General features: G+C 39.8%; 1 protein-coding gene and 1 non-coding gene across 5 annotated transcripts; one reads left to right on the forward strand and one right to left on the reverse strand.

Annotated features, from left to right (window-relative positions):
* Positions 1-42,326: 42,326 nt before the first annotated feature.
* Positions 42,327-57,714, reverse strand: MGARP (mitochondria localized glutamic acid rich protein). 4 transcript variants are annotated; one of them, XM_049632194.1, is made up of 4 exons: positions 57,641-57,714; positions 49,895-49,998; positions 44,508-44,601; positions 42,327-43,164 (listed from the first exon to the last, which is right to left on the reverse strand). In XM_049632194.1, the coding sequence occupies exons 2-4, from the start codon at positions 49,982-49,984 to the stop codon at positions 42,719-42,721; spliced, it is 630 nt and encodes a 209-aa protein (XP_049488151.1). In that variant the 5' UTR covers positions 49,985-49,998; positions 57,641-57,714; the 3' UTR covers positions 42,327-42,718. The 4 variants fall into 4 exon arrangements, with proteins under 4 accessions (XP_049488151.1, XP_049488150.1, XP_049488152.1 ...); XM_049632193.1 differs by lacking the exon at positions 57,641-57,714 and adding an exon at positions 54,074-54,192; XM_049632195.1 differs by lacking the exon at positions 57,641-57,714 and adding an exon at positions 53,036-53,207.
* On the forward strand, positions 46,095-46,179 carry TRNAQ-UUG (transfer RNA glutamine (anticodon UUG)). The gene has a single exon. It is a non-coding gene; the product is annotated as a tRNA-Gln (tRNA).
* Positions 57,715-60,948: the final 3,234 nt, after the last annotated feature.

Consider the following 60,948-nt stretch of genomic DNA (forward strand, 5'->3'; position numbering starts at 1 on the left):
GAGAGAGAGGGTTCTTTCAGGAATTTAGAACTGGGACCAAAAAGCCATTTACAGTCTCTTAACGTGTCTGGAACCTCGTGTATATGTATGTTAGTAGCTGTGGGAGAGCCATAGTCTCCCATATGAAAACTCAGAGCAGGGAAAGCCTTCAGCTGTGGCTCAGCCACAAGCAGAAGCAGACAAGAGACAGCAACAGAGAAGTGTGTGGGTTCCTGGTCTGGATCCACTCCATTCCAGTGGCTGGGGGTGAATCCAACTTTTGTGGGGCCTATAATTTGGGAGTCCTCTTTGAAAAAAATAGAAAATTATGAATACAGAATTAGGTGTGGCCAAGCATATTATTTAGAATGAAAAATAAATCACAAAAAAATGACATATTTTTAAAAGCTGAGCAATATCCCAAATATTATAAAACCCCAGAAAAGTGAATTATATGATATATTTATTAATTTTTATTAATCAACTGCCTGACATACCTCTAAAGTAATTGTATGATATACACTGGCTACATATTCTTTCATTGCTTCTGACTGTGATGAGTTTGCAAATATTATTTTCAATGGAAAGAATAGAAAGATAATTAAATTTTTTATGTAGCTTGATTAAATTTGGTTTTTATTACTGATAATTTAGAAAAGTTTCTAAAAGCCTCATATCTTGTGGTTGATAATGTCATGTAAGTTTTTAAGATTGTTCTCAATTTGGGGTGCCTGGGTGGCTCAGTTAGTTGAGCGTCCAACTTTGGCTCAGGTCATGATCTCACTGTTCATGGATTCCAGCTCCTCATTAGACTTGCCACGGTCAGCATGGAGCCTGCTTCAGATCCTCTGTCTCCCTGTCTCTCTACCCCTTCCCTGCTTGCTCTCTTTCTCTCTCAAAAATAAATAAATCTTAAAAAACAAAAAGATTGTTCTCAATTTAAGGAAATTTCCATTACATATTTTTCATGTAGAAGTAGGATTTTACCACATTCCAGTAACACATAGCAGTAACTAATCTTAAATATTCTTTGAACTGAAAACACTTACTAAATTGCTATTTGATGTTCAGTGAGTAGTGACTATGAGTTTTATGTTATCTCTTAGCATAATACCCTCCAGTTCCATCCACGTAGTTGCAAATGGCAAAATTTCATTCTTTATGATTGCCAAGTAATACTCCATTGTATATGTACACCACATCTTTATCCATTCATCCATCGATGGACATTTGGGCTCTTTCCATACTTTGGCTATTGTTGATAGTGCTGCTATAAACATGGGGGTGCATGTGCCCCTTCAAAACAGCACACCTGTATCCCTTGGATAAATACCTAGTAGTGCAATTGCTGGGTCGTAGGGTAGTTCTATTTTTAGTTTTTTGAGGAACCTCCATACTGTTTTCCAGAGTGGCTGCACCAGCTTGCATTCCCATCTAAATTTCAATTTTAATGAAATTTTAAATATATGTTCAAAAATAAATAACTTTTTAAATGATAAAAGAAGGTACTCCTCATATCCTTCCAAATCAGAAGTCTAGTTCTTTGTTTTCTTGAAATGTTCTAAAGTGTCTTTTTTTTTAACTTATTTTTTATTTTTGAGAGAGAGAGAGCATGAGCAGAGGAGAGGGGCAGAGGGAGAGAGAGAGAGAGAGAGAGAGAGAGAGAGAGAGAGAGAGAATCCTAAGCAGGCTCCACACTCAGCACAGAGTCAGGTGCAGGGCTTGATCCCATGACCATGAGTGAGACCACAACCTGAGCCAAAGTCAAGAGTTGGATGCTCAACCAATTGAGCCACCCAGGTGCCCATCAAAATGTCTTTAAAATTACAGTTAAAATGCACGTTCAAGGTTTATCAACTTTTTGAGTAAATATTTTGCATCTTGCTTTTATTAGTTTCTCTTCTGAATCTCCAAAAGATTGAGAATCTTCAATTTGTCATTGTACCCATGTAGCAAAGCTTGAACAGTGTTTTTGTTTGTTTGTTTGTTTTAATTTATTTAGTCTAGTAATCTCTACTACTGTCAACATCGGGCTCAAACTCACGACCATGTTCTTCGACTGAGCTATCCAGGCACTCCAAGGATAGGATAGTTTTACAATGGACAGACCATCTTGTTATTTGTAGGCCCTACAGAGAAATACAAATTGGCAGGTGTGTTTAAATGCTGCAACTAAAAATTGGAAATGCTTCATCTAAACCATGATCTAAAAAGAAAACATGTAACTGCTGCAAAATACTGAAGTAGTCTACAAATACGGGGATTGTGGAGACAGCTTTCCCCAGTTCCAATCCCTTCCAAACAGGAAAAACAGCCAGTGGTGGCACAGACTCCAAGAATAAGTGAATGGAGAGGTGATCTTAACCAACTGTGGTTAAAATGTCTCACTTTTACAAATTTTACAAAAACACTTCACCACTGTAAGTATATATTGGTGGGGCCCATCCCAGGTACTCTACAGCAGTCAACTTAAGCAAGAAACCCTGAAGCTAAATTTTATTAACCTGGGGCCCGACCTGCCCCAGGGCTTTCTGAATCACCTCAGTTCCCCTATAAAAATACTCTCCTTTTTGACTTAGGCTACATCAAGTTGGTTCCCATGTTTTGCAAACCAGTGTCTCGTACAAGACTCTATTATATTTTTCTCAGACCACTACATTAGACCTGTAGCTGGTATGCTTTCTTTTTTTTTTTTTTTTTAAGTAAGTTCTGTATTCAACATGGGGGCTCAAACTCAGGACCCCGAGATCGAGAGTCCCATGCTACACCAACTGAGCCAGCCAGGTGCCCCTGTAATTGGTATGCATCACGCTGTTCCCGATTCCAGTTTCATACATCCCTGCCAGATTAATCTTCCTAAAGCTTAACTCTGATGATGTCATTACTCAGAATCTCTGAGTACATACTCCCCAACTTGGCGTTAAAAGTAATGGGATTTCAGGGGGACGCCTGAGTGGCTCAGTTGGTTGAGCATCCCACTCTTGGTTTCAGCTCAGGTCATGATATCACAGTGGTGGGATCCAGCCCCAAGTCCTCCTCAAGCTCAGCACAGAGTGCAGAGCCTGCCTGGGATTCTCTCTCTCCCCCTCTTTCTGCCCCTCCGGGCTCATGCATATGCATGCGTGCACACTCTCTCTCTCTCAAAACAAATAAATAAACTTTAAATAAATAAATAAATAAATAAATAAATAAATAAAAGTGATGGGGTTTAGGACACACTGCACCAAAATATGGCATCTTGACACCTTAAATATTTTAAGCTGAAGGAGTTTGATAAAACAGCAGAAGCAGGAGGGTCACTCTGACCTCCTACCCCCTGTCCCATAAAATGCTCCTATGAGAAGCGTCCTCTCTATACCCAGAGGAAAGGAGCATCCTTACCTCTGAAGACAAAGGAACACCAAGAAGAATCCTAATGAACAGGCCTTGCGAAGTTTCCCCCAGTTTATTACAATTACATCATAATCCTTAACCTATCATATTCTTCCATGACTGTCCTCTCTTCATCAATGCTAGCATAAAAGATCATAGGTCTGTTTCTTTGGATCTTCACTTCTGCATGAAGATTCCCATGTCATATAAAACTTATATTAAATAAATGTTTATGCTTTTCTCCTGCTAATCAGTCTTTGTCAGTTTACTTTTCAGATACAGCTAGGAACCCTAAGAGGATAAAGTAAAACTTTTTCCTCCCCTACAAAGGCCTCTGTAAGGGGCGCCTGGGTGGCTCAGTTGGTTAAGCGTCTTGGATTTCAGCTCAGGTCATGATCTCATGATTCATGAGATTGAGCCCCGCATCGGGCTCTGTGCTGACAGCGTGGAGCCTGCTTGAGATTCTGTCTCTCCCTCTCCGTCTGCCCCTCCCTGCTCTTTCTCTCTCTCTCTCTATCAAAATAAATAAATAAACAAACATAAAAACAGCAGCAACAACAACAAAGGCCTCTGTAAAGTGGCCCACTGCCTATCTTTCCAGGCTTACTTTCCACCACTTGCCTTAATGGAGTCGTGACAACAGCCATGGTAGCTCTCACTCATCATGCCCTGAGCTTTCCCACCCGTGTGCCTTTGCTCAGGATTCTCCTCCTACATATAACTCCCTCTCTTGCTCTGGCTGTCAGAGCTACATATCCTTCAGAGTCTATCTCAAATATCCTCTCCTTCGTATACTTTTCCCTAATTTCCCAACAAACCTCCCATCCCCAACACGAAGTGCAATTTGACTGTAGGGCTTTATCCCATGAACCATGGGATCATGACCTGAGCCAAAATCAAGATTCAGACAGTTAACCAACTGAGCCACCCAGGTGCCCCCTGAAGATTTAACTTTTTAAGAATAAAGTTGGCCTTTTCTTCTCATTATAAAAGCATCATGCGGCCATTTTGGAAAGTTTTAAAATTTGAAAGAGTAGGAGCACCTGGGTGGCTCAGTTGGTTAAGTGTCTGTCTCTTGATTTAGGCTCAGGTTATGATCTCATGGTTCAAGACTTTCAGCCCAGTCAGGATCCTTTCTAAAAGCCCAGAGCCTACTTGGGATTCTCTCCCGGTCCCTCTGCTCTTCCCCTGCTTGCTCGCACATGTGCACTCTCCCTCTCTCTCTCAAAATAAATTTTTAAAAATTTTAAGAGACTAAATCAATGCCTTTGAAAAAAAAATTATTTTAGGGGCGCCTGGGTGGCTCAGTCGGTTGAGCGTCTGGCTTCAGCTCAGGTCATGATCTCACGGTTTGTGAGTTCAAGCCCCACTTGTGAGTTCAAGACCTGCGTCAGGCTCTGTGCTGACAGCTTGGAGCCTGGAGCCTGTTTCGGTTCTGTGTCTGTCTCTCTCTCTGCCCCTCCCCCGCTCGTGCACGCATGCGCTCTCTCTCTCTCTCTCTCTCTCTCAAAAGTAAATAAACATTAAAAAATTTTTTAAATAATAAAAAAATAATAAATAATAAATTATTTTTAAAATAAATTGTTTTAGTTTAGTTTTCAAATAATCTCTGTGTGGAGCTCAAACTCATGATCCCGAGTTCAAGGGTGACATGCTTCACTAACTGAGCCAACCGGGCACCCCATGCCTTTTTAAATTATAAAGTAGATTGATCTCTAGCCTCCCTGGAATGCAAAGATCATCCTCAGTAGTATCTCTGAAGTAAATGGCATATGCTGAGAGTGAATTCGTGGTGAAAGTTATACAACTGACATTGCATCTTTGGGATAAAAGGAGAAAGAATTTTGGGTTTTACCCATTGAATTATCAGGACTCTTGATGGCATGTGACAATGTGAAAATCATTATAAGAAACCTCACTAAAATGGAGCTGGGAGGTTTCAGCAGGGGGAGCTCTCCTGCCCTACCATTCCTACTCAATTGCAGACACAACGGGAACAGATGGATTTGACCTTACACAGACTTGACCTTGCAAGTTGATCCTATATGGCTATCCCCCCCTCACCTCCACAGCTCAGCCAATGAGAAGCCATTACACTTGGAACTCCCAGTTTATTCCAGTGGACTGTTTATAACAGTCTTCCCAACTTGCTCCTTTTCTCCATTAAAAAAGGCATACCTCTCCTTCATTCTCCAGACTCACCTATATGGTTCTGCCAGCAAGTTTTTGCCCTGGATCGCAATCCTCTTTTATTTCTGCATAAGCCCATTTTTGCTGGTAAAATAACTGGTAGTTTTTATATTCAAGGTTAACAACAAAAACCGACTTGAGCCAGCTAAGCCAAATATGGCAATACATTTATTGGCTCACATGTGCAACCTATGAGACAGGCAAGGACGATTGTAACAAAGTCTCTCACTTGCAGGTTGCCCACTCCCCATCTTTCTTCTCTGCTTCTTTTAGTGGTTTGGGTTTATTCTCTAAGCCAGCTTGCTACATTAGAGATATTATAGCCTTCAGGCTCACATCCTCAGTGTCCCTGGGCATAATGGACTAATTCTTACCAAAAATAGGAGTGCTATTTCCGTAAGAATAGAAAAATGTTGGGAGAAAAAAATTTTCAGTATCGTTCATTCTTTGGCTACTGCCTACCCCACCACACACACTCATACACATAACATACCCTTCCTATACAGACAATTCCAAAAGTGTCCTTGCCTAACCACTACACAAGATCCCAGCTATGGGATCTTTATGTCATGTCAGTTCCTGATCAGGATGTTGAAGCTTCTCGTTTCCTTACAACCTACAAATAAACAATAAATCTGAATATCTTTGATGACCCTAAATAAAAAATAAGATAAACATTCCTTCCAAAGCGATGTTCAAAAGAGAGGGAAAATGGAAAAAACAACACACAGAGCATAGGCCACTTCTTCCTGGAGAGGGATAGCAAGTCTTTTGTGGACTCAGAGCATTGAATTGAAGGGAGCTTTGTAGAGAGAGGGCACTAACTACTAAGGCTCTATATGTCTCTAAATGTGCTAGGTGAATGGGTAGAATTATGAATTTATAGGGTGCAACTGGTGCAGCTTTCAAGTGATGACTTTTTTATTTAAAAAAATGTTTTTTATTCTTTATTTATTTTTGAGAGAGAGAGAGTGAGACAGAGTGAGAGCAGGGGAGGAACAGAGAGAGAGGGAGACCCAGAATCTGAAGCAGGCTCCAGGCTTTGAGCTGTCAGCACAGAGCCCAATGTGGAGCTCTAACTCACGAACCATGAGATCATGACCTGAGCTGAAGTCAGAAGCCTGACCAACTGAGCCACCCACGTGCCCCTAAGTGGTGACTTTTTTAGCCCAAAATTTTTCAGAAGCTTCTTGGACATTACTGAACCTAATGGCATTTAAATTAAATGGAGATTAGAAAAAGAAAGAAAGATGCCATGCATACAGATATCAAATCATTAGCCTGTACACTTTAAAATTATACAATGCTACCTGTCAGGTATAGCTCAATAAGAGTGGAAAAAATGAAATTGAAAATAAATTAAAAAGAAAAAAGAAAGGAAGAAGGAAAGACCTAAGTGAGGAAACATGTACTTGATATCTTTCACAATAGACATTTACACCTTATTGTTATATTGTATTCAGGATTTTAGGCAGATGTGAGTAGAAGGTAAAGAAATTCCTAAAGAAAGAGTGGGATGTATTGTTTATTGAGAAGAATATTTGGAATACCATAAGAAATATTGTAATTTCCTTATTTTTATGAAGTCACAATATATTAGTAAGTATGAATATTGACCAAGAAAGTAAATCCATGAAATGGCCAGTACCTAAAGAACATCTTGGGAGAAAAAGAGATGTTGATATGGCATCAGAGACAAGCAAATGAACAGTACAGTAAATTATCTGGTTCCAGGGGCGCCTGGGTGGCTCAGTTGGTTAAGCGGCCGACTTCAGCTCAGGTCATGATCTCGCGGTCCGTGAGTTCGAGCCCCATGTCGGGCTCTGTGCTGACAGCTCAGAGCCTGGAGCCTGTTTCGGATTCTGTGTCTCCCTCTCTCTCTGATCCTTCCCCATTCATGCTCTGTCTCTCTCTGTCTCAAAAATAAATAAATGTTAAAAAAAAAAATTTAATTATCTGGTTCCGGACTGACCCTTTTAGTATCTAGATTTAAGTTCAGTGGGTCCATTTGAAGCCAGCTGATGTAGTGCTGGACCATACTTAACCCATTTATCTCTGCTGTGGGGTAACTATGGGCGAAGTCTGATACTGAACTTGGCTTTTAGGTGTGCCCTAACTGCAGGATTGGGGTGGAGAGGGCAGAGTGGTGGGGGACAGCCAACTACCAAAGTATCCTCAGGAACCAAGCATGCTAAACAATTCCTTATTTTACTTCAGAGTTCTAGGTTCAATGGATTCATAAAAACATAGTCATCTACACAGAGCATCATGAAATGGCAGAAATTATTATAGATGGTTCAAAAATAAAAGTTTTATGACAGTTCAGTTCACACAACTGAGAAAACATAAAAGTTAAGTTTTTCAAATAAGAGTTAATACCACATCATTCACATACAATTCTGTCAATTCTGAATGTAAACTTGTAGTTTAAATAAAACATACAGTGGAATTTACAAAGAAATGTGTTTACTGTATTATTTGAGTTAATTTTTTTTATCTTGAATATTCTACATCCACTTGTATTTATTTACTTAAGAAGAGAAGAATAGAGAAACCTATGTCAGGTTAAAAAAAATTCAGCATTATGTCGATCTTTATGGAGATATGTAAAATCCATAATAGCATCATCAATATAACTGTTATTTCAATATTTACAAAATTAATATAAACCACTTATACATTTTATCCTTAAATTTTGTGGGGGGTTTTTTTGTAAGATTTTATTTTTAAGTAATTTCTACTCTCAACATGGGGCTCAAATTCCACAACCCCGAGATGAAGAGTCAAATGCTCCATTGACTGAGTCAGCCAGGCTGCCCCTTAACTTCTGTTTTTAGGTATAGAGCAGTACCTATTAGACTTTTCTTAGACTTTTCCCGTAGTATTTTTGAGTTTTGTGTCTATGAGACTCTCAGATGGTAGGGAAATGACTCCCCAAATACATTTCAAAACTTAATTAATTTTGTTGAAAATGAAAAAAAAGTTGCTTTCATATTGAAACTCTCTTCTTATATCCATAGGAAAAAAAATTATGTAAACATTCTAAGTGAAAAGAATAGAATAGCATGCTCTACCCACTGAGCCAGCCAGGAAGCCCTCAATATTTCAGTAACTTTAATAAATTATTTTAAAAATTAAAGTAGACTGGGGGTTTCTGGGTGGCTCAGTTGGTTAAGTGTCTGACTTCAGCTCAGGTCATGATCTCACAGTTATGGGTTTGAGCCCCATGTGGGGTTGTGGGGCTCCGTGCTGACAGCTGAGAACCCAGAGCTGCTTCGGATTCTGTGTCTCCCTCTCTGTCTGCCCCTCCCCTGCTTGCTCTCTCTCTCTCTCTCTCTCTCTCCCTCTCTAAAAGATAAACATTAAAAATATTTTTAATAAAAGTTAAGGTAGACTGTACATTTTTAAATGGTTAAGATGATTAATTTTACACTGTATGTATTTTACTACGATAAAAACAATTGAGAAAAAGTTAAGGTAGAATTAGACTTATAGATGGCAGTGCATCTTCAATACATTATTGAACTTGGTAACTAACTGATTATTTGCGTAGTTTTCATGACCAAAAGTTAATATGTTTCAGACCTGTGCTGTCCAATACAGTAGTCACTAGCCATGTGTGGCTTTTGAGCACTTGTTGTGGCTTGTCCAAATTGACCTGTAGTATAAGTGTAAAATACTCTAGATTTCAAAGATTTGGTACAAAAAAAAAAAAGGTAAAATAGCTCAGTAATAACATCTTTATTGATAACATGTTGATGATAATATTTTAGATATATTAAGTTAAATAAGCATGTTAAAGTTAATTTCACCTTTTTTTACTTTTTAAAAATGTGGATACTAAAGCATTGAAAATTATACACAGAGCTGGCACTCCATTTTCAATAAGCAGTGCTGCTCTGCACAGATTTTCTGACAGCAGGAAGAGCTGAGCTCTTGTCTGCACATCCTGGGGAAAGGGAGGTGAGGAACAGTGTGGGCAGTTCTCCCAGAAAAGGAAAAGCCCAACATAAAAATCAAGACATTATTCTTACAATGGGATACCAAAATATTTGTTCTGAATTATATGAGCCTAAAATCTGTTCAAAGCCACCATTTTACAAAGTTTTACTTTGTAGGTTTAACCAAAAAAGCTAAATGCTCTAACAATCTACCCAAAATATGGATATAAACAGTAAACTATAGTATTTTTCCTTCTAGAACAGAATTTTACCGAATTTACTAAAAGACTTCCATGTTAAAAAAAAAAAAAAAGAAATTGAAATAGAACAAGGTGGCAGTAACACCAAAACAATTTGTTTCATCATAGTCTAGTCTTTGTCCATATATTTAGAAACTGAACACACGGGCAGGATCTTTTCCCTTACTTGTTTCCTTTGTTTACGGGTAGCATTCAGATTCAATGTGCAGTCTACCTCAGTCAGTCCTCTCCAGTCAACCTCTTCTTCAGAGCATCACTCACAAAATCTCAAACCTGATGCCTTGCACCAAATCCCAGGTGCTTTCTAGCATGAAAGAGAACTCTCACGAATATTCATTTCCTTCCTGACCTGCAGCGGCAGTGGGGTTTGATTATGAATCCCCACCAGTCAAGTGTCTCTCCATCCCTCTTCTTCAATTTTTTTCCCTCCTCCTCCCCTTACTGTGCCACACCCCCCCTTCCCTGTAGAGATGGTGTTTGAAGCTCTCAGACTTAGTGCCCTCTTCTGTTTAAAACTTTCAGTGCGCATCCAGGCAATTTGCCCTGTGCTCAACCAGCCTGAAAAAGACTGGAACTGTTGTGAACAAACCTAGTAGGTTTGTATGCAGCTTGAAAATTGTGTAAATGGCAGCTTCTGAGAAGTGTGGGCACAACAAAGGGATTCAAGAACAATATACCTGAAAATTAGATTTGTCTCACTTTCCTTTTCCAAAACTATGCCTAATACTTTTGGATACGCCGTATTTCTAATTTAGTGAATATCAACACGCTTTTATAAATCAACAAAACCAAGTTTACTTGCTTTCTTGTTAGACAGGGCTTATTACCTATTTCATTACACTAGTGTTGAAATGTTTTTAAATTGTCTTGACAAAAGAGAATGTTTGTTTAAAGTTGTTCCATGTCCTTGATAACAGCGCCATGGCCTTCTCCTTTACCTGCTGGAGAGCCAGAAGGGGACAGAGGATAACATTCTCCATTCTAATCAGATTATAACTGATGACAATGGGGAAAATACCACTTTAGAAGCATTTGGGACAGAGACAATCATAGGGTAGAAAACAGAAGTACCATAGAGGCCACACTCTGAATGGCCTCCCAGGATTCTTTCCCCAGCATGACCCTTGACTTCGTTCCTGTCCCTGGTGACCCAGACTTCCAGAACTACACGTTCTGCACTACAAAAAGTAAGAGTAAACTAGCCATCATTTTACGAAGGTTTGCATTTGAAAAGTGACCTTGACCTTGACCCCAATTAAATCATATTGCTAGGCATGGAACCACATGTCTTGGTTATATCTCATGGTCCAAAAAAGTGATAATTCTCAGAGGTATGATTCTCATGGTTATGAAATAAATTTGCTTCCTCATGAAACTGTGATTTTTGCCAAAATATAAACTTTAAGGTTGCTAAAATGAATGTTAACCTGTATGTGCTATATTTATCACTTTCACAGGGGTAGAGCTCTCTCCTGGGAGTTAGGGGATCTATCCAAGTTTCTTTTTTTTTTTTTCCTTAAATCTAAGTTTCAATACTCATATCTGCTGCTAACTGGATGTGTGATTCATGAACAGTCATATAATACTCTTCTACGTCTTAGTTTTCTCATCTGTGTTCTTGCAAGGATCAAATGACCTAACGTATAAAAATTTTTTTAACCTATAAAACCAAAGATGTGGCTAACCAAATTAAAATTAGATAATCCCTTTTGGATTTGAAAATGAAACCATTTGGCTCTTAAATACAGAGAACAAACTGAGGGTTGTTGGAGGTGGGGGGTAGGAGAAAGGGGAAAATGGGTGATGGGCATTGAGGAGGGCACTTGTTGAGATGAGCACTGGGTGTTGTATGTAGTGATGAACCACGGGAATCTACCCCCAAAACCAAAAGCACACAGTACATGCTGTATGTTAGCTGATTTGACAATAAATTATATTAAAAAATAATATTAAAATAAAAATAAAAAATATATTAAAAAATGAAACCATTTGGGAACCCAATTTGTTGTTTTGTTTAGTAAAAGGGTTCTGTTGTTATAAAAGTTTAGCAGCAATATAACTGTCCTAAGTGGCTTGGAGAGACCTTATCAACCATCATGACTGAGATGTGTAAGGAGAAAATTTTCAGTGATAGTGAATCACATGGTCCCCGGATCTGAGTGGTGTATGTAAGATTTTTCTTTCTTTTTCTTTTCTTTTTTTAAGTTTATTTATCTTGAGAGACAGAGAGAGGAGAGCAGAGGGGCAGAGAGAGAGAAACAAAGAGAATCTCAGTCAGGCTCCGTGCTGTTAGAGCAGAGCCCATGCAGGGCTCAAACTCACGAACCGTGAGATTATGACCTGAGCAGAAACCAAGAGTCAGAGGTTTAACTGACTGAGCCACCCAGGCGGCCCTGTAAGATTTTTCTTAATACAATTTTTAATTTTTAAAATTGTAGTAATAAACACAAAATATAAAATTTACCACCTTGGGGTGCCTGGGTGGCTCAGTCGGTTAAGCATCCGACTTCGGCTCGAGTCATGATCTCGCAGTCTGTGGGTTCGAGCTCCACAATTGGCTCTGTGCTGTCAGCTCGGAGCCTGGAGCCTGCTTTGGATTCTGTGTCTCCCTCTCTCTCTGCCCTTCCCCAGCCCACATTCTGTCTCTCTCCTAAAAGTAAATAAACATTCTTAAAAATTTTTGTAAATTTATCATCTTAACTATTTTTAAGCGTACAGTTCAGTAGCAGTAAGTACATTCACATTGTTAGGCACAGATCTCCAGAATTTTTCAACATGCAAAACTGAAAATCTATATCCATTAAACAACCCCCTGTTTTTCCCCAGCCCCTGACAACCACCACTCTACTCTGTTTCTATGGATTTTGCTACTCTAAATACTTCATAAAAGCAAAATCATACAGTATTGGTCTTTTTGTGACTAGCTTATTTCATTTAACATAATGTCCTTATGTTTCATCTGTGTTGTATCATGTGACAAGGTTTCCTTTCCTTTTAAGGTTGAATAATATTCTACTCTGTGTATGGGCCACATTTTGTTTATTCATTCATCAGTTGGTGGACATTCGGGTTGTTTTCACTTGGTCTGTGTAATATTTTTGTCATATTAATATTAGGTTCTGAATTAACTTGTTTAAGATCAAAGGAACACACACACACATATATACACACACACCAATTTCAATGATAGGATGGGTAGGAACCTGGGGCTCCAGGAAAGAAAATTAGTTCTAAAAATTGCCTCATCCGGTTGCTCATACTTCAGTAGACTGTGTGAAAGAAACTACAGGAACCAGGACATTTATTCACAGCAGCGATCGTGGTAAAATGATTTACCTTCTGTTCGGTGTATCTGGCATTTATGTTTTCCAAAGAGATATTTTATTTGAGACAGTTTATCGCCCTTTATTGTGGAGCATTATCCTGGGGCAAAGTGCTAGCCAGACACCCTGAGGGGCAGCTAGCCCACGTCAGGCCTTCTGTTGTTGCCTTCGGCTTCCTCAAACCAGTTCTCTGTGACTGGGAAGGCAGGCTTAGTTTCACCTCAGCGTGGACCCCAAGGCACACTAGCTCAGATAGGAAGCAACATTCAGTCTCCTCCTCTAGGGTGGAGGCCCAAGTGTGTAAGTCTACGCCTTATAGAATATATATGTGTATGTGTATACATGGACTTCAGTTATATGTCTCCTCCATTCTTTCCCTCAGAGCTCATTCATCCATTTATTCATTTATTCACTCATTTATTTGTATTGTCATTCCAAAAAAAAAAAAAAAAAATCAGGTCCTCTAGTGTCTGGTGCTTTCATTTCCCCGTCACTCACCCTCTCAAAGGCCCTGAGGGTACCCTGTGCAGGCAGTATTCATGCTCCAGACCTACTCAAGCTGTTTCTTCACATCAAAACTTGGAGGGTCGGTGTTTCTTCAGATATCGGCTCTCTTTAATCAGTTAATTAACACATTAATTAATATGAACAAATGGCGTTCACTGGTGTTAATATGGCATGCTTTTCAAGTAAATTATTTGCTCATAAAATAAGGCCCTTCTCCGGACAATGCTTTCACCCAAAGGAGCAGGACCGCATTAACTTGCTACATAATTTATGGGGCCCAGTGCAAAATGAAAACAGGGCTTCTTGTTCGAAAAGTATTAAGAATTTCAAGCCAGCAACAGCAGAACATTAAACCAAGCATAGGGCCCTTCTAAGTGTGAGGACCTCTGTATCTGCATGGGTTGCCCTCCTGAGGCCAGCTCTGCAAAGCAGTAGTGTCAAATTGGAATTTGAAGTAACACAGCAGGCCATCAGGGAAGATGATTCAGATGGACAGTCCTTCAAATTTTACCGTGTAGGCGCGTTTGTTGCAACCACTTCTAAAGCTATATTTACTGGGGCAGAGAAGAGACTAAACCTCTCTGGAGGTCATTGGGATGTAGGAAGAAAGACTAGTCAAACAATAATAGAATAGTAAAGTGGTTAACTAATGTGCCCAAGGTCAAATATTCAGTAGGGTTTGAGCCAAGACTATAAAACTTCTGTTTACCCCTGTCTACCCATCTGCCTGCCTCTGGCAGTATAGTGTCCACAGCCTTGGAAACATAGGTAAAACAGCATATTTAGTTTGTTCACATTGACATTTGGATCCATTGCTTTAAATGTACTTGAAAAGTGCCTAAAAGTTGAAAACAACATATTGAGCATATTTGTTGAAAATGTAACTAACATACTGTTTAAAAAATAAATTTCTCGGGGCGCCTGGGTGGCGCAGTCGGTTAAGCATCCGACTTCAGCCAGGTCACGATCTCGCGGTCCGTGAGTTCGAGCCCCGCGTCAGGCTCTGGGCTGATGGCTCGGAGCCTGGAGCCTGTTTCCGATTCTGTGTCTCCCTCTCTCTCTGCCCCTCCCCCGTTCATGCTCTGTCTCTCTCTGTCCCAAAAATAAATTAAAAACGTTGAAAAAAAAATAAAAATAAAAATAAATTTCTCTTATTTGCAATCTCAATTGCACAACATAGTGAATGTACCTTCATGCCAGTAAATTATACACCTAAAAATGGTTAAAATGATAAATGTGATTATGCAGTACAATAAACTTCTTTAAAGTTTTGGTATCTGTTTAGTCTGTTCACGCCCCCATAACTAAATAGTATAGACTGAGTGGCTTAAACAACAGAACATTCTGGAGGTTTGAAGTCCATAATCAAAATGCAAGCAAATTTGCTTTCTGATGAAAGGTCACTTCCTGGCTTGTAAATAGCCACCTTCTACCTGTCTCCTCACATGGCCTTTCCTTTGTGCTCATGTGGAGAGAGAGGGAGAGTTCTGGTGTCTCTTCCTCTTCTTATAAGGAAACTAGCTTTGTGGGAGGGATTAGGGCCCCACCCTTATGACCTCATTTAACTTTAGTTACTTCCTTAAAGGTCCTATCTCCAAGTATAGCCAGATTGGGGTTAGGGCTTTAATGTATAAATTTGGGGGGGGGGGACACAATTCAGTCTGTAGCAATACCTTTTGTTGACTTATCTTTCAGATAGATTGCACAAATTTATACCTCCGTTCTCTGTGCTGACGAATGCCTACCCTACATTCTGCCCAAGAGTTTTACATTTACAAACCCCGACTATTTTGAAAATGGAACTTTTGGACCTTCAGAGTTGGACGAACATTCATCACTACCCAAATAGGTTCGACTAAGGGGCTTAGGTCAGGATGTATATTTCATTATTAAATGCTTCATAGACTCAGGTTCATTTTCTTGCTGCGGGCTCCATAACACCCACAACAAACCTTGATGCATCCTTGAGCCTAGGAAGCACCCATACCTCAAAAACTGAGAGAAAGCTCACATGTGCACTTACATACTTTGCTAAAACCCTAATGGAAGCAGTGCCTAGGTGTAAGCTCTAGAAAAGATGGGAATGAATTGCTGAGAGGGAACTAAAAAGTATTCCGGTAGATGATTTGGGTGAAATATTGAAAGAATGTGAAGGGAGGGGTCATCCTGAGCGAAGGGATTGAGAAGAATTCTTTGATATTGAGTTCCACAGCCTTAGGGTACATATTTGATCACAGCTGCTTTTCTAATCCCTAGTGGCAGCTGAGCCTTCAAGAGTCCTGTTTTCATTCAAATTGATCAGGGAAATGATGACCCCCCCCCCCCCCCCCCCGCTCTGTGTAGACCTCCTTGCCCGTCAGGAGTGGGGTATCTATCCCTACCTTCCAGACAGCACAAGAGACTTTTCTGTGTATACTGAAGTCCTCTAACAGACTGCAGAAAGCAGGTAAGAGAGGAGGAAGTGGAGCTGTGCTCTAGTTTTCGCTCACTTCTCCTCACGCCTGGATACAATGATTTCAGACTTCTTTCCTAATGGACAGAGCCCAGGTGGAAACGGAAGAGCAAAAGTACTTGGAACTGATTTTATCATTTACATTTAAGTACACCTTTACCTCTTTTCTTTTCTTAATAATGCATGCCCATTTTAACATATCCAAACACGGGAAAGTGTAAATTACAAAGTAAGAAAATCATGTAGAAATTTATGGAGACTACCAATGTCATAATTGTTAGGATGTCCTTGGAACCACAGTAGAGGGGACGGCCATCTTGCCAGCGCAACCCAACGGAAAAGCCCCTAGTAGAGGTCAACCAATCACCGAGCGACAGCACGACCTGATGCGAAAAAGGCCCGCCGGGACCTAAACCTGGAACAGCTGCAGCTTAAAAACCCCACCCCACCACACCTGGGTGCGACTTCCCTGACTCCTCTCTCTCTCTCCCCCCTGAGTCATGGAACCTCGCCCAAGACCTTAGTTCCCAAATAAAGCCTTTGACTGCTAAAATTTTTTAGCCTCTGACTCCTATCTTTACCCTGCCTTACGCCCGACCCTAACAATAATTATAGATATATATAAAATAATTTTACGTAAGTAAGCTCGTACATGTATTCTGTGACCTATTTTATTCAACCATAAGCATGAAATCTTTTCAAGTCAGTAAATGTGGAGTAACATCATTATTTGTGATTGCAGACTATTACTCTGAACATATATATATATCATAGTCCACTTAGTCTATTCTCAAGTCGGTCATTTCCAATTTGTGAAGCTACCATAACAAAAATAAAGCCTGATTCTTTGTTTCTAAAAAATAAAAATGAAAACAAAAAGAGGGGTGCCTGGGTGGTTCAGTCAAACGTCCAACTCTTGATTTCAGTTCAGGTCATGATCTCATGGTTCATGGGATCGAGCCCCCAGTCAAGCTCTGCACTGGCAGTGTGGACCCTGTTTAGGATTATCTCCGTCTCTCTTTCTCTGCCCCTCCCTCGTGCCCATGCCCCCCCCCCTCAAAAATAAGTAAACTTCAAAAAACAAGAAAAAAATAAACAATGCTGAGATCAATGTTCTTGTACATATATTTCACTACCTTTAAAAATATTTAAATGAGCTTGTCTGATGTCTTTGGGATAAGCAACATACTAAAGATTATGAAGTCATGGTTAGAAGAAATTGAAAATATGCACTTCTCTATTCTCTATTTACATCTATAGAAAGTAGTTATCTCTACCCTCCTAGAGAATACAAGGAGCTTGAAGTGTTTTAATTTTGACCACCCTTCATTCTCTCTCTTGTCCCATGTTATATTGTGTTCAGAATTTGGGGTATAATTTGTTATTTTTGCTATTGTCTTACTTTACATTTTTTAACTTGAAAAATTTCAAGCACACAGAAAAGTGAAAAAAAATCATTTGAAGAACACCTGTAAACACCTCACCTATTTTTAGCAATCACTAACATCTTCTCTCTCCCCCTTCCAGTTCTCCCTCTCTCTCTCTCTTTCCCTTAGAGATATTTCTTACTTGTATACAAGCTCAGCTATGCATTTAAAAGAACATGTAGGGGTGCCTGGGTGGCTCAGTTAGTTGAGCGTCCGACTCAATTTTGGCTCAGGTCGTGATCCCAGGGTGGTGGGATGGAGCCTCATGTGGGGCTCTGCTCTGAGGGTGGAGCCTGCTTAGGATTCTTTCCATTTCGGGCGCCTAGGTGGCTCAGTCAGCTAAGCATATGACTCTTGTTTCAGCTCAGATCATGATCTCCTGGTTTGTGAGTTCGAGCCCCACGTTGAGCTCTGTGCTGACAGTGTGGAGCTGGCTTGGGATTCTCTTTCTCCCTCTTTCTCTGCCCCTCCCGTGTGTGGGTGCACACGCTCTCTCTCTCTCTCTCTCTCAAAGTAAATAAATAAACTTAAAAAAAAAAAGATTCTCTCCCTCTGCCCCAGACCCCTGCTCACATGCTCTCTTTCTCTCTCTCTCTCAAAGAAAGATCATTTATTATATGTTACCCAATATGTCTAGATATTCTATGGCAAGAAGTTTTTCAGGTTATCTGGTTGACTGTACAGCCAGAAATGGAAGTTCTAGATTTATCAATTTGTATTCTGCTTTTTTTTTTCACAGAGCATCACCCAATTCTTTCATGGTTCCACTAGAGTGATGGGTGCAAACTTATTCTTTAGCATAGTCTGCAAAATAATTTAAAAATAATTAATATAGTATCTCTTCAAAAGCAATAATTGTATTCAACTTGTGTGGTAACATCCTTCTTCATTCTTTACGTGCCTGTTTATACTCTCTCTATATATTTTTTTCATAAAAACACTGTATTTTACCTAAATTTTGCTCAGTTAAAAAAAAAGACATTTAGGGGCACCTGACTGGCTCAGTCGGTTGAGCATCTGGCTTTGGCTCAGGTCATGGTCTCACAATTTGTGAGTTTGAGCCCCACGTTGGACTCTGTGCTGACAGCTCAGAGCCTGGAGCCTGCTTCTGATTCTGTGCCTCCCTCTCTCTGCCCCTTTCCCACTCACACTCTGTCTCTCTCAAAAATGAATAAACATTAAAAAAATTTTTTTAAATAAAATAAAATAAAGACATTTAGAGTATGTTGAATCAGGAAAAAAATAAACACCAAACTGCATCATGCTGTATTTCTGACATAAAAAAAAAAGATGCATCCCAGGCAGAGGGACTTGCACAGACAAAAGCCTTGTGAAAGAAAAAAAGCAAGACACATTTTTGTTCAAGTTTATGTATTTATTTTGAGAGAGAGAGAGAAAAATTGCCAGTAGGGAAAGGGCATAGAGAGAGAGGGAGAGAGAGAGAATCCCAAGCAGGCACTGCACTCTCAGTGCAGACCCTGATGTGAAGCTCAAACTCACAAACCATGAGATCATGACCTGAGCCAAAGTCAGATGCTTAATAACCAACTGAGCCACACAGGCACCCCTTCTAGGAATAGAAAGCACAGTGAACAAAAGGTATAAAGTTAGGCTGAAGAGATAGATGGGGTGACCCTCAGGAACTTGAAGATGGCATTTAAGAGTAAATGCTAAGCTAGGGATGCCTGGGTGGCTCAGTTTGTTGAGAGTTTGACTCTTGATTTTGGCTCAGGTCATGACCTCACGGTTTGCGGGTTTGACCCCCCCACCCCCACCTCCGCTCGCCGTTGAGCTCCACTTTGATAGTTCAGAGTCTGCTTGAGATTCTCTCTGTCTTCGTCTCTTTGCCCCTCCCCCATTCGCACATTCTCTCTCTCTCTCTTTCTCTCTCTCTCAAAATAAATAAACTTAAAAAAAGTCCAGGTTGTCACTTGTGAAAAAAAAAAAAAAAAAAAAAAAAAAAGAGTAATGCTAAGCTAGTTGGCGTTTAATTAGACTTGCATTTGAAAAACAACTCTGACTGCATTGGGAAAAGCAGTCTGGAAGGCACAGGAGTGGGTATGGAAATATGGGCAGACCAGTAGAGATTGTAATAGTCCTAGCAAGAAACAACGGCTTGGGATGGGGTGCTGGAAGGAGTGATGGAAAGAAGTAAAAGAGAAAGAGAATAGTTAGATAATGATCTTGCTAAAGTGATAAGCAAAAACATTTTCAAGGGTTCACTTGGTCCTGTACTGGGATGGAAAATCAGCTGACAAATAGAAGGTTCCCTGCTGTAGAAGCCAAAGAGGCTCCATGCTTGGATCTCCTTTCAAGGAAGAACTTGCTGTTCAGCCTCAGGGAATTTTTCACCTAGCCACACGCTTCCTAGGCAGCCCCAGCCAATGGGTGCATACGGCAGTGTCACTAGGACTGATCATTTCTGCCCAAAGCTGGACTCCTCACAAGCGGTTGGCTCTGGGAGGGTCGGCTGAGACTTGATCAGATCTTCTTAGGCCTAAGGCTCTCTCCGCTTATCCTGCATCCTCCCCCCTTTATCTTTACTCACCAATAGATCTCAGTCTCATTATCTGCTTCCCAGGGGACCCTACTCACAAGGCCACAATTCACTAATTGTCTGCTAAATTTTCTCAGAAGATTCAGCAACCGAATTCTCCCATGCTTCCGAGGAGTCCTGCATGTTGTTTTGGAGTAGCTGCTGGGAGATGCAGAATTCAGAGGCGGATGAGTGCAGAAAAGATAGTCAGGTCTTATCTTCTCTTCAGGCAGAAGGAAAGGCTGTGGAAAGAAGTAGCCTAGGCTTGATACAACCCACTGTGAATTGTGTGATCAATTGGTTTACCACCCATAATATTATTTACCACTATATAAGCCAGATTTTGAGAAAATGTACTTTTGTGCTGCACTGTAAAAACCAAAGGTCAGAATTCACACCTCTACATGGGATGAATTTTTCTCTGAAAGAAAACTATGTTCGTGCTGTCACTAAGCTTGGGAAAAAGTTGGTTCAGGGACAGAAAAAAAGGTGAGGATTTAGAGAGATGGGCTGTGGCTCAGAGGAGAGATGGTCTTCCTCTTCTCTTTGGGACTTAGCAGGGGTTGGGGATTGTTGGGCCTGGATTCTGAGGCTGAGATGTGGAGATCACAGTGGTTTAAGCAGGTTTGGTGAGGACAGAGCAAGCTATCCCAGATTAATTACAATAGTGTGGGAACCAAACAGAGAGCTAATGTAGCCAGGGACCCCAGGGCAGATCTGGGACCGAGCTGTAATTCTGAGTTATTTTCTGTGTTGCACTCCCTCCAGGTGCCTCCAGTAAAAGCTTAAGTTGTGCTATGAAGAATTAGATGAAAGTTGTGCCTACATTTGGGCAAACGCTACGTAGAGGAACACAATTCCCAGACTGTACTCTTGTGTGAACCTCATCCACCCGGCATGTCAGAATTTAGAGGGCCCAATGAATGATACCTCTGTTCCCTGCTCAAATGTGGAGGCCACTGGGAGAGAGATGAAAGAGTAAAGCTGAAGGAGAGCAAAAATATCACCTTTATTGCCATTAAAAGCATTTGAAAGAAATGGCTGAGGCGTGTCAGCCAAGGAGTTACCTAATACATCATCCTGGAATTGAACTTACCTATCTCATCACAGGCAGTGCTGCACAACTTTTACACGGAAAAGCAAAGCAGATTGTGTGAAAAGATACAGCATCTTTTCAATCACATCCTATTGGTCATATAGACGAACCCTTATTCAATGTGGAAATAGACTGCAGAATGGTATGAATGCCGGGAGATGAGGCTATCTTACAGCCTGGAGGCTATCTTACAGTCTGACTACTTCATAGGTTTAGATACATATGTCAAGCATGACACCAATTTTTTATATGGAGAGATAGATGTTTAACCATAAGGGGAACCTGGGTGGCTCAGTCGGTTCAACATCTGACTCTCAATTTCGGTTCAGGTCATCATCTCATGGTTCTTGAGACTAAGCCCTGCATCAGGCTCTGCGCTGACAGCACAGAGCCTGCTTGGGATTCTCTCTTTCCCCTCTGGCATGCTCTGTCTCTCAAAATAAATAAATAAACTTTTTAAAAAATATGAATACAGTAACCCTCCATTACTCACTATTTCACTTTCCCTGATTTGTTACCTGTGGTTAACTATGGTCTGGAAGTAGAAGATCCTCCCAATATATCCTCAGAAGGCCAATAGTTGCCTAATGCTACGTCACAGTGTCCCTGTCATGTACCTCACTTCATCTCATCACGTAGGCATTTAATCATCTCATGTCATCACAAGAAGAAGGGTGAGTGCAGTACAATTAAATATTTTCAGAGAGAGACCACATTCTCATAACTTTTATTACAGCATGTTGTTATCATTGTTCAGTTTTATTATTATTGTTGTTAATCTCTTACTGTGCTTAATTTATAAATTAAACTTTATCATAAGTATGTATATAAAGGAAAAAACATAGTATAAATAGGGTTTGGGACTACCCGTGGTTTCAGACATCCGCTTGGGGGTCTTGGAACATATCCCCCATGGGTAAGAGGGGACTACTATTGTTTTATTTTTATAGAAATATTTAATACCACTTAATTAATTTTCTTAGGTAAAATAAACACTTTAGCTTATAAAAATGATTTAAATTTTCAAATGTAATATTCATTCATTATAATTTGTGTTTTGTTTTTCTGCCTTAATAGATAATTTAAGATATTTTACAAGAAAAAACACTTTGGGGGAATATATAAATAAATAATTAAATTTGATTTTTGCATTTATTTTACTTCACAATTTTTTATTAAAACACTCAAATTTTGTATATTGTGAATGCAGTTACATTTCATTTTTTAATCTTTTAGATCAGAGTTATTATGATCACAAATTTTGTGAAAATCTTGATTACGACAGTACTAATTAGTGATTTGCTGAAGTGAAGAGCGGAGAAATAAATATATAAAAATTTATGAATTACGATTGCCTTTATTTTATACTCACAGTATAAAACGCTGTACATGTATGAAGATGGTATACTGCATACTTTAACGTGCCCCGTACTTGCTGTATTGGAGAGTACAATAATGTAAATCCAAAAGCACCACTGTTTTAGCATAATAAAAGAAAGTCCAAAGAGGAAAAAAAAAAAGCACCCAGATGTGGAATAATAATTAAATTCACTCACCTTTAATATTTTGTCTATGGGGCGCCTGGGTGGCTCCGACGGTTAAGCGTCCGACTTCGGCTCAGGTCATGATCTCACGGTCTGTGAGTTCCAGCCCCGCGTCGGGCTCTGTGCTGACGGCTCAGAGCCTGGAGCCTCTTTCAGATTCTGTGTCTCCCTCTCTCTCTGACCCTCCCCCGTTCATGCTCTGTCTCTCCCTGTCTCGAAAATAAATAAAACGTTAAAAAAAAATAAAAAAAAAATATTTTGTCTAATTTTAGCCATATTAAAAATCACAGGGCCACCTGACTGGCTCCGTGGGTAGAACATGCAACTCTTGACCTCGGGATTATGAGTTCAAGCCCCACACTGGGTGTAGAGATGATTTAAAAATAAAATCTTAAAAAAAAAACAAAACAAAACGTAGTTTTACACCTATTTTATCACTCAGTCTGAAAGGATATTTTTCAAGGCAGAAGGATAAAATAGATTTTATTAAACAGTTTTTCTGCTGGATTTATAATCTATACATATGTCAACCTATGGCACATGGGCCTACGCTTGCATTCCTTCCCTACTTCCATGATGGCCTAGGAAACCTATAGCTCTGTTGGGGTAAGTTATGGAGGGATGAAGCCTGTCTCTGTCAGTTTATCACAAGGGGTGCTTTTGGACTGACAGCTCTGAGAGAACAGACTTACTCCTTGCTTTTGTGGCAAAAGAAACAAAATCTGCTACCTGGAACTTGGCCAATCATACACATCAGAATTGAGGGGACTTAACCAACCCTCCCCCCAATATCAAAGGAATTCTATCCTGGCAGGTGGGGTATGTCTGGGGCAGGAGTCTCTTGGTGGGGAGCTGTTATTCAGTGAGGTGAGTGGTAGTGTTGGTGGTCCATCTAGACTCCAGCAGGACCCGAGATAAGCTATAGGGAACAGAGGCCCAGCTCAACCCCTTGAAAAGAAAAATGGCAAGACCTAAGCAAAGTAGTGTCCCAATCCAGTCGGTTAGTATTAAGGAAAAATTCTACTTCTGACAGAGGATCTCAGTGTCTAAAGCAGATACTGTAGCAGAAGATTAGGCACATGTATCCTAGGCAGGCACAGCGAGTGATTGGGAAAGGAGCAGCTTAGAATGTAGATAGTAGAGCACTAGAATTCACCCAGAAGTGTGGAAGTGGCAGAAGCGTAGGGCTGATAACAGAATTAAGCCCAGACCACCTGTAGGTGAAAAGGAGCTCTAGATATATATTGCCTGCCTTGGTCAAAACTATCTCCAAAACTGGGAAGTCCGTAGTTATAGGGTTGAATCTGGAAAAGCAAGGACTATGGAGCATCAGGTAGTTGCCTGCAGGGGAGGAGCTATTTTTGAGTAGAAAGTCTTTCAGCACCCATCGCATACAGCATTCAGATTGCCCACTCCCACAAAACATTAAATAAATAAATTCTGGTTGCTGAGTGATGACAGTACGCTGCAGAGGGAGAAGTGGGGCGGCTGATCAGAAAGCTGCAGCACAAGTCTCCCTCAGGACCAGTGCACCATGGTGTCTTTAACTAGAGAGGCAATCATGGAGATGAAAGGAAGTAGGATGATGGTAAAGAAGAGAAAGCTACCAGAGGTGAAAGACGAAGAAATTAACAAGGCAGAATCTTTGGGAAGAAAGGTGGGGATAACAGCAGAACATGGGGAGGGCTGGTGTGGGTACTTATTTTAGTAGGAAAGAAGGCAGAAAATATTGGAAAGGAGATACTCAAGATGTATTCAACTCCTACTATATCCCAGGACTGTTTAAAGGAGTTCTATGATCTTAATTCACTTAATCCTTACAACAACTGAGACAAATATTATTATCATCCTCATCTTACAGAAGAAACTCAGCCACTGGGTGGGTAACTTGCCCCCAGATCCCATGACTACCAAGTGGAAGGGCTGAGATTTGAGCTTGTGCTATTGGGCTCCACACTTTGAGCTCTTAATAGCAATAGTAAATCCCTCCACATAGGGAAGCTGGTAGACCTGATGGTGGGAAAAGCTGCAGAGAATGAAAAATTATGTCTCTTAAGAAATTTGCTTTATAAAAGATCTCCAATAAACAAAAAAAATAATATTTCTTACATGAAATCCCCAAATGTAATGCCTCTCACTTAGGAGCATCTGAAGAATCGAGGATGTGTTCCGACTAACACAATATCCTTTTTTCATCTTGGCCACTAGGGGGAAGAGTAGAATGTCAAAAAATTAGGTATCTTCATGGATTCCCGATGGCCGATAATTGGTGTTAGTTCTTGCCCTAACATTAGCAGTATATAAAACTTCTTTTGTATTTTTTAGTTATGAGAGAGCATTTTCAGATAAAACTCATTAAAGAATCCATAAGTGTTTTTCTCCACTTTCTAAAACACACACATATATATATATATATATAGTGAGTGAAAGAAAATAGAAGAGACCACATAGTGCGTGATTCCATTTATATGAAATGTCCAGAGAAGGCAAAAAGCTCTAAGGACAGAACGTAGATTAGTAGTTGCCCAGGTGGAACTCAGGGGAATGGGGGTTGACAATGAACATGCATGAGGGATCTTACCAAGTGGCGAAAACGTTCTAAACTGATATATGGTAATGGTCACATATGTAAAATAGTAAAATAAATGTACAAAAAGTCATTGAATTGTACACTTGAAAGGAATGAATTACACGATATGTAAAATACGCCTCAAAAATTGTTGGGAAAAAAGAAGTGTAACATTTTATGAATCAAACAACAGAAAACCCCATAGATTCAAAAAGATTAAAAATATAAGCTTATGTATGCAGAGAAATGTCTAGAGTCACTATTAGCAGTGATTAAATCTCAGAAATGCTATTGTAGGGGAAAACTGGGAACTGTTTTATACTCTGTCTTATGATTTTGGAGCAATAATTAAAAATTTAACTGACAACTAATTTTTAAGAGATAGGAAGTCAAAATGCATGAAATGCAATGAAATTATAATTATATAATATATCTAATGGTATATATAATGATTAATCATGACCTTTAGGGTAGTAGAATATGGCTTATATTTTTATGTTTATTTTTTAAAAGTGATTATATATTACTTTTATAATAAAAACTGGGAAAAGCTTAACTTAAAAAGCCAGAAAATACTCAGATAACTTAAAAAAAATTTTTTTAATGTTTATGTATTCTTGAGAGAGAGAGAGACACATAGTGTGAGCGGTGGAGGTAGGAGAGAGAGGGAGACACAGAATCCAAAGCAGGCTCCAGGCTCTGAGCTGTCAGCACAGAGCTGGATGTAGGACTCGAAACCATGAACCATGTGTGAGATCATGACCTGAGCCAAAGTCAGAAGCTTAACCGATTGAGCCACCCAGGCACCCCTCAGATAGCTTTTTTAAAGTTAACTTAAGCACAGTGTTTACTGTATTTTATATATAACAGAGCATTTTTCTTTTAGCTCAACAAAGACCTGGGGCTTAGCCATTTAGATAAAAGGAAGTAACATCCACTGGCGTTTGAGCTTGGACCCAATCTAATGAAGCTGAACGGTATTCCCTTCTCCTTTTTATTTGCATCTACAAATTTCTATAGGGATGGTAGGAAAAAACTTTCGTGAGATTAGAAATTGGGATATAGATCCTTTCTTTTAAGGATCTATATTAGATCACGTATTAGTACATGCGTGATGGCAAAGAGGGCTGTGAGGAGCCTGATAGGAATCAGATAGTTAAAATGACTATCAGATCGTTAAAATGGGAGAGGAAAATCCTTGAGAGGAAATTTACTAGATGGGAGGGACAGTCTGGACTGAAGATGCAGACCTTTCTGCAGGACCTGAATCTTTGGAGGCAGATGTTCACTTGGGGTCCAGTGTAGTTCAGGCTGGAATTTCTCCCTCCCTAGATACTGTTCAAATGCCTCGCAGCAAATGTCAGCTTGTGACGAATTGGAAGAACTGTGCTGAGGAGGCCACTTCTAAGAGGGACGCTGGAGCAAAGTGCCTGGAAGAAATACTGAGCCCCAGCCACATCCACAGGGACCCATATCAGTAGTCACAGAAACTGAGCAGGGCACCAGGGCTAACAGAAATATATCTTAGAATATAATAAGCCTCTTGGGGCACCTGGGTGGCTCAGTCAGTTAAGCGTCTCTTGATTTGGGCTCAGGTCAGGATCTCACGGTTTGTGGGATCGAACCCCGAGTCAGGCTCTGTGCTGACAGTGCAGAGCCTGCTTAGGATTCTCTCTCTCCCTCTCTCTCTGTCCCTCTGCTGCTCGTTAGAGCATGTGTGCTGTCTCTGTCTCTCTCTCTGTCTCTCTGTCTCTCTCTCTCTCAAAAATAAATAAATAAACCTAAAACAAAAAAAAAGGACATAAGCCTCTTGAAGATATAGCTTTTTGTCTGTCCTAGTGTCTGCTTAGAGCAGTGCCTGACATGTAGTAGATATGCCGTAACTACTTACGGATGATGAGTGAACGAAAGAATGAACATATGAGTGGGAGCGTAGACAGACTTTTGGCCTGTGGTGCTATCATGGTTTCAGCCCACAACAGCTGTCCTGGCAGGAAGGCAAAGGCCCCAGAGGCGAATGGCAAGGGCAGGCAAGGTCTGGAAGTCAGTGATGAATGTGCTGCACACGATTTACACGTAAAAGGAAACCATGTCACTCGCTCATTTTAGAAAGTCAAAAGTGAGAGTGCTCTGTCATCCCTCAGAGAGCTAACTGACCCTCCCTGCTCACGTGTGCCTCCTGGAGCTATGACTCCCATCCAAGAGAGCGCCCTTGCAGCATTCGGCAGAGATGGTTCTAGACACAGCATATGCCAGGTTTCTGAAACAGAGGTGATAACTTTGTGTGGTCCAGAAACACAGTTGTAACCTTGCTTAGAGTTTAGGGGGATTTTCCGCAGGGGCGGTGGGGGGGGGGGTGGCGGTCGGAAGGGGAGAGAAGGTGGAAAAAATGTTAGGAAACATGCTTTAAATAATGATTTTTTAAAAAATTACTTCTTAAGTGGGTCGCATTTAGAATGTAATGGTTAGGCTATAGATATATGTATGATTCTTCCTGAAAAAATGAAGATTTGAATTCAAAAAGTCTAACAAAATGCCTTATTATATATTTGTCTCTTTTGAGTCAAGAAGATGCCCAAGAATGTCATAACTGTCACAATGTTTTATTGCTTTAGAAAGAAGGGAAACTATTTCTGACTGAAAAGTAGTACAATGCAATCCAGATGGCTTCACTGAGACAGAAGTCAATAAAATGGCAATCAGACTAATGGCAATCAGAGTCGCCCGTAGGTATTGGTGTTCCGATTGCATAACATCCACATTAAAAAAAAAAAAAAAAAAAGTTTAGCTCATGTAAAAGCATGAAACTGCTTTAGCCATGAATATAGTAGTAACTGTGCAAAAGGACCAGAATGGCAATGGTCTTGTCTGAAAATGCCCCTACCCTGTGATTGTTATGATTCTACTCCAAGATGTCAGAGCTCCAGGTAGCACTGAAATTCATTCAGCAGGTGCTCTGGCATGCACTCTAATGAACAGTAGCAGTGTCGACAGGAATTACCCACAGGCCCCAAACATCTTAGACTCTGAATGGTCACCTCGACTTCTCCCTTCACCTGGAATGCCCACTGACCCAAGTCCCCACTTCTTCATCTGGCCAATGCTACTCATCCGTCAAAACTCAGGTGAGCAAACTGTCTTTGCCGGGAGCCCTCTGTGGCCACGGTTCCCTTTCCCACTTTTACAGGCTTCTGCGGCTGCTTTCACATTTCTGTGTCCTAACAATTTGATAGCACCTCTTGTTGGTCTTTCTCTCCGACTAAAATGTGAGCTTTTCCGTCTGTCCAGGCACCTAGTACAATGCCGGTACCATAGTAGGCAGTTCCATAAATGTCCATTAATAAATGTTATTCAGAGTCTTCAAAAGAAGTGAACTGATTTCACCAAATAAAAGTAGTTGCTGCTTAGAGAGGTTGTATCGACAATAAGCTTTGACGCTGTAAAGCTTTCCAGTGGTCATTAAAAGAGGTAAAAATTAAGAAATGCTGTTCGGTTTTCTTGCCATTTTGTCTCTCCAAAAGTACAGTAAGGACGCACTATGGCTTTCTTCTTCTACTCAGAAAAATCTAAAATTGAGGATAATTGCCTCTCTCTCTCTCTATTCAGCAACGGCTCTTGCTGTGTGGCAGGGAAATGACGGGCAGGAATTCATAGCCGGGTACTGCTCTGCAGAGTCTGGACCTTTCCTTCTCTTCCAGGTTCAGGATGGCACATTCTCAATTCCCTCTTGACCACAAAAAATAAGACTCTAGCCTCAAATCTGCGACACCTATGGCTAATGAGAAGGTTTGTTCTCAAATTTCCATTTGGCAGAGAAATGCAGATGCAGTCTTTGATCACTGGTCTTTGATCACTCAGCTACTCATAGAACCTGGAACAAGATCCCAGAAGGGAATCATAGGACGGTATTTGGCCCTACAGGCTGAGCAACCTCAAAACGGAGCTGGAAGCTTTTACCATCCAATCAAGCAACAGATGTTTAGTTTTCAGTCCGATCTTTTTGACCAATCATAAAAGACGGCCTGTACTTTTCTTGGACTACTTTAGACAGGGCCTTTTATAAGTATTATTTGTCCTAAAGTCAGGGAGATCTTTCTTAATCCCTAACCCACATTTTACATTTCTGAAACTAAAGCAGGATATTACTTCAAGAAAATCCCTGGCAGAAAATCAAGTATTTTCAAACCATTCAGAGGAAAGGAATTTTTAATCAAAACTTGCCAAAGGGGGAAGAAAAAGCAAGCAATGTCTAATTTTTAATATCCCAAAGCAGGTGCATGGGGGGAGACTATCACTCTTCTACCTATCCATCATAATTAGACATGATTCATCACTTGTATCTGGGAACGCACTGGGACCCTCTCTGACCTCCTATGTCCCATCAGTCTATAGGAGGTGAAAGGGCAACTTCTGTTCTGCATTTTCCATGGAGGACACTTTGGCTGTTACCTGCAGCTCTGCTCCCAAGTCTGTAGTGACTGAGGGAGATCGTAGCTGGTTTCATCTTTGTCAAGTGTGGAGGATGCAGTAGGGAACCAGAAACACCTTCCTGAAAATGCCATTTATTTGCGCAGTCTGTGTATTTCTTTTCTGGAGGCGGAAAAGAATTCTATGACTTTCACTAAGTCCTAAGATTTCCAGAGGTAGTGAATCTCATTCTCATGATAACTGAATGAATTCTCATTGTTGTATTTCTTTTCTATGTTAGATATATCCATGCTCCTTTAAAACTAAAATTACAACTAAAGTCAGTGTAGTGAGTGGTTAGCTTTGAGGAAGGTTTAAAGTACTAGAAGAAGTTAGGGGTGCCTGGGTGGCTCAGTTGGTTAAGCATCCGAATTTGTCTCAGGTCAGGATCTCACGGTTAGTGGGCTCGAGCCCTGTGTCAGGCTCTGTGCTGACCGTTTATGGAAGAAGAGCTGTGAGAAGTTCAGAGGAAAACACAGTATTTAATTATTAACTGTAAGGCGAGGGGCAGGGAATGGTCAAAATTCCTCAGACATTTAGTCCATGATGCACTTACTTTTCAGTAGGACTCCTGGACCCGAAGCATTACAGAGTTCTTGGATCAGATGCAGCGTCTGCCTTTAAGACAGGACCTGCCTATGAGTTTTTAGCCACCTGGCGGCCATATAGCTTCAGAGTACATCCCTCATGACATTAAGGATTCTTTCTTCTGTCCATTCTCACAGGTACGGTGATCTCGACTCTTGGGAGTCAGAGGAAACTTAGAAGACATTCTAGTTCCGTCTTCTCATTTAACAAGTTAGGAAACCAAGGTCCAGGGAGAATGTATGATTTGTTCAAGGCCACACAGTTTGGTCCTGAAGAAGATTAAAACCTAGTCTTCCAAGTTCATGGTAGTGTTGAATGACAGATGTATGCTTTTTTCTGTTGCAGAAGGGCCAGTTAGCTAATATTCCAGCTTTTGAAAAGGAGGATAAAGTACATAAACATAAAAGACTGAGGTTTTCTCGCTTTTATCTAACACTTTAATTTCAAAATATTTCAAACATACAAAAAAGGATAGAGAATGGTATAATGAATAAACATCCTACCCACAATCCTGCTTTGAAGTATAACATTTTGCCATTTTTATTTTACATCTTTTTAAAGAAGTAAAGCAGGGGTGCCTGGCTGGCTCAGTCAGTAGAGCATGTGACTCTTGACTTCAGGGTTGTGAGTTCAAGCCCCACATTGGGCATGGAGCCAACTTAAAAAATAAACTAAAGAAATAAAGCAATAAAAATATAAAATTCTCCTATGTGTCTTTCCCCTATTTCATTCCTCTCCTTCTTCAGAGGTAACCACTCTTCTAAAATTGTATGCATCATGTCCCTGCATATATTTATACTTTTATACATGGCTGTCTATGAATAACAATGTTTTTCTTCTTTTTAAGCATATGGTATCATACACTAAGTGTCACTTGCATTTTCTATTCAACATTGTATCTTTGAGATCCATGTTGATATATGTAGTTCTAGTTCCTTCCTAAAAGCACAATTATCTTTTTTTTAGAAAGAAATGTAAGGGTGAATATTATATTTGCATATCAGTTACCAAAAAATTAAAGAAATCTATGTATTTTTTCTATCTTGTCAACAGAAAATTCCTTCTCTAAGTTTGTATACTGAAACGATGGCCAAAAAACCCCCATCTTTCCTATAACATTTAAAGTTTTATTTTAACAGGTAATTATTTTGTTAGAATGTGTGCTGTAGAAAACTGTGTTTGTTCACTTTAAATTATAAATTATGTTTGCAGAGGAGGCTGATTTTGCTCAGTAGCTTTGTTATATTTAATGAACTATCACCTGATTGATAATGTAAAACAAATTTTTTCTTGTTAATCTGACTATATAATTGATATATAATGTATATAATAGGTAGCAGTATTCCCCTTTATAAACAAGTTGTTTTCCTAGAAAAGTAAATAAGGGACTCAGATTAATTTTAATGTCTACACAGAATCTCAATTTTTCAGAATAAAATTGTATCAACAAAGCATAAAATATTTTTTCATTTTCTTTTTTAATGTATTTTTACGTTTTTATGTTTTACTTTTTAAAAATGTTTTTATTTATTTTTGAGAGAGAGAGAGAGAGAGAGAGAGAGAGACACAGAGCACAAGTGGGGGAGGAGCAGAGAGAGAGGGAGACACAGAATCTGAAGCAAGCTCTAAGCTGTCAACACAGAGCCTGACGTGGGGCTCAAACCCACAAACAGTGAGATCATGACCTTGGGCAAAGTCAGATGCTTAACCAACTGAGCCACCCAGGGACCCCTATGTTTTACTTTTTAAAGTAAGCTCTAGGCCCAACATGGGGCCTAAACTCACAACCCTGAAATCAAGAATCGCATGCTCCACTGACTGAGCTAGCCAGGCACCCCTCTTTTTTCATTTCTTACTGATATTCATTTAGGCTATTTCCAATTTTTTCACTATTAGTGTTTCTATGGTCATTCTGGTACATATTACCTTGAGCACATGTGGGAGTTTCCACAGGATATACACTTAGAAATGGGATTGTTGGGTCATAGACTATGAGGATGTTCATCTTTACTAAATACCGTCAAATTCTTTTCCAAACAATCTACCAATAAGCTTTGAATATACACAAGCACATGGCTTGGTATTAGATTTTTTAATTTTTTTCAAGTCTGATAGGTATAAATGCTTTGCATATTGTTGTTTTTGTTTGCATTTTACTGGTTACCAGTGAAGGTGAGGATCTTTTTACATATTTATTAGCTATTCATCTTTCTTCTATGAAGTCTTTTTCTTAAATGAAGGCACTTTTTTTTTTTTTTTAAGCCCAACGCGGGGGTTGAACTCATGATCAAGAATGACATGCTGTACCAAATGAGCCAGACAGGTGCCACTCTTCTACGACTTCTTGTCCTTTGTGAATTTCTGCTTAAGATGTTTCTCTCTTTTTTATTCACAGGTAGAAATTCTTCAAATATTCTGGATTCTTATACTTTGTTGGCTTTATATTTTGTAGTTTATCTTTTCATTTCCATCATGGTTACTTTTGTTGTTTAGAAGTTTTCATATTAATGTAATCAAATTAAACAACTAATCTTTTTATTCTGTTTTATAATTTTGTGTCTGAGGTACCCTTCCCTATTCTAAAGTCAAAGAAATACTTTCTTCCACAAATTTTAAATGTTTTCTTTTCGCTTTAAAATTGTTAATCCATTTGGAAATTTGGGGTTGTGTATTGTGAGGTAATGGGCTGATGTTATTTTTCCATTTGGATACTCAATAATCCCTACACCACTTACTAAAGAAGTCATCATTTCTTCAGTGATTTCTAATCAGTAGTAATTTTTCTTTCCATGTGTATGTAGACTTGTTTCTCAGCTCCCTCTTCTCTTTCAATAGCCATTTGTTCATCCATTCACCTAACCATTTTACTCGCTATAGCTTTATAGGTCTTTATATCTAGTAGAGTAAGTTCCACCACACACAACTTTCTTCATGTTTTAACCATATATTTTTAGCCATTTTTTTCTTACACTTTATTTATTTTTGAGAGAGAGAGAGAGAGAGAGAGAGAGCACAAGTGGGGGAAGGGCAGAGAGAGAAGGAGACACAGAATCTGAAGCAGGCTCCAGGCTCTGAACTGTCAGCACAGAGCCTGACACGGGACCTGAACTCACAGATCATGAGATCCTGACCTGAGTCGAAGACAGATGCTTAACCAACTGAGCCCCCCAGGCACCCCAAGCCATTTTTTTATATTAGACTGCAAACAATGGGGATTTGACTCATCCCCACGACGATATTCCACACAGTCCAGATGATGGCCAACTGTGTGCGCAGACAGGAATATGAGAAATTTTGCTTCCAATTTCAATACTGAGCTATAAGGAAACAGGAAATTGACTTTTAGGGCGAAGCAGAAAATATTACTGTAACCAAAATAGCCAATAGGTAAAAAAGAGTTAAGATGGTGCTGGGAACCCTGCTTCATTGCTGCTGTGTTCATGGATAAATCTTTTGATGTGAGTTATCATTGGACAAGAAATGTCTTTGCAAGAACTTATATAAGCTCTCGTGTCAGTTTCATTATGTTAACTTGACTTTTGAATGATTTTTAAGGAATACTATATTTTAAGGAAGACACTGGATATTTCTGTTCAGCACTCGGCCTAGGAGAAAGCCAGTCACTGTCATGAAGAGTCATGTTTAAATACTTGGGAAGCAATCCCTTCAGGAACAGTGAAGCTAAAATAATGTGAGGTGGCATAAGTAATTGCACTGGAATCTGCCTGCAGCTACAGTTCTCATGTAAATTGACTAATGTGGTGATGCTTGTTCTGAAGCTGAAAAGGCTTCCCAGAGCACTGTTGAACCAAAATGCTACGTTCTTCTCTCTAAACTATTAACAAAGATATGATGGGAAACGGTCTACATAGAGACCTGAGCAAGATGTGTATGTATGTAATTCTTGAGGGGGGAAAAATACAAATGGAATGAAAATTCCATCCAGAATAACAAGTAGGCTTTGTACTATGAGGAGAAGTGTATGGGCTGATATCTTTATGGGAAAAAACACATTTATATGTGGGAATATCTTCACTTGGGTTTCCATACAACCTGAGAAAATTCTGTGTTTACATTATAAGCTATTACTATTTTAGGGAAATTAACAATCTGAATTTTTCTCAAGGTTTACCTCTTGGAATATATTTATGAAATCGCCATTATTGTAGGTCAAGATGGCCAAAGAGCAGCAGTTCATAGAGGTCAATACTATACACAGGACCATAACTCTCTGAACCTCATAATTTCATTCAACAAACATTTATTGAGGGCGCTAATATGGTGTTTCTTCTCAGACAACTTCCATTTTGCTTGGAGATTCTAAAATGTAAACAAATGATTGAAAAACAGAATAAATCCAATAATAGAGAAGGTACAGAATGACGCAAAGAAAGGTGTGAAAGATTCAGCTCAGTTCAGTGAGGAAAGGCGTTGCAAAGCAGATGAAGTTGGAGCTGGGTGATTAGAGAGCAGTTGAGCCAGTTGAGGGATTGGGAGTGCCCTTCCACGTGGGGTGAACTATATGTACAAATCTGTGAGGCATAAACAAGATGGCAAGTTCAAGTCAGGATGCTGTTAAATCATGTAGTCTGTTTGGATCATGGGTGAGGGAAGGTGGCTGGAGACCGCAGGAAAATAGGAGTAAGAACAGAAAATAAGAATGGAGAGAGGTGGAACAGGTGTGGTCTGTGGAGGGTCTCAGATGTTATACTATAGAGTAAGAATTTTGACTGTAAAGTCATAACAATTTTAAATGTCAGATGGATAATGGTGGGCTAGTGAAGTTTCAAACTGAGAGGTAACATGCTCAACTTACCATTTTAGAAGAATAACTCTGTGAATTGAATGGTAGGGAGACTCCCTAGACGGCCACAGTGTGAGGAACTGAGGTACAGTAACAGATTGGAGATGGTCTGTGGATGGAGAGAAGTAAGAGAGACCACGGTGGTGAATTCAAAAGAGCTTAGTTCCAGAATACTTTCTACTATTTGAATTCTTTTTAAAAATGTTACATTTTCCTTATTGAAAGTTTTATATGAGTAACATAGCTGGGTGGTGCCTTTGTAAAATCTGCAGTTCTAAATATCTTTTTTTTAAGCTTATTGATTTATTTTGAGAGAGAGACAGAGAGACAGAGAAAGAGCGAGAGCGTGCATGAGCAGGGAAGGGGCAGAGAGAGCGAGAGCGAGAGAATCCCAAGCAGGCTCTGTGCTATCAGCATGGAGCCCAATGCAGGGCTCAAACTCACTACTGTGAGATCATGACCTGAGCTAAAATCAGGAGTCGAACACATAGCTGATTGAGCCACCCAGATGCCCTCTAAATATCTTAAAAATAGAATAAAATCACTACATGATTAATTCAATCATCATCTAATCTAAAAATGAATTTTAAAAATCAGTTTAATTGGTCATTCTATTTGGTTTCTGCTTGAAACATAATCAGTATAACCACAGTCTACAGATCTTTTACTCCAAAGGAAGTTCTTTCCCCAGTTCTGAAGGAAAGCATTTCTTTTTTTTTTTTTTATGTTTTTATTTATTTTTGAAGGAGAGAGAGAAAGAGAGAGAGAGAGAGCATGAACAGGGGAGGAGGAGAGAGAGAGGAAGACACAGAATTCAAAACAGGCTCCAGGCTCTAAGTTGTCAGCACAGAGCCCGATGCGGGGCTCGAACTCACAAACTATGAGATCATGACCTGAGCCGAATTCGGACACTTAACCGACTGAGCTACCCAGGTGTCCCCCGAAGGAAAGCATTTCTGATATGGGAGAAGCGATTGCCATCCTTAAAGGGGAGTAATAATGCCCACAGTGTTTTCATCGTCACATCACTTGATAAAGGAAAAAGGTAATTTTCTCTTCATTTTCTTCCCCTCCCCCAGAAATCAGTAATCATAAGAAATAATCTCAGAAAATAAAAGGTAAGTTTTTATATTAGTTTAATCATTAATTTGGGCAATGATTATTTAAAATTAAATATCCATGTGAAAAATTCAAATAATAATATTTAACTGGTTAAATTCCTCCCATTTATCCACTAAAAAATTACCTAAAAGTTAAGTAAAATAAATTTTTTTCTAGAAATTTCTTTAGAGAGATTTTTCACTGAGGAAAAACATTGTATATTGTGCTTTATTATAATGGACAGTGTTGCTTCTGGTCAACAGATGTTATCTGACAGGACAAATACTTGGCACAGAAATTACTAACACATTCAGAAACTAATCTTCCCTGAATCCAGCTTCGACTCAAAAGCTGGCTGTGGATTACACTGTATTAGAAAATTCACATTAAAAAAAAAAAATGAACAGAGTAGTTATCTCAGATCCATTGTTCAAGACTGCTCCATACATTACTTTCAAAAGTGAAAGTAATATTTAAATTTCAAGGGCCTGTCATTGATTAAAACATGTGTTGTGTTTTTCTAAATTTAGTCCTCATCTTTTTTTTTTTTTTAAGTATGTTTATTTTGAGAGAGAGAGAGAAAGAAAGTGCGATCAGGGGAGGGGCAGAGAGAGAGAGAGAATTCCACCCAGCCTCCACACTGTTAGTGTGGAGCCTGATGTGGGGCTCAAATTCACGAACCATGAGATTAAGACCTGAGCCAAAATCAAGAGTCAGACGCCTGAGCCACGCAGGAGCCCCTTGGTTCTCATTTATATTCCTGTCTTCATCAAAGAAAATTTGGTTATCTAATTCTGCTGTCATTTTTTACCTTTTGCAATTGGTTTCACATTCTAAGCCCCACACCCTATCCCACTTTGACTTTTTTAAGGCATATTTTTAGTTTTATTAAAATCAGCAAATGGTCTAATAATAAAAATGCTGTTTATGAAATACATTATTAAACTTTCATTACAGTGGTTGTTAAAGTCTAAGAAATGTTAATAAAAAAATACAAGTTGCTTTTAGACTTGATAGTTGCTGCTTGAAAAGGTTGGTTTAAATAACTACTAAATTTTAGGGGTGCCTGGGTGGCTCAGTCGATTAAGTGGTCGACTCTTGTTCTCAGCTCAGGTCATGATCTCACAGGTGGTGAGTTCCAGCTTGGCCTTGGGCTCTGTGCTTACAGCACTGAGCCTGCTTCGGATCCCCTGTCTGCCCCTCTCTGCCTCTCCCCCCTCATGCTCACTCTCTCTCTCTCTCTCTCAAAAAATAAGTAAATGTTAAAAAAAATTAAAAAAAAGAAATTTGAAATAGTTTAAAAAGGCAATCTTTCAAAAATAATAGGAAAGTGATTTGAGTTGTGGTATAATTGCACAGAGAGGAACAATTCCAAGTGACTTTAAATCACAGTAATTCAACTGTGTATATATATGTATAGACATACATACATATATATAAGTACTCCAAAAATAAATCCTGAGGTGTTTTTATTAATTACATTGTTAATGACAGTATTTGTTATTTTCAGACTGAAGTTTGTGTGTTGTGGGATAAATCACTTGAGTAATTATATTGGTGTTTTTGAGATGCAAATTTTTGGAGTGGAATAGAAGATCAATCAGATTAAATAAAAACCCTGTGATCCTAACTTTGAATTGGAAGTATCAGTATGAATTCACCACATATTTTATTAAAAAAAAAAAAAAGTACTTCTTAGCTCTGTATAAAGGCCTAGATATGATGACCAACCCAGTGGCAATGAAAGAGACTGCAGTTGACTACTTAAATCCTTAAATAGACAATCACATTAAATAGAAGCAAGGCTCCTTAAAGAAATAGCTGATTCCAGGTCTGTGGTAGGATATTTACCTCTTATCATACCAGAAAGCAAGGAAGCTTTCCAAGACTATTAGGGTTGAGTCAAAAGAACTCAGAAGCCCACTTGAAGAATCTCCCATATGTCAATGACTGGAAATTTAAGCGTTAATAAGAATAATAACTGCAATTGATTGAAGTACATAAATTATGTTTAAATTGCTGAGTTCATAACAATACTAAAACAATTTATTAGTCCCTTATGGAGGATGCTAGCAAGCCATCTAATTGTTTTGAAAGCTAGAAATACAAAGAAAGATCCAATTATTTATTCTATCGTTCCTATATGAACTGTATCTCAGTGTAATCAAACAGTTGGTGAAAGAATTTCCCCTTTATAAAAACAGTCCCGCTAATAAACAATGATAAAATTATATCACTGTTTTACAACTCCTAATGAAATAATGAATCAGTGACTTCTAACATCACAAAAACAATCAGTCATGGGGCGTCTGGCTGGCTCAGTTGGAACAGTGTGAGACTTTTGATCCTGGGGTGGTGAGTTTGAGCCACACAATGGGTGTAGAGATTACTAAAAAACAATAAACTTAAAAAAAAATTTCAAATAAAAGCAAAGAAAAACAAAAGACAGATGGAGGAGGAACCTAGAGTAGAAGGAACTTAAGCATATATTGACCAACTGCAATTTGTGGACTTTAATTGGATTCGAATTCAAAGAACAAACTGAAGGGGGGAAAACCCTTTTGAGGTAGTTGAAGCCATCTGGTCACTGAGTAAGATAATTAGTAATACCAAAGAATTGTTATTGTTATCATCATTATTATTTTACATATAGGCAGTGGCAGCGGTGGAAGATAAGTGGGTAGGACTATAAATACAGGATTTGCAGAGAGTAGATAATTGGTAATTGGGATGTGGGGCACATGAAGATTCCCTTATACTGTTCTCACTACTTTTGTTTGCAATTTTCCACAAGAAAATGTTAAAAAGAAAAAATATATATACATTTAAATTATTTTTTTTTAAAGATGAGGAAATTCTCCTTTTTGAAAGACTTCTGGTGGCCATTACTGTGTCTGAATAAGATACTTAGAATTGTGGTGATTCATCCTGTGAACATGAGAAAAGCCTACCAAGGATAAAGCCAAAACATTCTTGATAGTAGAGTGGAAAAATAGAAACAACCTGGTACTTGACGACTGAGCCATGAAATAAACCAACCTTGGAGCAGCTCAACCCCCCAGTATCTAGTTAGATAAAAACCATGTTTGGGGTGCCTGGGTGGCTTAGCCAGTTAAGCATTTGACTCTTGATCTCAGCTCAGGTCTTGATCTCAGGGCATTGGGCTCCAACACTGGATGTGAAGCCTACTTAAAAAAAAAAAACAACCTACCCCCCCCCCCCCACCCACCCCCCCCCCCCACACACAAAAAACCTATCTTTGTTGTTTAACCCATTTTGAGTTGGTTTCTGTTATTTGCAGCAGAAATCATCCTAAGCAAAACAGCAGAGAAGAATGCATTTTTGTGTGTATGTTGAAGTCATAAGTGTGGCACTGGGTAGAGTTTCTGCTTTATCTTATAAAATGTTTAGTAGAACAGCATCCCTCAATTGTGCCGTAGTCCTCAGGCTTATGAGGCTAATGCAGAGTTGACAAATTCAAAACAAACCCAAGTTACCATCCTTATCTGAGACTTAAACATCGTATAGCAATGATGAAGCCCTTATAGCTACTGTTTCTTTGTACTTCTCAAATTCCAGAGGCGTTAAGCCAGCGGTAGATCACCTTCCACCTAAAGGCATACCTCATTTTGTTGTGCTTCATGGATATCACGCTTTTTACAAATTGAAGGTTTGTGGCAACCCTGCAAGGAGCAAGTCTTTCGTGGCCATTTTTTTTTTAACAGCATTGCTCATTTTTGTGAGTCTGTATCACATACTGGTAATTCTCACAATATTGCAAACTTTTTCACTATTACTATATTTGTTATGGTGATCTGTGATCCGTGATTACTACTTACTGAAAGCTCAGGTGATGATTAGCATTTTTTAAGCAAAAAGTATTTTTTTTAAGTAGGCTCCACTCCCAACATGGGGCTTGAACTCACAACCCCGAGATCAAGAGTCAGGTGCTCTACCAACTGAGCCAGATGGTGCCCCAAAAAACATTTTTAAATTAGGTATGTATGTTGTTTTTTTTTATAGACATGATGCTATTGTACATTTAATAGACTTAATAAACATAATTGATATATATATATATGCACTGGGAAACCAAAAAATCCATTTGACTTGCTTTATTGCAATACTTACTTTATTGCAGTGGTCTGGAACCAAACCTGCAATATCTCTGAGGTGTGCCTGTATATTCCACTCTAGTTTACCAAAGGTGAAAATCTCTGCAATTATGTTGCTATAGAATGCCAGGAACTAGCAGTCTTCCACTTACCACAATTGAGGTCCTTGTTGCCATCTAGCAGAAGTGTGACAGTTTCAGAATCTGATTTTTAGGGTCTGCTTCCAAGGACCACATCCAGTACCAATTATCTGAGGTGGTGTTCCCTAGAAACAAAGCTTAAAACAGAGCAGGAATTTGGGGGCAATTGACCTATTGAGGAAGTGCTGTTGGAGAGTAGTAGGGAGGGAAGCAGGAGAGACTAGGAGAGAAAAGCTATACAAAGATGTAACCTAGACTGAAAACGAGCTTTGACCTCAGCCCCCCAGGGAGCTCTGGAGCATGACCTGTCCCACAGAGTCGGCCCCACCTTTTGTACCACTCTGGCAGTCAGTCATTGGTTGTGAGCTGCCTTGGGTGAGGGTGGGGCATGTGTGTGTCCCACTCACAGAAGCTGGGAGTAAATGTACTGGCCCAGGTAAGGGGATCTAGGCAGAGTATCAGCAACATCCACAACACCCCAACTTACTCCAAGTAATACCTCAAACCCTACAAGACCCGGCATGATGTGGCTCATCCCTGCATAACCCTTGTCCTATTTCTGAAAGCATCTCCAACTACTCTCCCTCCCTTTCACTCCACTTTAGCCACTTGGCCACCTTAGAATTCCTCAAATTCTCTAGCATGTTCATGCTTCAGATCCTTTATACTTCTCAGTTCCCTCATCTGGAATGACTCTTCTTCCCCTATCCCCCCATGTCCTCATGACTAAGTCCCTTGTACATCCTTCAGGTTTTTACTCACTAGACAGCTTCTTAGTAAGGTTGTCTCTGGCCATCCCATCTAAAATGACAACTTCTGGGGCGCCTGGGCGGTGTAGTTGGTTGAGTGTCTGACTCTTGATCTCAGCTCAGGCCATGATCTCACGGTTCCAGAATTTGAGCCCCAGATTAAGCTCCGTGCTGACAGTGCAGGGCCTCCTTGGGATTCTCTCTCTCTCTCCCTCTCTCTCTGTCCCTCCCCCGCCCACTCTCTTAAAAATAAACATAAATAAATAAATAAAGTAAAATTACAACTTCCACTCCTAAACACTTAAAATCCCTTCACTTTCACTACCTTTCTTTTTAAACACTTGTCAGTATCTAACATATGGTATAGTTTTCTTATGTGTTTTATTATTTGATCATATTCTAGAATACAAGCTGGGAAGGGTACAAATTTATATATATATATATATATATATATATATATATATATATGTGTGTGTATATATATATATGTGTGTGTATATATATATGTGTGTGTGTATATATATATATGTGTGTGTATATATATATGTGTGTGTGTATATATATATATATATATATATATTAACTTCAACATTTAAAACAGTGCCTGATAGGTTATAGGTGCTTACTTAGTATTTGTTGAACACATGAATGAATAAATACATGAGTACATGAGTTAATGAATGATTCCTGGCAAATAAACATTGTCTAAACTGGGGTACCTGGGTAACTTTGTCAGTTAAGCATCTGACTCTTGATTTCAGCTCCAGTCACGATCTCATGGTTTGTGAGATCAAGCCCAAATTGGGCTTTGTGCTGACAGTACAGAGCCTACTTGGGATTCTTTCCCTCTCTCTCTCTCTCTCTCTCTCTCTGCCCCTACCCTGTGCGTGCTCTCTCTCCCTCTCTCAGAATAAATAAATAAACTTAAAAAAAAAAACTATAAAAAAGCCATTGTTTGAACTGAAATAAACTGAAATGAAAACCTTGGCACAATCCCCCATGTAATATAGATGGGAGAATGGATATATATATTGTTATATGTAGAGTTCTCCATAGATTATATGTTTTCTTCGATTGTTCATGTGATGCTATATTACACATAGTTCTTTGATATTATATATTATACATTATTTATACATATAAATATTAGCAAATAAAAATAGAAGCACTGAAGATTTTCCAATTTTATTTAAATGAGTTCAAATCAAAACTCAAGAATCTAGAATCACAAACATTAAAATAAGGTACAGGTCTAGCAAAATTAAAGTGAATGCAGGTAGCTCAACTGCTATGATGTAAAACTTAAATTCAGAGATGGAACTCTTTAAGCTGTTTACTGCAATGTCATGTTCTGAACTCAGAGAGTAGGAAACTATTCAGACATGTAAAGTCTCAAATCTCTCAATCCTGAAATCTATCAGTAGATGCCAAAAATCTTCAAGGCACATTAAAGGTTTCTAGAAAAGAAGCCTATTTTAAAACTAAGATTACTGAAACTACAAAAGCACCTATCAGATACTCTATGGCCTTTTTCACTGAGGTGTCACTCAGCATGAGATCAGCCTTGAGCAGAGGCTGCCTCAGAACCAACACTGGCTTCCTCCTGTAAATCATCCCCAGCAGAGGATTCTGACTCAGCTGGAGGACTCTCTTCTTCCAGTTCAGCAGTTTCACCAGAGTGTTCCTTCTCTGTTGTCCCCTTATCATTACTGATGGCAACAGCTTCATCCAAAGCTGCATTCTGAACCTCTGAGGGCATTTCAGTGCTGATTTCTGCCACTGTGCTGGGTGCTGCATTTGTAACCTCTGCCCCAGCTTCAGCACCGACCGTGTCTGTCTCCACCAGAGCGTCCTCCAAATCACCTGGACGGGCTGAAGCCTCTCTCGTGGCTGCACCTGTAGCATCCGGGGTATCTTCTGCATCTGCCTCCTGTACTTCCACTAAAGATGCTTCAGGGACTTCTGAACTTGCTTTCTCAGCTTCCACACGGTTCTCTTTTTCACCTTTAAGATGTAGCCCATGAAGCAAAGTATTAATTTAAAGAGCACGAGAATACAGTAGAACACTGTGCAGCCATGTTTAAAAATGAGACAAATCTGTATATACTGATAGAAGTGGTCCTTAAGGTAGACTGTTATGTGAAAAAAGCAAGGAAAAGAGCAATGTAGACCACAGGGTACTATTTATCTTAGGACAAAAGGAGGGTAAGATACACCTAGATAGTTTTTATTTGCAAAGACTCTCTCTAGGAGGATACAAAGAAACTGGTATTATTGGTTGCCTCTGGGAACGGATAATGTGGATCTGCTTTTTCATAACCCCTTTTGAATCTGTTAAACTTAAAAAAAATAATCTACATATATTATTTATTTATATACAAAGAACATGAAAATAAACAGCCAACATGTCATGTGAAATAGCATGGGAAAGCAGCCAACTTACTAGTTGATGACTGAGCAATCACTAATCCTCTCTGAACCTCAGTTTTATCACCTGTAAAATGGGGATAACGATAATACCTACCTCACAGAGCTATTGTAAGGTTTGATTAAAATAATGTGCATGAAGAGGGGTTTAAAACCAAAAGTGCTATGGAAATGCTGTATTTTATTATTATTACCATCAGCCTTCTCATGATTATAGTCAATAATGTTTATTGATGATATTCCATTGCTTACTGTTGTCATGACTAAAAGGTTAACATTGGTTCACAAGCAGCTATTATCTCTGTCCCTAAATAGTGATCATAGTAATTGATAATAATGGCATTATAACTGAGATGGAAAAAAGCATTTAAAGCAAGCAGTTTAAGGCAAGAAAATACATTAGAGTGAAAATGTAAAGCTTCTGCTCTAGTAGCTCCCATTTTCTCAATCAGATCAACTGAGGGATGTCAGAGACATGACTGACTGTACTAACGTCAAGTGGACTGTAGGCAAAGACACAAGGGTGATCTTAGACAAAACTGAAACAAAAGTTAGTTTCAGGATTTAAAAATAATAATAAGGGAAATGAAAGGTTAAGTTGCTGACAGAGACAGATACTAAAATTATGCCTGCATGAATGGAAGCCTGAGTAGGGGGAAAGTAATATTACCACACAAAGAATTCAAAGCCACTGGTCAGCAGTACAAATGTAAAACGTTTTCATTTATCTAATGCACTCATTCAAAACGTGTAACAATATTCTTTAGGTTTTGGTTGGGCTTTCCCTTTCCGAGTGAACTCCTGCCCAGAGCCATTCTGTCAGGTTAGGAAAGAAGCCACAAGCAAATAGTGTTCATTGCTAGACTAAGATAATGGAAATCAGTGCCTCAGGGGAAAAAAAAAAAATAAGTTCACTTTACCTTGGAGTGGATGTAACTCTGCTCTGGTTTTTTCTTTCAAATTTGTTACATGTTCCGTGTGTTTGGCTTGCTCTGATGTGACTGTCTTGTAAGTCTGAAAGTAAATGTGTACTGAAGTTTATTTCTTGAGCTCTAAGATTCATCATGCCAAGTTCAAAGGTATATACAATTCAAATATTTATTTATTTTGAGAGAGAAAGGAAAAAAAACGAGCAGTGAAGGATGGAGAGAGAGATTGAGTCCCAAGCAGTTTCTGAGCTGTCAACGCAGACCCTGACACAGGGCTCGATCTCACAAACCGTGAGATCATGACCTGAGTCAAAATCAAGAGTCAGACAGGGGCACCTGCGTGGCTCAGTCGGTTGGGCGTCCAACTTCAGCTCAGGTCATGATCTCTCGGTTTGTGGGTTTGAGCCATGCATCAGGCTCTGTGCTGACAGCTTAGAGCCTGGAGCCTGCTTCAGATTCTGTGTGTGTGTGTCTCTCTACCTCCCACCCCTGCTCATGCTCTGTCTCTCTCTGTCTCTCAGAAGTGAATAAACATAAAAAAAATAAAATAAAATAAAAAAGAAAAGTTATAGAAACAGAGAAGAGATTAGTGGTTGCCAGGGACAGGAAGAAGGAATGGGAGGGCAAAAGAAAGTGAGTGCAATTATAAAAGGGCTACACAAGGGATCCTGTATCTTGACGGTGGTGGTGAATATATGAATCTACGCATGTGACACAACGGCCCAGAAGTAAATACACACACAGACACACGTGCATGTGAAAGTGGTGAAATCTGAATAAGGTCAATGGATATTATCAATGTCCACTTCCTGGTTGTGATATTGAATTATAGCTATGAAAAGATATTGATCACAGGGGGAAATGAGGCAAAGACCATATTATATCTCTTTATATTAGCTCTTATAACTACACGTGAAACGCAATCATCTCCAAATAAAAAGTTTTTAAAAAATCTTCCAAAATGGCATTTTTGTAGACCCTAATGAATATTTCTTAAATAAGCTAGGGTTATTCCTTATAAGCAGCTCTATGACCTGACTATGGGTTATGTGAGAAACAGAATTATGAACAAAGGTTATCTTAATCATAGATACAATGTGCAGGCTTCCTTTCATTCGAGTAGAGTCATCTCTGACCTGTACTCATATTAGCCAATGAAATTCTAAAGATGAAAATCTCACTAGTTAGATAATATTGTTTATATTATCTCACATTTTAAAAAGTGTAGGTAGTGTTTTATCGCTTAATGGTATCATTACAGATATTTTTAGATTTGTATATTTATATATAGTATTCCCAAAATTTTAATAGTCATAAACCAAGCATATTATTAAAAATTGTACTGGGGCGCCTGGGTGGTGCAGTCGGTTAAGCGTCCGACTTCAGCCAGGTCACGATCTTGCGGTCCGTGAGTTCGAGCCCCGCGTCAGGCTCTGGGCTGATGGCTCGGAGCCTGGAGCCTGTTTCTGATTCTGTGTCTCCCTCTCTCTCTGCCCCTTCCCCGTTCATGCTCTGTCTCTCTCTGTCCCAAAAATAAATTAAAAACGTTGAAAAAAAAAAAATTGTACTTTGCGGGGCGCCTGGGTAGCTCAGTTGGTTGAGCACCTGACTTTGGCTCAGGTCATGATCTCACAGTTCGTGGGTTCGAGCCCCATGTCAGGCTCTGTGCCAACAGCTCAGAGCCTGGAGCCTGCTTTGGATTCTGTGTCTCCCTCTCTCTCTGCCCTTCCCCTGCTCATGCTCTGTCTCTCTCTCAAAAATAAATAAACATTAAAAAATTTTTCTTTAAAAATTGTACTTTGCAAATTACAGACCATTTTATAAGATTTTAAAATTAGGCTCTAAAAATGGAAAATCTATGACCTCGAGGGTGGAAATGATACCAAAGCGGCCCTAACAAACCCCTTCGAGTTTGGTGAGTTCAGACTTCATCTGGGTTTGAAACATACAGAGCAAACAGGGCCAGCAGGAATGCCCACCACCATTTCCAAATAAAAGCAGGGAATACTTTCCTAGTAGGGTGGAAGCTCCTGAAAGCTATAATACCACTGTGCTGAGTCAGCACCCTCCGCCCTCAGTTCTCACTACCCTAAAGCTGAGCCTGTGCGGAAGTTCACAGTTTGTCCCTGAAATGACCATCCCAGCAGCAACATCCCAGGGAACATTAGCCTACAATACAAGGTGAGAAAAAAGACTAGTGTAGGCAGAATCAAAGAGACCACGGTATTAGAATGATTCATACTCATGTGTGGCCAAGAGAATCTAGCTTTTCCAAATCTAACACGGTGAAACACAGAGTAGAAGAAAGGCCTATCGGAAGAGGCCTTTGGAAAGCCTCAAATCTAGACTTTCAAAGTTATTTCCAAGTGATTATATTAATCTAATATAATATTAATATATTAATAATTTAATAAATTAAAATATCCCACAAATATCTCAGACCCTGAAAAAACTGAAGTGACCTGGACCTCTCTCAGATTCCAAGAGGCCCTCGTAATAGAAGATTTTACTTGGAAATAAAAAACCGGCTACGGAGCAACTCTGGATTCAATTCAGATGAATCTAATACAGAATTTGTTTTAGTACAGGACAAAGAAGGGAAGGGGGACTTCAATACAGGTTTTCAAGGGCCTCACATTCAGTATTTCCTCCTGACAATAGCCTAAGGTTCTTGGGAGTTAACTCTTCCAACATTCCAGAGTAAAACCACATATTCTTGGGGGGCCTGGGTGGCTCAGTCAGTTAAATGTCCAACTCTTGACTTCGGCTCAGGTCACAGTCTAACAGTTCATGAGTTCGAGCCTTGCATCGAGCTCTGTCCTGACAGTGTGGAGCCTGCTTGGGAGTCTCTCTGCCCCTCCCCGCACTCATGCTCACACTCTCTCACACTCTCTCTCAAAATAAATAAATAGAGTTAAAAAAAAAAAAACACTTAAAAATTATTTAAAAAAGGGGCACCTGGGTGGCTCAGTTGTGCATCCAACTTTGGCTCAGGTCATGATCTCCTGGTTCCTGAGTTTGAGCCCCACATGCTGTCAGTCTGTCAGTGTGGAGCTCACTTTGGATCCTCTGTCCCCCTCTCTCTGCACCTCCCCAACTTGTGCTCTCCCAAAAATAAATAAATATAAAAACTGTTTTTATTTATTTAAAAAATAAACACATATTCTTAGAGGTGGAAAGAGAGTTGGAGATCATCACCTTGTCCAACTTCCACTCCCATCGTGAGAGAACAAGGCCAGAGAGGACTCGCAGGAGTGGCCTGCTTATAACCTTCCAGTGTAAGGCTGCTTTTGCAAAGAAAGATTTGATGGACTGGAGAGGTTCATGTCTGGCACTAATAAACATAGTCATGGGTAGAGTGAGCTCCAGATGAAATTCCGTCTTCCAGCTCCTCACATAATCACATGGCCTAGTCCAATCTCTGTTTCTCCAGTGGCCTACATCCAATGATAGTAGCCCTGGGCAGTGAATTCAACATTAAGCAGTAGAAAGATAGTTGAAGGAAAGGAATCTGGGTATGAGTGAAAGCTGATAGATCAGTGGAGGACAATAATATAAGGGCATGTTTGAAGTTTCCTGGTTTCTCGAGGCTCTCAAAATTCTGAAGATTAGAGGAAGTATTTTGGTTTGGCCATTTACATAATCCTTCAAACTGCTCCTAGTTATGACTAAAAATCCCTTTATGCATATTTCTGTAGGGTCAAACCAAAATGTAGTGATTGTGTACTCTTAGAATTTCTGAAGAATTTATATTTATTTTACTTTTATTCAAAATGAAGATTAAATTTTGATTTAGAAAATTTATGGCAAAATGATTCATACAGATTTATCTTATTTAATGCACAATTATTCCATCATTTTAGCTCCAAAGTCACACTATTAAAAGCTTTGTTTCACAGTGGTTCCCTGGGAGGAAAACATTTTTTTTTTTTTTAATTTTACATTGTCTATTTTAAATATTTATTTATTTATTTATTTAATTTATTTATTGAGAGAGATAGCGTGCAGCAGCAGAGAAGGGGCACAGAGATTGAGAGACAGAGAGACAGAGAGAAAGAGAATCCCAAGCAGACTCCACAATGTCAGTGCAGAGCCCAACATGGGCCTGAAGCTCACAGACCATGAGATGGTGACCTGAGCTAAAATCGAGAGTCGGATGCTTAACCGACTGAGCCACCCAGGTACCCCCATTTGGAATCTTAAAAAAAATGTATGAATACGGGGTGCTTGGGTGGCTCCGTTGGTTGAATGTCTGACCTCAGCTCAGGTCACGATCTCACGGTTCCTGGGTTCGAGCCCCCACATTGGGGTCTGTGCTCACAGCTGAGCCTGGAACCTGCTTCAGATTCTGTCTCCTTCTCTCTCTGCCCCTCCCCCACTCACACTCTTTCTTTGTCTCACAAAAATAAATAAATGTAAAAAAATGTTAATAAAAATGTATGAATAAATATTTTTTTTTAAATAATGAAAATGTATAAAGATATACAAAATTAATAAAAACTATGGCGACAGTAAAAGATTGGGGGAGGAAAGGATGAATAGGTGAACACAGGGGATGTTTAGGGCAGTGAAACTACTCTGTATGATACCATTAGTGGTGGATATATATCATGATACATTTGTCCAAGCTCAAAGAATGTACAATACCCTAATGTACACAAAACACTTTAGTTAATAGTAATGTTTTGATATTGACTCAGCAGTTGTAACGAATGTACCACACTAATGTGAGATTGTTGATGGGAGGAGGGCTGGGTGAAGGTATGAGAACTCTGTACTTTCTGTTCATTTTCCTGTGAACCTAAAATGCTCTAAAAAATAGTCTATTTGTTTTAAGTTAATCTTTCAAAATAGTTCTTGTTAAATGTAACAGTAGTACCTACCTTATAGAATCACTAATTACTAAATGAGCCTTGAGTCTGTTATATGATAAACACTCAAATATCATTTCTTATTATTAGTATTTATAAATTTTTTAATGTTTATTTTTGAGAGAGAGAGAGACGGAATGTGAGTGGGGGAGGGTCAGAGAGAGAGGGAGACACAGAATCCGAAGGAAGCTCCAGGCTCTGAGTTGTCAGCACAGAGCATGATGTGGGGCTCGAACTCACAAACTGTGCGATCATGACCTGAGCCAAAGTCGGACACCTAACCTACTGAGCCACCCAGGCGCCCCTTATTAGTATTTATAACATCATTTTTACAGAAAGTCACCTATACTTGGCAGTATTAAGAAATGGTGATTTCATACTTTAAAAAATCTTCATAATCTTATATATTTAACTAATCCTGTGCCCTGACCTTGACAATGCTTTGAGTTTTACCACAGGTTGTAAAATATATGAATTCCTGAATATTTTGTTTATTTAAACACTTACATAATATCCACCAGCACTGACTGTGACACCTACAACCAGATAATAGATCATATTTGATCCAGATGATCCAGGCAATTTGTTAGACGACATCAAGCGAAGAGATGCTAGGAAAACAAGTTTAAACACAGTTAGCTCCACCAGTTACGCAAAACTATTTAAAATAATTATATCTTAAAAAAAATTTTCCCCTTCAGTGAACTTAGAATCTACTAACATCAAGTGATTTTAGCTTAAGGTTATTAGCTTATTACAAGGTAGGGTAGTAATTCCATTTGACATTTTCCCAATCTAATTTGATTAAGTACTTATGAAACCTGTCAGCTTTATGCTTAGCATCATGCTTTTCTTGGAAGGAGTGCAGGCGTGGGTAAGGAGAAGTGACAAAGGCACTGAACAATTTTAACAAACAAGATGCAAAAGAAATTCATTTGCTGTATATACTCCACCACAGGATTCATTGGGAAAGATCATTCTTCCAAAAAAATGAATTAAATATATTTGTACTTAAAATTTACATGCTAAATAAAACATGTTGAAATCCAACACATTTCTATAAATCTGTAATACAAATGTATAGGTAGGAAGAAAATCTTAATTTTTCCAACGTAAAGCCTTTAAAGATGGGCAGATATAAGCTTTTTAAGACAAATGTTGCAAAAAGGTCATGTTTGAAATGAAACTACAATTCTGTACAAACTAATAGAAATAGATAAAGTTCCTGTATTATTATGTTTAAAAATACTTACTCTGTAGTGCTAAAACTTGTATATGCCATATGCTCTGGAATTAAAATGTTTATAATAGACTCAAAGCTAGAAAGAGCTCAAGGTTCATATAGCTCAAATTCCTTAAAGATAAAAAAGTAGACACATGTATTCATTCAACAAATACACCTGAGCACCTCCTATGTCTTTGGCATTGTTAGCGTCGTTAAGGATATAACTGTGAACAAGATCTACAAGGTCCCTAGCCTCAAGTAGCTCACAGTGTACAAGGAGGGAACAAATGTACAGACAAATAATTGTGATGCAATATGACAACTGCTAGAACAGATGTAAATAGAAGTTGCAACCACAGCATGAAAACTCAGTGAAAAACCCCAGCTAGGTGGCTCAAGGTAGCTGTCACAGTTGAAAAGAGATGACCTGGACTTTGAAGGAAAGTAGAGGAGATGGTCAGATAAATAAGGGAAGAGAAAACTGCCTCGTGCCGGAGGCAGAAGGCACCGCACGGCGTGCAAAAGCAGGAGAGTTGTATGACTGGGAAAGTGCAAAGTAACTGGAAGTGGCCTGACATAGAGTATGAGGACTAGTAAGAAGTTTTGATTTGCAGAGGGCAAGTCTTAAGACATTTGCACTGATTATCAACTTTTGTAGTAGCCGTATTGGAAAGATTTCGTATGTGTATTTTTAGTTTAGATATAAATGACCTTCTCTTGGAAAAAATATTTTTTCCACAAAAATGTACCCAAGGAGGTTATCATAAGAGGCTATGGCTTTGACTTGTAGTGGGGCTTTTGTTGGTTTAAACATACATCTGTTATTAAGCAGGGAATATGTAGCTTCCATAGTTGACAACCAGACAGACGACATATTAAGAAGATTAGGGACGCCTGGTTGGTTCAGTTGGAAGAGCATGCAACTCTTGATCTCCGGGTGGTGAATCTGAGCCCTACGTTGGGTGTAGAGATTACATAAATAAAAATAAGTAATTGGAAAATATATCAAAAAATCATTTTAAATATGAAGCAAAAAGAAAATCAGAGATTTGAGAAAAGACTTAAACACAAATACAATTATGACAGCTCTTTAAAAGAGCAATGGGGCTCCTGGGTGGCTCAGTCTGCTAAGCATCCAACTCTTGATTTCAGTTCAGGTCATGAACTCATGGTTTGTGAGTTCGAGCCCTGCATCAGGCTCCGTGCTGATGGTGTGGAGCCTGCTTGGGATTCTGTCTCTCCTCTTTGCCCCTCACCTGCTTGCTCTCTCTCTCTCTCTCAAAATAAATTTAAAAAATAATAAAAGAGCAATGAAATATGAAATAAATATTTAATAAAGATTAAACTTGAGCATATCCATACAATGTGAAAGATATTAGAAGTTTTGCAGAAGAATATTTACTTACATGAGAAAATATTTACAATATATGAAATGAAAAGTTATAACAGAATAATCTATACAGTTCGTATATATCTCAGTTCCTAGAAGCAATGTGGGTAAGAAAAAAAAAATGTAAGAGGAGAGGAAGAAAAGTCTGGAGCATTATATATACTAAAACTTAAATGGTGGTATTCACTGAGTGGTTGGATTACAGATGACTTCTCTTTTGCCTTTCTGTGTTCCTTCCAATGATCTTTTACAAACCCAAATTATTTATTCATTAAGAGTTACATGTTTTAAAAGCAAAAGCCAGACAACAAAATTTGATGAGGCACGCTAAAATTCGACCCTTCGATAAAACTGAAAGTTTTATTTTTCAACAAAACAGAAAGTACCAATAAAAGGTTAATGTCCGTGACTAAAGCCAAATTTCCAGTCAATAGTATTTCTTAAAATACATAAACAAATCAGTGCTACACAAAAAGGAATGAGATGAAAATTAGAATAAGATCAGTGCTGCTACAACCAGTATTGCTAACTGCCGATTTAGAATTTTTAACCTACTTTTCCTTTACCCCAAGTTGAGGCGGAAATTGTTTGAAAGGCGCAGCTAACAAAAGAGATGCGTGTGTTTGTGCCTGATGACGGTGGTGGGTGCGGGAGATAACGCCGAAAAAGGCCAAGGTCAGGGGACTCCTCTCTCTCCCCACCCCACCCCACCTCCCGGTCACAACGGCCTCCTTATCTTCAGAAGCTTAAAATTAATGGCTTCTATTTCGTCAGTGACAAAAAATTGCTGTATTTTGGTATAAAGATCAAGGAAAACGAAGATGCCTTATTTCTGTGACTTGTGATGCAGCTTCTTCCCACCAGTATTTTAAGAGAAAAATAAAGCTAGCTGGACAGACCTTCCTCCCTTCCCACGACCCTCATCACCACCTCGGGCCTAACCAGGGGAGGGAGGGGAATCGGCCCATGGAATTTTCCGCAGGAGTGTTTCTCTCTTTCTCGGGCACCAATGCGCGCTCTGGGCTAAAACTACCTGACAAGCCTCAGGAAGTGAGGCGAAGTGCAGGGGGAAGTAAGAACTTCCCAAGAGGTTATCTAAAAGCCGCCGGGCTAAGCGGGACGGGAAGGAGACGGGAAACGGAGGAGGTGCGGGAAGGGCCGCGGGCGCTGAGCTGCGCCGGAGCGCAAAGCCGGGCCGGGGGCCGCGGGCTGCAGGAGGGAAAACACGCATGCTCACACTCAGTAAGCACCTACAACGTTCCAGGCACTAGAATAGGCGCTCTCGAGTAAGTCAAGTTTTAGATAAGAAGCTTCCAGCTCACGCCTAAACGTCCCCTTTAGGAAATTTCTGAAGACGCTCCCTTTTCCCCCAGCGTCCCCAGATCTAAAGGTGACGGACACTGCAGCGACAGAGCCGAGCAGCTCGATAGCTCCAGGTGTCCGTGCCGCCCCGAAGGAAAGCGCTTCGAAGGCTCTCGGCGTTCAGGCTGCCGAGCCCCGGACAAGCCTTGAGTTTACTTACTCAGGAGCATTTACCCAACATTTACTGCGCCCGCACTCCCCAACCCCCGCCCCGCCCCGCCCTGCGGGGCTCGCAGATGAGCGTCCATCTACCTAACCGTTCCTCCGCTTCCTCACGTAGGTGGAGAGCGCACTGGTCCCTATTCTAACAAAAAGAGCAAGCTATGCGTACGTCAGCCAGGCACTTCTCGAAGCGCTTTTAACCACATACTAACTCATTAAAACTCACAACCATTATTGTCCCCATTTTAGAGATGAGGAAAGTGAGATTAAATCACTTGCCCAAGATCAACATTTCGAACCCAGGAAGCCTACTCCGCATTCACAAGCCGCTCTGGGAAGGCCCCCTACTCCCAAAGTCTTCAAGAGCTTCGGGGCGTCTTCCCCACGCCTTTCCTCAATTCCTCCCCCCCTTCCTCAACCCCTGGCTTCTGCAGCTCGAGCCTCTTTGGGCCCACTGGGTGCCGGCGGGTACGCGGGCGCCTCAAAATCCGCGCGCGAGGCGCCTGTCCTCTGCAGGCTTGGACGCCCGGGCCAGCGCGGCACTCACCGTCCTTCCGGAGCGGCGCGGGGCCGGGGGGCGCCCTCAGAGGCAGCGCCAGGGTCTTGGAGACCGCCCTGCGGAGATACATCGCGCCCGCTGCCCGCCGCGCTGCAGACTCTGCACCCCAGGCGCGCGGTGCCAGGCGCGGGAGCCCCGGCGAGCCCCGCCCCGGGGAGGAGCGCAGACCCCCTCCCAGCGCCTCCGCGCGGGCCCGGGGAGCTGGGGAGCGGCTGGTCGGGCGCTTCTTCCTCCCCCAACCCAATCTCCAGACTGTTGCTTTCTCCCGGGTCTCGGAAGCTAGCTGGTCGCGCCTTCTTAGACAAGGGATTGGAAACCGGGAAGTCACCATCACCTGCCTGCCCCGTATTGTTCCAATGAGTGGAACCCCACAGAACAGGCTGGAAATGTTTAGGGATTCGCGTCGTAAGATGGATCTGGTTTATCATGCGGGGTGATATCTGAGCCCATTTTAAGTCACACAGTCCGTTAGCTTTCCCCAGGAGTGGAAAGGCTAGCGGGAAGTTTCCTGGAGACGGAGCGAGGAGTAGCCTCAGCCTTCCATCGGTGCAGTGGGTGATGTTCAGAATCCCAAGAAAATTCCCAGGCAATAGTTGAATCTCCAGACAATTAATTCACTGTTACAGAGACCTTAAATACAAAGTCCAAAAATGCTGTATATTCCTCTCTTGGATGTGAAATTGGTATTTCCATATGAACCAAAAACGCTGAACTATTAGTTTCTTGCCCCAGATTTCAATTTCTTGCCTCATTGTGGCTACAAGAATTTGTCATGATTTGAATATGGAAACCAGTAATTTATGCTTATAGAATTTTCTAAATGATTAATTTTGTAAAGACATGTTTCCTACTATAATAATCCCTCATTGGATCACTGGGTGGCTCAGTCGGTTAAGCATCCATTCGGCTCTTGATTTCAGCTCAGGTCAGGATCTCAAGGTTTATGAAATCCAGCCCCACAATGGCCTCCTTGCTGACAGCACAGAACCTGCTTGGGATTCTCTCTCTCCCTATCCCTCTGCCCCTCCCTTGTTCTTGCTCGCTCTCACTTAAAAATAAATAAATAAACATTAAAAAAAGATATTTATAATGTTCCCTAATATACGTTTGGCACTTGATAGTGTATAAAGCACTTGCACATATATTATCTCCTTTAATTCTCATTTCAACCCTCTGAGGAAGATGGTAATTATTACCTTTAGCAAATGGCTTGGTGGTAGGGAGGAATGTCCAGGGACTGATGGTCATGAATTAAAAAATAAAGGACATGATCGTAGTTCTTCTAGTTTCAAGTTCTTTTGCATGTTACAGGCACATTTGCTCATTTGCTATTTGAATAAACACTCCTCAGAGATTCTACTTCTGCACCCAACTCTAGTAATATTTAACATACTCTCACTTGAAGAATACAAAGTCAGAACTGGGTTTTTGATACTCAGAGCAGCTAGCTATCCCTAGTGATTAAACACTTAATAAGAGCAATTAGGTAACCTGTAGTTGAGAGATCAAATTTAGATTTCCAAGCAGCACAAGAAGGGGCTAGGACTCCACCAAAAAACTGGTAGTCCTGAAAGCAGCAAAATGCAGGTGAGTGCACTTACTACCTTGACCAGCATCAAGTACACATTCTCTGGCAACTAGGGGTTAGCTATCTAAATTAATTAATGCATGCATTGTACTGTCATTTAATGTGTTGGAGGCTCCCCTGAAAAAGGATTCTTTCATCAACTATAAATGATGGTGGTTCTCAGGACATTGTTCCAGGCTCCTCTTCAGAATCCAGTTGTATACTCAGAGTCTGGGTATAGTCTGAGGTCTTCTGCATCACCCCCAGGTTGCATAGTATCCATCCAATCTCAGTCAAACTGTAAGTGTCTGTCAAAGTGCTTACAAGATGCTAGGGACTATGCTAGATGCTGGAGATTGGTTATAATTTATTTTACAAGGCACTGTTCCAAGGCATTATCCAATGAATAAGATAAAATTTCTGCTGTCACATAGATGTTTTAGTTGCAGATAAATGAGACACAGAACCAGCATCTTTTCTTAGATGTAGCTACCAAATCCACTATCCATGGGGCCAATGATGGCACAGAAATCTCTGATCAGATATTAATAATAAATGTAATTAAGGGGTTTGTTAAAACCAAACTAGTTTTAACAATGCAAACCAACTGGTTTAAACAATGCAAGAATAACACACATGTATAGGACTTTTGAACCTTTTCCCAAAGTATTGTCACATCTACTTTTGTAGTTCATCCTAACAGTCCCAAAGGATATTGGGATAATGTTGATTATCCTTTTATCACCTGTGAGAAAAAACTGAGGTAGTATAATACTGTGGTTAAGAGCATGAGTTTGGTGGGAATGCAAGCTGGTGCAGCCACTCTGGAAAACAGTATGGAGGTTCCTCAAAAAACTAAAAATAGAACTACCCTATGACCCAGCAATTGCACTACTAGGCATTTATCCATGGGATACAGGTGTGCTGTTTCGAAGGGACACATGCACCCCCATGTTTATAGCAGGACTATCAACAATAGCCAAAGTATGGAAAGAGCCCAAATGTCCATCAATGGATGAATGGATACAGAAAATGTGGTATATATACATATATACAATGGTGTATTTCTCGGCAATCAAAAAGAATGAAATCTTGCCATTTGCAACTACGTGGATGGAACTGTAGGGTATTATGCTTAGTGAAATTAGAGAAAAGACAAAAATCATATGACTTCACTCATATGAGGACTTTAAGAGACAAAACAGATGAACATAAGGGAAGGGAAACAAAAATAATATAAAAACAGGGAGGGGGACAAAACAGAAGAGATTCATAAATATGGAGAACAAACAGGGTTACTAGAGGGATTGTGGAGGGGGGATGGGCTAAGTGGGTAAGGGGCACTAAGGAATCTACTCCTGAAATCATTGTTGCACTATATGCTAACTAATTTGGATGTAAATTAAAAAAAAATAAAAAATTAAATTAAAAAAAAAAAAAGAGCATGAGTTTGGGAGCCGGATACCTGGTGTTTTCCTGATTTGAGTAAAATGTGGACAGTTCCTTTATTCATAGGGTTGATGTGAGCTCTAATGCACATTAGGTACGAAACATACTCAGCTAGTTGGAGGAGCAGTGGTAGATTCTGAGTTCTAGCCCAAGTTAGAGCTCAAGGCTTCCTTTACCTTTACCATATTCTGCTGTCTTTCAATACACACACGACAGGATCTATTGTATACCACTCTCTTATTATTTGGCAAGATCTAGTGGGGAGATTATCATGTTCTTTAGGTTGGATGTGGCCATCCCAGCTGGGAAAGGCAAGGCTGTAGATAAACCATGCCACTCTCCAGATCCTTATCCATCTTAGCTAAAAGCTCAGTGCCTCTTGTTTCCTCTTTTTTTTTTTTTTTTTCCAAGTAAGCACTGTGCCCGAAGTGGGGCTCAAACTCACAACCCCGAGATTAAAAGCAGCATGCTCCACTGACTAAACCAGCCAGGTGCCCCAAGCTCAATGCCTCTTGGATCGAAGGGAATTTTCTACTCACTCTACTGCTCCTGTAGAATACGTGGCTTTCCATTTTGGTGGCAAACTCTTTTCACATCATGATGAAACATTTCCCTAGAGAGGACATGTGCATGGGTTGTCAAATTTATTCTGTGGCAAACTGTTCCTCCCAAATACAAGAGAATTTTAACACAGGTCTTCACTATAGAACACTCTGAAATGCTCAGACAATAATTTCCCAGCTGTTAAGTCACACTGTTTATAATGCTGCCCTTGAGCACATCCTTGACATTTTCCTTAGTCTGGCTGGGAAAACAAGAATCAAGGGTCAGGGATAATTTGGCTTACCATCTAATCACAATTAGATGGAGTCCAATTGTGAGACTCCATGACTTCCTATAATTAATTGTAATTATATGGACTCCTTCTAATTGTGACTGTTGACAAAGAAGATACTAGTCTTGAAAACATTCTGTTAAGGGTCATCTACTGGAATATTAATCATACTTATTCAAGGCCTAAGTGTTATAAATTAAAAAGCAATCTTCAAAGACTGAGTGATTTCCTGGGCTCCACCAAAAGTTAGAAACAGCTGGAGGGGCTCGATCCCACGCCCCTGAGATCATGACCTGAGTGGAAATCAAGTGGACGCGTAACTGACTGGGCAACCCAGGCACCCCCCACCTTCGCTTTTCTGAACACCAAATTCTTAGGCTATAATCTGTACTTTCAACAGATCAATATAAAGTGAAACAATTTATAAGAATATCTAGGGAGACAAATTGGCAGATAAGCACCCTTTTGATGGCCTAAATATTTAGATGAAATGAAAGGGAAAGGTAATCAAGGTAGTAAATACTTAAATTATTCTTGGAGGTCACTCAGTACACTCCCCGTCTACTCACTGTCTCATCTGTGGTAAAATAAACATGAGATTCCCTCACACTTCTGTGTAATTTTCTTTAGGTTACTGAAACAGGTTACTACAAATTTGGATGGCTTAAATCAACAAAAATAGATTCTTTCACAGTTTGGTGCACTCAAAGTCTGAAATCAAGGTGTCAGTAGGGTCACACACCCTCTGAAACCTGTAGGGGAGAAGACTTCCTTGCCTTTTCTAGCTTCTGAGTTTGCTGATAATCCTTGGCTTATAGATGCAGGATTCTAATCTCTGCCTCCATCATTACATGGCTGTTTTTTCCCCGTGTATCTGTGTCTCTTCTTCCTCTTTTTTTTTTTTTTTAAGATTTTATTTTTAAGTAATCTCTACATCCAATGTGGGGCTTGAACTCACAACCCTGAGATCAAGAGTCATATGCTCTTCCAACTGAGCCGGCCAGGCACCCCGGTGTCTGTGTCTCTTTTCATAGATATACCAGCCATATTGGATTAAGGGTCCACTCCTGTATGAAGATCATAACTAATTACAGCTGCAAGCACCTTATTTCCAAATAAGGTCACATTCTGATATACTGAGGGTTAGGACTACAACATATCTTTTAGGGGGACACAATTTAACCTATAATTTCCTATACTTGCAACTAAATTTATATAGCCTGTTCTTTCCATGGCAACTTAAACAATTTAGGTGCACCTGCTGGCTCAGTTAGAAGAGCATGCAACTCTTGATCTTGGGGTTGTGAGTTCGAGCCCCACACTGGGTGTAGAGCTTACTTAAAAATAAATGAATGTGGATCACCTGGGTGGCTCAGTAGGTTGAACGTCCAACTCTTGATTTTGGCTCAGGTCATGATCTCATGGCTTGTGAATTCAAGCCCCACATCAGGCTCTGCACTGACAGCACAGAGTCTACTTGGGATTCTCTCTCTCCCTCTGCCCCTCCTCTGCTCATGCTCTCCCTCTCCTTCTCTCTCTCTCAAAATAAATAAACATTAAAAAAACTAAAAATAATAATAATAAATGAATAAGTGAATACCCCACAGATACTAAATCTGAGAAAAGGTCTACCTGATATTGACCTAATAAAAAACTTGATGGTATTTGACAAGGGATTTTGTCTGGTTTTTTTTGTTTGTTTTTTGTTTTGTTTTGTTTTGTTTTGTTTGAGAGAGAGAGCCAAACAGGGGAGGGGCAGAGAGAGAGGAGAGAGAATCCCAAACAGGTTCCACACTATCACTGCACAGTGCCTGGAGCCTGACGTAGGTTCAATCTCATGAACTGTGAGATCCTTACCTGATCTGAAATCAAGAGTCAAATGCTTAACTGACTGAGCTACCCAGGCACCCCTGCATCTTTTTTTTGTTTGTTTGTTTTTTTAATGGATCTCTTACATCATTACTAAAGAAACCATCATTTGACCAAAGATCCTCTTAGGAATTTAGAACCAGAATTATTCTTGTTCAATCCAGCTACACGTTTGAACTAAGATGTAAATCTAGGAACTATTGACTATGGCCCCTTACAATGTGGATTGAGTTAGAAAACAAAATTTTGCAAAGAAAACAGAGACACAGACAGCAGGGCTAAGAACAAGAGTCTTGATAACATTTGAGTTCCAGACCCATTATTCCTGGCCCAGGTGCGTTCCTGTTCTTGGTGCCTGAGTCACTCTGTATCTTCATAACCTTTTTTTAGCTTAACATAGTTTGAGTTAGGTTTCAATATTTAACTTAGAAAGCATTTTCACCAGTATCACTATGTGCACAACTCTAGGTTAGCCAAAGAATAATTTACATCTGTGCTATCCAATAAAGCAGCCACCAGCCTCATGTGGCTATTTAAATTAATGAAAATTAAGTATTTAAAATTCAGTCACATTAATTGCATTCCAGATGCTCAATAGTCACATGGGACTAGTGGCTACTATATTGGATAGCAGACAGAACATTTCCATCAATACAGAAAAATTCTCTGGGATAGCCCTGGTCTTCAGGAATGGCTCCCCCTGGAGTCATACAGGCATAGTCAAGGTGAAAGTCCACACAAAGTAGCCAGATTTGCAAGGCCTGACATATGGTTGATATTGTTTATTATTTCCAACTAAGGTCATCAGTTTCTGGAATTTCAAGTGTCTTAAAGTCTTCTATTCCCTTTTGGGAGGTGAATTTTTAAGCGTTTCTTTTAGTGGAACATTCCCTGATACCTGACTTCGTGGTTTCTATTACCGTGTGACAATGTTAGTTCCCTACTGCTGCTATAACAAAGTGTTTTAAAACAACACAAATTTATTATCTTATCGTTTTTTTCAGGTGAGAAACCCAACACAGCTCTCACTGGGCTAAAAATCATGGTGTCAGCAGGACTGTGTTCCTTTCTGGAGGCTTCAGGGGTGAATTTGTTTGACTTTTCCATTCTTTGGCTCTTAGACCCAAAGTCTTGGACTTTCAC

The sequence above is a fragment of the Panthera uncia genome, chromosome B1 (genome assembly GCF_023721935.1).
Source record: "Panthera uncia isolate 11264 chromosome B1, Puncia_PCG_1.0, whole genome shotgun sequence".
Taxonomy (NCBI): domain Eukaryota; kingdom Metazoa; phylum Chordata; class Mammalia; order Carnivora; family Felidae; genus Panthera; species Panthera uncia.

What these genes read in the sequence shown, in the direction of transcription:
- MGARP (XM_049632192.1), bottom strand. Translation starts at nt 51,531, where the DNA reads ATGCTCTTCCAACTGAACCAACCAGGCGTCCCTAATCTTCTTAATATG. An exon ending in TCAGTGCTGGTGGATATTAT is followed by an intron (nt 44,602 to 49,894) that starts GTAAGTGTTTAA and finishes ATTTACTTTCAG; the next exon opens with ACTTACAAGACAGTCACATC. An exon ending in AGAGTTACATCCACTCCAAG is followed by an intron (nt 43,165 to 44,507) that starts GTAAAGTGAACT and finishes TACATCTTAAAG; the next exon opens with GTGAAAAAGAGAACCGTGTG.